Source organism: Cervus elaphus, chromosome 8, assembly GCF_910594005.1.
Source record: "Cervus elaphus chromosome 8, mCerEla1.1, whole genome shotgun sequence".
NCBI classification, from domain to species: domain Eukaryota; kingdom Metazoa; phylum Chordata; class Mammalia; order Artiodactyla; family Cervidae; genus Cervus; species Cervus elaphus.
In genome coordinates, this window is record NC_057822.1 from 11,270,510 (window position 1) to 11,325,832 (window position 55,323).

Here is a 55,323-nt window from a genome sequence, read left to right on the forward strand (position 1 = left end):
ATATTTTAAACACTTTATTTTAATTTTTGACTGTGGTACATCTTTGTTGCTGCATGGCTACTCTCTACTTGCAGTGCATGGACTTCTCATTGCGGTGGCTTTACCTGTTGCTGAGTGCTGACTCTAGAGTGCTGGCTCAGTAATTGTGGCACTCAGGTTTAGTTGCTCCGTGGCAGGTTGGATCTTCCCGGATCAGGGATGGTTTAAACCTGTGTCTCCTGCATTGGTAGCCGAATTCTTTACCACTGAGCCACCAGAAAGCCCCCATGTGTGACCTCTTTGACTGAAATGCTCCTCCCCAGTTTCTTTCCTACGTCAGTTCTTCCTCACACTTCTCATCTTACCGTAAGTGTCATTTCCTCAGGGAAGCTGTCCTGACCCCTGGCTTTTGTAGGTGCTGCCAAAGGAATGCCCTGCTTTCCTCCACTCTCCTCCATGTGTGACCAGATCTTCCTCAGTGTGATCTTGGGATTGATGTCTCTCTCCTCCACTGGGCTGTAAGGAGGCAGGGGCCACATCTAGCTTTATGCACTGGCGGCCCCTCAGTTGGGCTTCCCTGGTGGCTTAAATGGTAAAAAATCTGCCTGCAGTGCAGGAGACCCAGGTTCGATCCCTGGTCTGGAAGATCCCTTGGAGGGAATAGCAATTCACTCCAGTAGTCTTGCCTGGAGAATTCACCGCAATAGTACCCAGCTCTTATATTCCGCACCCAAAAAAGATCTGTTGAGGAAATGAATGGGCTGCAAAAAAAAAAAAAAAGGATAATAATGGTTATTTACGAAGCATTTACTGTGTACCCGGCACTGAGATAAATTCTTTAACCCCATCATGTTAATCTCCCCAACAACCCTCTGAAGGAGGTGGTGTGATTATTCTCACTTTACAGAAAAGGAAAATGAAGTCGAGGGATGTTAAGTGACTTGCTCAAGGTCACTCTGCTTGTTGGTGCAGGGGTGAGGGGCGGGAATCATATACAGGTCCTTCCCACCCGCAAAGCAGCGAAAGATGCGGAGGTGAGTCCCGGCTGCGGTGCGGGCTCACCCGAGCCGGCGGAGCATCCCTAGGGAGCGAGTGGGCAGTTTCCCCCGGCTCCACTGCGAGCCGGTGGTGCAGCGCCCGCCCCCGGTCGCGGGCGCAGACTGGCGGCCGCCTCCGGGCCACGTGGTGCGCGCGGCGGGCGCGTCCGAGGAGCCCGCAGCGGCTCCGGGCTCAGAACTCTCCCGGCTTGGAGAGCGGGCGGGAGCCGGGGGCCGGGCTGGTGCGGGCGGCGAGGAGGCTGAGGAGGCGCGGAGGTAGCAGGGAGGCCGGGGCTTAGCGCCCGGCGGCGTCGGGGCCGCGGCCTCGTACCGGCCGCAGCCGCTTCCCTTGGCGCGTTGCTGGCACAGGGTCTCTGCGCCCAGGGCGCACGGCGGGCAGGGACGCAGCCCGGCCGCCTGGCCGCCATGGAGCCGGCCCCCTCCCGCGACCCCGAGCTGCAGCCCCAGCTCCTCGCCAACGCGTCGGAGGCGTTCCCCAGCGCCTTCCCCAGCGCGGGTGCCAACGCGTCGGGGCCGCCAGGAGCACGGAGCGCCTCTTCCCTTGCCCTGGCTATCGCCATCACCGCGCTCTACTCGGCGGTGTGCGCCGTGGGGCTCCTTGGCAACGTGCTCGTCATGTTCGGGATCGTCCGGTGAGTCCACTGCGGGTTGGAGCGCCCGACAGGGCCCCGGGGATGAGGGTGGGGACCGCGACCTGGGACCCTTACTTCGGACTCCGCACACCCGGGGCCTCCGGGCTTCCTGCAGGGGGCGCCCGGGGGCCCAGCGGAAAGAGCACTTCCATGGCAAGGGGGACCCTGGCGCGCGCGCGCGCGTGTGTGTGTGTGTGTGTGCGTGTGTGTGTGTGTGTGCGCGCGCGCGCGCTCGTTTAACTAACATTGGATCATCTGTTGGCCTCCCCCTATTTCTGTGTCAGACTATGTGGGACAGTTTGGTGACAGTTGTGTGTCTGTCACAGTTTGTGAGTGCGTGATTCTGTGTTTGTGACAGTACCGATGCGTGTTTGGACCTCTACAAACCTGGTAGTGGTGGGCGGAGATGCCCGAGGTGTGCTGGGCCTCGGCGAGACAGCGGTGTGTGGGCTGAGTATGCAGGTGGGGGCACGGGAGCGCTTGTGTATCTGCATCACGCTGACGGGCGTTTACCCAGTCACATTTGGGGACCATCTGTTGGGGTTCCAGTGTTGGTGTATGTGCTCGTCTCACACTGTCAGTTGGTGATTCTCTCTGTAGGAGCGAGTGACAACGTGACTCTTATTTCTTGTCAGACCCTGAAGCCCCCATAGGAGGAGAGCATCCAGAGTGGCTGTGGACACTTGTGTGTGCATCTGCTGAGGGGTCGCCGTGGTTCCTGGGTACAGTGGGCCAGCCAGTTGCTCTCTGCTTCTTTCCCTGGGGCCATCTGGTTCTGAGCTCTGGATGTGATTCAGAGAGGCTGTGGATCCTCCTCACAAATGTCCCCTCTCTCATCTTCTCATCTCCAACAGTTTTTTTTTTTTTTCTGGCAAAAGCAAAAGCGATGTGGTTGTGCTGGAGTGGAGTTTGTACTTTCATCTCAGGAAGTAAAGTTCTCTTCTATGTGTCTCTGTTCAGTGCAGGGACCTTCTCAGAGAGTCTAAAGCATCATGAGCTTGCCCAGAAGCAGTTGTCCTGACCCAGCCCTGCCTTTGCAGACACCGGCAAAAGGGATTGAAAGGAAACTCCCATCCTGGTTAATTGGAAATGGGTCATCTGTGCTGGCTGACCAAGGGACAACCCTAAACCTCTCTGGGCCCTGGTACCACCAGACAGAGCAAAAGGCAGGGGGCAGATTGTGGATTCAGAGGCTGGAGATGCGAACTGAACTGTGGTCTTGGCCCAACTGCTGATGCCTGTCACACTGGGGGCCCTTTCCTCTCACCCACTGTCTGCTCCACCTGCCTCAGTTTCCCCATCTGGGGGATAGAGACCCTGTCTCTGCAGCTGGGAATGTGAGTTCCCGAGTGGGAGGCCTCTGTCGGACAGAGCACAGTACGCCCGAGTGTTGTGTGGTGTGGGGGTGTTGCGGGAGCTTTGGCTTGGATGACTCCGGGGAAGATTTGCTCCCCCAGGAGGAGCGGAGGGCACAAGAATTTCCTGTGCTTTCAGTGACTCATCCCCAGCTCTAGTGAGAAAATTCCCCCAAGCACAGGCAGGAACAGTCTTTGCTTTGTCAGTGGTTCTCCCCACTTTACCTTGGGAAGTAGTCCTGCAGACTCAAGTCAACCTGAGCGTTAATTCTACCCACGAACTGGCTCTGCCACTGGGGTAAACCACTTGGCCTCTTTGAGCCTCAGTTTCTTCATCTATAGAATGGGGAAGTAATAGAGTCATCTTTGACAGGGTTTTTGTGAGGTGACACTCAGCACTATAAATGCAGCTGGCATGGTGTCTGGACCCAATAAGTGTGAGGAGGAGGAGTAAGATTCCTCAGAAGGAGAGTGAGGGGGCGCTTTTCCTAAGGTGGGCCTGGGAGTAGCTCTGATTCCAGGAGTCTCAGGTTCCTGCACGCACGGTCTCTGGGGGGCTGGGGGGTAGGTCTCAGCGCTCTGATCTGGGGAAAGTGGAGCATCATTGTGTTTACTTCCATCTCCAGTCTCTTTCCTGGGGCCTCTGGCTGGTTGGCTGATGAGCGAAACCCCCTCGCCGAGCCAGGGGAGGGCCTCTCACTTCTGAGGGTCCACTGAGGGCAGGCTCTGGGCTCCCTGTGCTAGGGTGCTGCCCATCAACCTTGCCCCAAATCACCCAGTGTCAAGTGCATCTTGCAAGCAGCATAGCAGGCCCCTTAGGTCCCTGTGTTGCGCAGACATTTCCCGGGGCAGCCATCTATGTGATCACTGGGCCTGACTGATTGAATCTTCTCCTGCAGCCCGGTGGGCGAGCCATTAGCATCCCCATCATTGTCACCTCCAGTCTACACGTGAAGAAGCTGCAGTTCAGAGGGCGGCAAGGTGGCTTGTTCCCCCAGTCCAGAACTTTTTCCAGAGCTGCCTGGGGTAGGGGACAAAGAATTACATAGAAGGAGGGGGTGGAATCCTATCCCTCCTCTTGTCCTGGGATTCTCAGAGAATGATGGAGACAAAAGCACGATGACTCTACATGTTATTTAGCACATGTGCTTTAGGCTGCCATCCTTGGGGAGGGGAATGACAGGCCCTGGCACTGAGTCCTCCCCCACTGAAAGGGAGGCTAGGGACAGGGCAGCTGTCTGGGGCTCGGCTTCTGCTGGCAAAGTCCCAAGAGCAGTGTGTGGACAGCGGGGAGCCAGGATGAAGAAAACCTCCAGTGTATCCGTGGTTCTCTGACCATGCAGAGCTTAGCCGCACCAGTGAGCGAGTCAGTTGATTGACTGGATGAGTGAGTGATTGAATGGATGAATTCTGCCAGTCAGTCCTGAGCTCAACCTACTTGGAGAGCAGGGGAGGGTTTGCAAAAATGATCCAGCGGGCTGTTTGGGACAAAGAAGGAGGAAGGTGAGCGGCAGAGCTGGGGCTCTGAAGCCAGACATATCAATGTGTAAATCCGAAGTTCAAAGTCACTTACTTGCTGTGTATTCGGACTAGTGACTTCACCTTTCCAAAGCTCATTTCTTCACATATAAAGTGAAGGTAACAGCAGTGTATCTGGGGTGGTGGTGAGGATTAAAGGAGACATGTTGTGTCTGAGCCCTTTAAGCCCTTTGAGAACAGGGAGGGTTTCTATGTGAAGGAATGAAAAGAATTAACTCATTCAATGAAAACCCATGCTAGATGCTGAGATGTGATGGTGGGGAAGAAAACCCACCATCCCTGCCCTCATGGAGCTTAGGTCTGGGAGAAATAGACATTCATCCACTAGTCATCCAGCAGATAGAAGTTTGCAGCTGTGCTGAGGGCCATGAGGAGTGAGCTGTGGGACCCAGGATCGGGGTGGGGGGTGGGGGGGTCTCACCTGGTCTGGAAATTCCAGGAAGGCCTCTGAGGAGCTGAAGGGTAGGGAGAGGATAACTAAGTAAAAAGGTGAGGAACAAGGCTGACATACATGAGGGGCTGGAAAAAAAAAAAAAAGAATACAGGAATCTCAGAATCCCAGAGCACAAAGCACTCCCTGTTCCTCCATCCCAACTTCCAAGAACATGCTTGGGAAGCCTGTTCATCCTTCTGGATACATGAGAGGAGCCTCTGGGAATTACACTCTTAGCCAACAGCCTGTGGTTCCTGAGGCTTCCATGAAGTGTGAGCAGAGTTTGGGGATGTGTGGTCCCCAGGCAGATGCTCCCTCTCTCCCCTTGCAGGGTGAGTTCAGCCAGTGTGGGGACTTGGGGAGTCTTTATAGCAGATGCCTGACAACCCCTCCTTCTGGGTGGAGTCATGCCCTGAGCAGGGCTGGTATCTCAGAGTTCCCATCCCAGCTCTCTAGGTGGAGTGGAGTGAAGGGCTTAAGGATCCCCGCATCTCTGATGACTCCATCTTCAGAAGTCATCAGTGGTGATGCCATCTTCCCTGTACGTGGCCCAGAAACTTCCTGGTTTGCCTGCCCTGAATCCAGGGAGGAGAATGGAGTCAATGCTTCTCCAGTGTGACCTCTCGTCCGCCTGCCTGTCCCCTGTCTCTACCTTGCCCTGACCCTGGCTTGGGCGTGTTTACACCTTGCTGTGTCTCTTGCCACCCCCGACCAGACCTCCCGGTCTCTTCATGACTCTGCCCCTTGAGCTCTTCCTGGGCTGGTGTCTCTTCTGACTCTCCTCCTTGTATCAGATGCCAGCTCTGCCACCTGCCCAGATCTTTAGCAGGTTGGATGGCCACTCTGTCCCCTGGTTTCTTCATTTATAAAATGTGGATCGTAGCACCTGCGTAAGAGGCACCTTTGTCCTAAAGATGACAAGGTGATGTTGGAAAAGCATTGTGTTTTACCTCCCATCCCAGGGAGCTGCAGGACGGAGCAAGCAGGCAGGGGAGGTTGGGCCTGGCAGCCTGGTGTGGGGCAGGGTCACGACAGGTGAATGAGGCATTCTGGTTGTCCCGTCTGTCTACTGCCCAGGTGCCAGGGGTGGCTGGGACGAGTGCTCAGGGTGGGAGCCTGAGTTCCTGTCTTGCTCTCAGAGACCCGGCAGGAACTTCTTGCCTTCTGGTCTCCCTCCCCTCTCTTGCCTGGATTGAGGTCTTGCAGACCCCGGGGCCCCTGGGCCAGGAGAGATCCCAGTGAGGTGAGACAGTGCAGTGGAGAAGGTCACACCAGGAGGTCAGGTGGTGCTGGCCTACCATCCCTGCTCTACCATGTCCAGTGGCGTGGCTTTGGGCAAACGGCTTAACTCCCCTGAGCCCGCTTTCTGCGTTTGCAAAATTGTGGTGATCAGGCTAGGCTCTTGGGAGGACTACGTGAGATCATGCGTGTAAAGGTCATAGCACAGCGCTGGGCAGAGAGTAGGCCTCAGCACGTGCCAGATGCTGAGATTAACTGGCACCCAGGGTCTGCTCTGGGCAGGCAGGCTGCTCCTGCTCAGGCTCTGGCCATGAGATTGTCTACACTTTCCACCTTGGGTCCTTTCCTGCTTCCTGCATCATCTGCACGTTCACTCATTCAACAAGCATTTGCTGATACTGACCCTGCCAGGCCTGTCCAGCTGCAGCCCCACGGCCCAGACGCTCAGCTGAAGCCGCATCGTGGGCCCTGGCTTCTGACACAGGTGTGTCCCCTGGTCCCCCTAGTAAGTTACAGCTCCAGGGACAGTTGCAAATTTTCAGAGTTGATGGAGTCTGGAGGCACCCAGCCAGGGCAGGTGGTGACTGTGCTGAGTCGTGACGCAGGCAGGAGTGGTGGTTGGCTCCACGGAGAGGTGAGGATGGAGCATTCCAGGCAGGGGGAACAGCATGAGCAAAGAAATCTTCAGGAGATGATCGGAAGGCAGCACTGCACGGGGCGGGGAAGTTCACCGTGGCTGAACGAGGAGTGCTAGGGGGCGGGGCTGGCTGCCAGGGGCCACAGCAGGAAAGGTCTTGCGGGTGGGTGTCTGCCTCACCTTGGTTGTCAGGAGCGCCTGCCGAGTGCTGAGCTGTGGCCAGCCCCTGGGGCTGGTGATGAACCACTGACCACAGTCTCTGCCTTCCAAAATTCCTGGGGGGAGGGGGCTACACATATTAGAGGAACTCAGTGAGCCAGCCCCCGGGAATTGGAGGGAGTCATTCTGATGGGGGCTTCGCTGGTGGCTCAGATGGTAAAGAATCTGCCTGCAGTGCTGGAGCTGTTAAGTTGCTCATTCATGTCTTGACTGTTTGGACTGCAGCAGGCCAGGCTTCCCTGTCCTTCACCATCTCCCGGGGTTTGCTCAAACTCATGTCCATTGAGTTGGTGATGCCATCCAACCATCTCATCCTCTGTCACCCCCTTCTCTTTCTGCCTTCAATTTTTCTCAGCATTAGAGTCTTTTCCAATGAGTCGGCTCTTTGCATCAGGTGGCCAAAGAATTGGAGCTTCAGCTTCAGCGTCTGTCCTTCCAATGAATCTTCAGGGTTGATTGCCTTTAAGCTTGACTGGTTTGATCTCCTTGCCATCCAAGGGACTGTCAAGGGTATTCTCCAGTACCACAGTTAGAGCATCAATTCTTCAGCACTCAGTTTTCTTTTTGGTCCAACTTTCACATCCGTACATGACTACTGGAAAGACCATAGTTTTGACTATATGGACCTTTGTTGTCAAAGTGATGTCTCTGCTTTTTAATACACTGTCTAGGTTTGTCATAGCTTTCCTTTCAAGAAGCAAGTGTCTTCTACTTTCAAGGCTGCAGTCACCATCCACAATGATTTTGGAGCCCCATATTTTCCCCCCATCTATTTGCCATGAAGTGATGGTATTGGAAGCCATGATCTCAGTTTTTAGAATGTTGAGTTTTAAGCCAGCTTTTTCGTTCTCCTCTTTTACATTTCTGAGGTCAATCCCGAGGTCAGAAAGACACCCTGGAGTAGGAAATGGCAGTGCATTCTGGTTTTCTTGCCTGGAGAATTCCATGGACAGAGAAATCTGGCGGGCTGCAGTCCAGGGGGGTTGCAAAGAGTTGTACACGACTGAGCGACTAACACTTACTACTATTCTGGTGGGGAGAGGGGAGGGAGGACTTAAGAGAAGCCTGGATTCAGGTCCAGCATGGCTGTATGAGGGGCTGGAGGCTGTGCTGAGGCTCGACTTGTGAGGCTGGACAGGTTCTTGGGCCCATGGTAAGGCAGTCATGCTGGGAAATGAGGGAACTTGGAGTCACAGGCCATGGGGAAGAGGACTTTGGAGCAGTCTGTGCAGAATGGAGTTCAAGAGGATGAATTTGGTGTAGGGGTCATGGGGCAGATTGGAAGGGGTTGGATCAGGGCAATGGAGAGCTGGATGACCTTGGGCAGGCCCCGGAAATCCTAGCCTTGGTTGTGCCTTTCAAACTGCAGTGCTGTGGGACCTGCAGAAAGCTGGAGGCTGGGCCGGATGAGCCCTGGTGAGGCTGAGCAGGGAGGGCAGCTGCAGTCCTGGCCCGTGTCTCTGTGCCTCTTGGCCCTGCCCTGGGGCCTGGCTTCCCAGCCTCTTGGGTTTACTTTCTGGGGAGTGTGTGTGAATCATAGGCACACCAGGGAGAAGCCAGAGGAGTCACTCCCGCATTCCTGCCACATGCCAGAGGCTCCTCTGAGCCACGACGGGCCTGCAAGGGAGCAAGAGATGAGGACCAGAAAGCTCAGATGGAGCAGGTGCCTCTCACAGCCAGAAAGGGGCAAACCCAGGTCTTCCTCGCCCCCAAACCCCTCCAGACCCACTCTACCACTGCTGTCCATGAGACACATTGGCAGTGGAGGTGAAGGTTGGGGCTGTCTAGTTAGAGGAGGGAGGACCAGGGCTGGAGAGGAAGGCAGATTGCTGTCTGCAAACCTCTCAGGCCTCTGCGTGGGGTAATAGCACTTGAGAGCCTGGATGTCAGAGCCAGACTGACCTGGGATTGCATTTACTAAAAGAGGGAGCTTGGGAGATACATGCATGACCTTTCTTGGCCTCAGTTTTCTCATCTATAAAATGGGAGTAGAAATAGACCCCGTGAGACCCCCACCCTCACAGGGTGCTTATGAGAAGTTCATGAGGCTGGATGTGAAGGAATTCAGTACAGAGCCAGGAACTTGGTAAGTACACTATACACATTTCCCATGATTTTGTCTATTTAGAAGAAGAGTGAGACTTGCTTCTCATTCATTTGAGCGACATTTCTTGAGCCCCAGAGGAACTAGAATTTTGGGGTGGATACTACAGGGAAACTATCAGCTCAATACTAAACATTTTCTTTTACAATAAACACAGTAACACATGTTGCTATAAGTAACACTAGTTATTTCAGAAACTACTGAGGTGATTAAGCAGAGACAAATGTTACCCATGATCCTACCATAAAGAGAAATGCTTTCTTATTTTGATGTATTTGCTTCCCATCTCTTTCTGTGTCTCTCACTGTGTGTGTGTGTTTTAATGACATTGGTGTCATACTATATTGAAATAATGATCACATCGTATATAATATTTTGCTAGCTGCCTTCTCACATCGTTCAGTTCAGTCACTCAGTCATGTCCGACTCTTTGTGACCCTGGGCTGCAGCACACCAGGCTTCCCTGTCCACCACCAACTCCCAGAGCTTGCTCAAACTCATGTCTATCACGTCAGTGAGGCCATCCAACCATTTCATCTTCTGTTGTCCCCTTCTCCTCCCGCTTCAGTCTTTCCCAGCATCAGGGTCTTTTCCAATGAGTCAGTTCTTCACATTAGGTGGCCAAAGTATTGGAGCTTCAGCATCAGTCCTTGCAATGAATATTCAGGACTGATTTCCATTAGGATGGACTGGTTGGATCTCCTTGCAGTCCAAGGGACTCTCAAGAGCCTTCTCTAACACCACAGTTCAAAGCATCACTTCTTCAGCGCTCAGCTTTCTTTATAGTCGAACTGTCACATCTGTACATGACTACTGGAAAAACCATAGCTTTGACTGGAGAGACCTTTGCTGGCAAAGTAATATGTCTGCTTTTTAATATGCTGTCTGGTTTGGTCATAGCTTTTCTTCCAAGGAGGAAGCATCTTTTAATTTCATGGCTGCAGTCACCATCTGCTGTGATTTTGGAGCCCCAAAAAACAAAGTCTCGCTGTTTCCATTGTTTCCCCATCTATTTGCCATGAAGTGATGGGACCGGGTGCCATGATCTTAGTTTTCTGAATGTTGAGGTTTAAGCCAACTTTTTCACTGTCCTCTTTCACTTTCATTAAGAGGCCCTTTAGTTTTTCTTCACTTTCTGCCATAAGGGTGGTGTCATCTGCATAGCTGAGGTTATTGATATTTTTACTGGCAATCTTGATTCCAGCTTGTGCTTCATCCAGCCCAGCGTTTCACATGATGTTCTCTGCGTATAAGTTAAATAAACAGGGTGACAATATACAGCCTTGACGTACTCCTTTCCTGATTTGGAACCAGTCTGTTGTTCCATGTCCAGTTCTAACTGTTGCTTCTTCACCTGCATACAGATTTCTCAGGAGGCAGGTCAGATGGTCTGGTGTTCCCATCTCTTGAAGAATTTTCCAGTTTGTTGTGATCCACAGCTTGTTGGCCTTCCACCCTTGGGCTCACCTCACTGAGCCTGTTTTTTCCTCTGAGAAATGGGGATGATAGAAAAACACCTGCATTGCAGGTAAACATATATTTGGCAGCTCGTCCTAAGTACCAGGCAGGGTTCTAGGCACTCGGTATGCAACAGTGATCAAGACACAGTCCCTGTCCTCATGGAGCTGACATTCTAGTGGGGAAAAGTTAGATGATAAAGAAATAGATGTAAGGCCAATGATATAGGCAATGAAGTCAACTCAAGCAGACTCAGGGAGGGAGAATGGCGGGGTTGCTGGTAAAGATGGGGAGGATGGTGGTGGGCAGGGGGAGGAGACCATTGAGCAGAGGCCAGTTGCTGGGAGGAAACGTTTTAGCAGAGACAACAGCGAGGGCAAACATTAAGGGAGATGATGCATGGCCTTAGCACGGGGCCTGGCCCATATCAGGAAGTTGTTGGTGATAACGATGCCTTTTGGATGGTTGCCTAGGACTTGGGAGCAGGGGTAGGGATTAAGCCAAGGGAAAGAAGCTGCTTCCCTCAGCCAGGCCAGATGCCTCTGCAGGACAGATGGAGGTAATCTGTTTCCCTTGGTTACAAAAACTCATCCTCCTGAAGTGCTGGGAAATGCCCCACATTTAGTGATTTTCCATTCCTCCTGGTGAGGAGGGCAGGAGCCCGCACGTGGTCAGGGGGCTGCCCTGTTGCGAGGGGCAGGTGGCCCCAAGACACTTCCTCCATGGGCTCTGGCCTGGTCATCCTGGATAAGAGAGAGGTCTATAGCAAAGCATGGCATATCAACTTGTTGGACTTAACACCAAAGATACCACTGCTGAGGGCTGACACGGTGGGCACCTCTGTACCGAGTGCCTCACATACACGGTCTCATTTAATTCTCCCAACTCTTTGACATACTTGGTCCCTTGTTTCTGTCCATTTGACAGAGGAGGCCACTGAAGCTCAGAGGTGGTAACTTGCTTGCTGAGGGCAACAGTGGGAAAATGGCAAACTCAGCCTTTGAACCGAGGCCCTAAGATTCCTGAAGCTCACTCATGCAGTTTCCTGTCCATGAAGCTGTGCAAGAGGGTTCTGGCAAACTACTATGTGGAGGTTTGGCACTGGAGATTTAGGTAGAGGAAAGGTAAACAGAATTTCAGGCTCCTCTTCCCGTAGCTGGGACTGGAGGAAGACTGCATCTCAGATTTCCCTTCTCCCCTCCCTGGAGGATGATGCCTGAACTTTAGAGGAAGGGGGCTGTGCAAGGGCAAGACATGATTTCATTAACGTCAGAGTCCTGGGACCTCGGAATCTAATTGGCTACCCGGAACATCATAACATGCACAGGAAGAGGGATAATCGAGGGGCAGAGCAGAAGCCAGGCTTAAATTAGCAATTTACCATCATGCAGGCTGCAGCGGCCCCATTACCAGCTGAGGGGCGCGGAGTAGGACGGGGTGTCTGGGTTGTGTTCTATTGATTTAGAGCTCCCAGTGCAGCTGCAGAAATCAGCAGCTTTGTCTCTGGCCGGGGTGGGCGTGTGCAGCAAGAATTTTTCCTTCTGTAGCTTCCCAAGTCTTTCTTGATAAGTGGAAGAAACTCAAACTTCAGAGTCCTGGGAGGTCAGAAAGTCCCATTCAGGGGACTTCCCTGGTGGTCCAGTGGCTAAGACGCCATGCTCCCAATGCAGCGGGCCTAGGTAAGCCCCATTCAACAAACATAACACATGGGGAGGTGGAAATGTCCTCGCTGCCCTCCCCTGCAGAAGTAGCCTTTTCACCAGGGCGTAGAATTTTGAATCATGGATGATGGTTCTCTTTATTGCACATTTATTTTGTGCCAGGTGCTCTGCTTAGGGATGTGTATATATTATCCTGTTTAATCCTCACCCTGTTAGTGAGTACTGTTTACCCCTTTTTCTAGATGGGGAAACTCAAGGCTCAGAGAATGTTTGACGTAATAACATCCTCAAAGTTGGCTCTTCGCATCAGGTGGTCAAAGAATTGGAGCTTTAGCTTCAGCATCCGTCCTTCCAATGAATCTTCAGGGTTGATTTCCTTTAGTATTGACTGGTTTGATCTTCTTACTGTCCAAGGGACTCTCAAGAGTCTTCTCCAACACCACAGTTCTAAAGAATCAGTTCTTCACTGCTCAGCCTGCTTTATGGTCCAGCTCTCCCATCCATACATGACTACTGGAAAAAACATAGCTTTGACTCTATGGACCTTTGTCAGCAAAATGATGTCTCTGCCTAGATACGCTGTCTAGGTTTGTTATAGCTTTTCTTCCAAGTTGCAAACATCTTTTAATTTCATGGCTACAGTCACCAATCAGCAGTGATTTTGGAGCCCAAGAAAATAAAATCTGTCACTGTTTCCATTTCTCCCCCATCTATTTGCCATTAAGTGATGGGCCAGAAGCCGTGATCTTAGTGTTTTGAATGTTGAGTTTTAAGCCAGCTTTTTCACTCTTCTCTTTCATCTTCATCAAAAGGCTCTTCAATTCCTCTTTGGTTTCTGCCATTAGGGTAGTATCATCTGCATATCTGAGGTTGTTGATATTTCTCCTGGCAATCTTGATTCCAGCTTGTGATTCACCCAACCCAGCATCTTGCATGATGTGCACGTAAGTTAAATAAGCAGGGTGGCAATATACAGCCTTGTTGTATTCCTTTTCCAATTTTGAACCAGTCTGTTTTTCCATGTCCAGTTCTAATCATTGCTTCTTGACCTGCATACAGGTTTCTCAGGAGGCAGGTAAAGTGGTCTGGTATTCCTCTCTCTTTAAGAATTTTCCAGTTTGTTGTGATCCACACAGTCAAAGTCTTTAGTGTAGTCAGTGAAGCACAAGTAGATGTCTTTCTGGAACTCACTGGCTTTTTCTATGATCCAACGGATGTTGGCAATTTGATCTCTGGTTCCTCTGCAATATTAAGTAACTGGGTACAGTAGCCTAGCCACATAGACACATAAAATTAATGACCATCACAGGGTCAGCCAGACCTGGGATTAAGTCCTGGTCATATAACCTACTGGCTCTATGATCTTGGGCAAGTTTCTCTGCCTCTCTAAGCCTCAGAGTCCCCTGGTCTGCTAAATGCAGTGATAATGCTCACCAGAGTCATTAGTCATAAGGATTAAGTGCAATGATGGAAATCAAGTACCTTCAACCAGTGTTTGGCATATAGGAAGAGGGGAGACACACACACACACATTAGTGATCTTGAAATGGGTATTTTCTGACTGTAGTGTAATCGCACATTCCAGTGCTTGTCTTTTTACACCGGTGGCTCCTGGAGGGCGGGGACTGCGTCCCTTTCATCTTCTGTCCTGTTTCCTAGATCAGTCCCTGGCTCTGAGGAGGCCTCACTGAGTGTTTCTTAAATATCTAGTTGGCACTTTGTTAATGAGATTCCCTCTGAGGGGCTGGGATGTATAAGAAAACTCTCCCAATGACAAGACAAGAGAGAAAGAAGATGTGCGGGAACCTCAGACTTCTGTTTGCTTTACAGTAACACCCCTTCCTTTTCAGCTTAGTAGGGCTTCCCTTGTGGCTCAGCTGGTAAAGAATCCGCCTGCAGTGCAGGAGACCTGGGTTTGGTCACTGGGCTGGGAAGATCCCTGGAGGAGGGAAAGGCTACTCGCTCCAGTATTCTGACCTGGAGAATTCCGGGTATAGTCCATGGGGTTGCAAAGAATTGGACACTACTGAGCGACTCACTTTCACCTTTCACTTTCAGCTTAGTAAGTCTTTCCTTAGTAAGTTTCCAGGAGACTTCTCTAATGCCTTCTCTGTGTTCCCACAGTGTTCAATGCATGCCACATCAGAGACCCGTACACTTTTCAAACCCCTGATCACTCATTCCTCTCTCCCCAGATGAGGGGGAGGGGGGGTGAGCATCCTTTGGAGGCCCAGTCTAGGGTCTAACACACTCAGGCAGTACGTAAGTAGGTGTTTGCAGGAGGGACATGTTCTATTTTCAGAGAACCATTGGGGCTTCCCTAGTGGCTCAGATGGTGAAGGGTCTGCCTACAATGCGGGAGACCTGGGTTTGATCCCTGGGTCAGGAAGATCCCCTGGAGAAGGAAATGGCAACCCACTCCAGTACTCTTGCCTGAAAAATTCCATGGACTGAGGAGCCTGGTAGGCTACAGTTCATGGAGTCACAAAGAATCGGACACGACTGAGCAACTTCACTTTACTTCACTTGACTTCATGGGCTGATAGGCCACATCTAAGGAAATCTGCCTCTGGGGCTTCTGTAGTGTCCAGCTGCCTCATCCGCTGGTCCAGCCGTCCTTACGCCAGAAGCAGAGCCAGGGTGGGGAAGAATTTCTCTTCCCTGCCTCCCATGGATGTGTTGTACCAAACAAGGTGCCTGCCCTGTTTATTGCTGGGTGCGCCCTGAAGGCCACCCCACCCCCCTCACTCATGTGCAGCTCAGGGGCCTTGTATTTCTACAAGGCCAGTCGTTAATCTTCTCTTTCGACACGCTTGCTGGGCCTCGTTGTCGTTAACCACTTTCCTTCCTCAGGCTTTGCCAAAACTGAGATAGCTAATTAGTTTCTGGCCAGTCGCCACTCAGATGGTGGGCAGGTCGTAGCTCGCCGCCCTCGCTGCCCAACCCAACTTGTTTTGCGAGTGGGAAGAGCAAGTGCACTTTGTTTACAAATACAGGGAGCCTCAGCCCAGACCGCTGGCTGGCAGTTGCTTTATTTAATTGCTTTATTTAAGCTGTTCATCCCCCCGGCATGGGCAGAGCCTTTGGGATCACTGCTGTAGCTGTGCCTCGGTTTCCTCATTTGTAAAACAAAGGGATTGAACGTGACCAGCTGAGAGAAGATGGGGTAGAGGTCAGGACTCTGGGTTCTGGAATTAACCCAAGACTTACCCAGGCCCTGCCACTCCTAGCTCCAGGATTTTGGGTGAGTCACTTGAGCCCTCTGAGCCTCAATCTTTCTCACCTGTAAAATGGGGAGAATAATGGTCACCTCCTGTGGTGGCTAGGCACCTTCAGTGGGATGGTGAACACACATATGGCCCTTAGCAGGGCAACTGGCACATAGTAAATGCCCAGTAAATACTCTTATCTTTCCAGTGCTAGCATTCTGTATTTCTGATAAAAAAAAGTCTTTTTGCTGGGCTTGCTGGGGAGTGGAGCAGTTTTAACAGACATTGCTCCTGTGTTTTAGGCCACTGCTGGCAAGACGGTTATCCTTATGTATTCATTTCCTAGGGCTGCCATAACAAATCACCATAAACTGGGTGGTTTATTTTTATTTTCTAATAAATATTTATTTTTATTTGGCTGTGCTGGGTTGCAGCAGGCAGGATCTTAGATATTCCTTGTGGCATTCGGGATCTTTAGTTTCATCCTGTGGAATCTAGTTCCCTGACCAGGGGTCGAATCCAGGCGCCCTGTTTGGGGAGCGTGGAGTCTTAGCCGTTGGGCCACCAGGGCAGTCTGTAAACTGGGTGGTTTAAAACAATAGAGATATTTTCTTTATAGTCCAGGAGGCTCGAAGTCTGAAATCAACAGGACTCTGCTCCCTCTGAAGGCTCTGGGGAAGAGTCCTTCCTCCCTGAGCTTCTGGTGGTGGCCGGCACTCGCTGTTGTCCTTTGGATTTGTAGCTGTGTCACTCCAGTTTTTGACTGTGTTTTCATGTGACTGTGTTGCTCTGTGTGTGTCTCTGTTCTCCTCTTACAAGGACACCAGTCATATTGGATTTAGGGCCCACCTTAATCTATTCAATAGTACAACCACTTCTTTTTTTTTTTTTTAGAAAAAATAACTCTATTTATTTATTTATTTTATTCATTGCAGTGGCTTCTCTTGTGTAGCACGGCTCTAGGGCACGGGCTCAGTAGTTGCAGCGCGTGGGCTGCAACAGTTGTGGTGAATGGACATAATTGCTCCACAGCATGTGAGCTCTTTCTGGACTAGGGATTGAACCCGTGTCCCCTGCACTGGAAGGTGGATTTTAAACCACTGAACCACCAGGGAAGTCCTTAGATGTGAATTCTGAGGGCAGCTATTCAACCCAGTGTGCTCTCCAAGGCTCACTTTCCTCCTCTGTATGGGGATGATAATAGTAGCAATTTCAAAGGGTTGTTGGAGTGATTGAATGAGATAATCTATATAAATGTCATGGTAGGGTGCAATATAATACATCAGGCTCGTGTTAAGTACTGAGTCTGTGTAGCTGCTGTGCTGGAGATGGTGGCAAAGATGCTGACAGTGATGGGGACAATTGCATCCATGGACCCACCCTACACTGGTTAATCACTGGACACAGGGACATACAATGTAGGCAACGATCTTGTCAGGAACTCTGAAGCCTTGGACAGGAGACTGTTTCCCTTTGGCCTCTTGTCTTGAACCCTCATCTGAGATTTAGCTCCTGGGAGAGCAGGTTCAAAAAGTAGAAAGAACTTGAGCTCCCAGAAGTTGGGGGAACTGCTACTCTGTGTGACCTTGCACAACTGTCTTTCCCTCTCCAGGCCTCAGTTTTCCCATCTGCAAAGTGGGTGAAGAAGTTTGAACTCAGTGTTCCAGATCAGAGCCTCTGCTAGGGTGGAAGTTCAGCACAGGGCTCTGTGTTTCATCTCAATGGTGGTAGGTTACCAAAGGGCCAGAAAAGGAGTCAGGAGCCTGGGACCCCAGGACTGCTCACCAGGGATCATTCTGGGCCCATTTTCCTCATCTGGACAAGAAGAGAAGCCATATGATATGAATGTGCCAGGAGTGTCCTAGGGACATCATAGGCATGAACTCATTCCACACTCACCACACCCTCAAGAGGGAGGATGGTTATACCCAGTTCACAGAGGAGCAAACTGAGGCTCAGAGAAGTTAGAGCTCGCCCCAGTTCATACAGTTAGAAGCAGCTGTTTTTGTTCAGTTGCTCATTCGTGTCCGACTCTTTGTGACCCCATGGACTGCAGCATACCAGGCTTTCCTGTCCTTCATCATCTCCTGGAGTTTGCTCAAACTAATTCCACTGAGTCGGTGATGCCATCCAATCATCTCATCATCTGTCATCCCCTTCTCCTGCCTTCAGTCTTCCCCAGAATCAGGGTCTTTTCTAATGAGTCAGCTCTTCGCATCAGGTGGACATAGTATTGGAGCTTCAGCTTCAGCATCAGTCCTTCCAGTGAATCTTCAGGGTTATTTCCTGTAGGACTGACTGCTTAGACTGACTGGGGCTTAAACCTAGGTGTGTCTGCTGCTGAAGTCCATGCTTCTCCTTGGCTGCACTTTTACTGTATCGTTTCCTAGAGCTGCTGTAACACATTGCTGCAAACCTCATGGCTTAAGACAACAGAAATGTATTCTTTTACATTCTTGGAGGCCAGAGGTCCAGAAAGTGTCTCCAGGACTGCGCTCCCTCTGAAGGCTCTTGGGGAAAAACCTTCCTTTCGTCTTCAGCTTCTGGTGGCTTCAACAGCCCTTGGCTTGTGGCCACATCATTGTAATCTCTGTTCCCATCACCACATGGCCTTCATTCTTCCTATGTGCTGTGTGTCTCTTACAAGGACACTTGTCGTTAGAGCTAGGGGCCCACCCCAGTAATCCAGGATGGTCTCAAGATCCTTAACTTAGGGACTTCCATGGTCATGCAGTGGTTAAGATTCTGCACTCCCAATGCAGGGGGTTCTATCCCTAGTCAGGGAACTAAGATCCTATATGCACAACCAAAAAAAAAAAAAAGTATAAATTAAAAAAAAAAACCACCTTAATTGCATGTGTAAAGACCCCTTTTCTAAATAAGGCCACTTTCACAAGTTCTGGATGTTGGGATGTGGACTTGTCTTTCAGGGGCTGCCATTTAACCCACTATAGTTGTTATTGAATTTTGGTAGTGACACTATCTGCTGGGGGTGCAAGGAGCTCAGGGACTTTCTGGAGCAGCTTAGAAGTAGAAAGAGAACAACAAAGTTGTGCGCTGGAACAAAGTTGCTAGTCTGGGGGGCATGGGTGATGGGAGCGTGGCTTACGCTGATGTTCCACCAGCAGTGATGTCAGTGAAGTAAGAAATACACAAAAAACACATCTGGGGGAAAAAATAAAAAGTAAAAAAATAAGTAAATAAAAGGAGAGACCCCCACCACATCTGTGTACGGTGGATGTGTACGGTGGATGCAGTCAGCCATGGGGCAGAAACCTGAAAACTTATCCACAGAGGCCACGCTTCCTCGTGTGGCCTATGTCCACATTAATGACTTTGGGGTTATAGATCCCACTGAAAGTAGATTCAGCCTCCTTTACCCACCTGGAGAGATGGGAGAAGGCCTGAGTGTCTGTGATGTGGTTTACCTGCATCATCTTGGGCCTCCCTTAACCCAGAGGACGGTACCATCTTTAAAAGATTTTATTTATTTATTTTTGGCTGTGCTGGGTCTTCATTGATGATGGGCCTTTCTCCAGTTGCAGCGAGCAGGGGCTACTCTTCCTTGAGGTGCACGGGCTTCTCATTGTGGTGGCTTCTCTTGTTGCAGAGCCTGGGCCCTGGGCACGGGCTTAGTAGTTGTGGCACACGAGCTTAGTTGCCTGGAGGCATGTGAAACCCTCCCGGACCAGGTATCGAACCTATGACTCCTGCATTGGCGGGTGGATTCTTAACCACTGGCTCACCAAGGAAGCCTGATAATCATGTTCTTGAATGCCTGAGGTCCAGCTGAGATGGGGGCTCCAAGGAATGGCTACCCGGTGTGAGAAGGCAGCTTACCAACCAGCCGTACTGAGCACTTACTCTTCTTCATATTAACTCAGGTCTCACCAAGCTGGGTGAAGGGTGTACTGTTAACATCTTTATTTTCCAACACATGGAAAGGAGAAGGGTTAGGTTTAGAACCTGTGATTTGTGAGCGGAACCAGGAAAAATGGCGCCAGGTGACAAGGAGGCAGTTTTCGGCTCAGATAAAACCAAGAACTTGTTTTCCTGTGAGTTGTCCCCAGTGGGATGGACTGTGCTGTAGGTGGCGAGTTCCCCATCTGTGGATATACACAAGCAGAAACTGCGTAGTCACTTGTCTGGAGTGCCACAGAGGGAATGCCCTCACTGTGAAGTTTCCTTCTAGCTCTGAGATCCTAGGAATTTTCCCAAGAGACCTTCAGATATCTTTGTGCACAAAGACATTTATCACAGTACTGTTTATAATACCAAAAGAGCAGAAGCAACCTATATGTCTTTTAATTGGAGATTTATTAAGTAACTACATTTGGGAGCATTAGTGTCTGTGAGACTAGCTCCAGCCTGTAGTCTGTTCTTGTATAGTCCTTGAGCTAAAAATGATTTTTTACACTTTTAAAAGCTTGTAAGAAACAAAAACAGGAATTCCCTGGTAGTCTAGTTGTTAGGACTCCACACTTTTACTGTTAAGGGCTGGAGTTCAATTCTTGTTCAGGAAACTAAGACCTCCGCAAGCCCTGAGGCCAAAAAACAAAACTACACACACAAACACACACACATTAAACAAAAAGCAGAAGAATATGCATCAGAGACCTTAAGGGGCCTACCGAGCCTAAAATACTTACTTTTTGGCTCTTTACAGAAAAAGTCTGTTGACCTCTGGATTAGAATAATAGTCAGTCACCAAAAATTATATTAATTTGTGTCTGTGGATATGGAAAGATGATTACAGCATATTTTTGAGAAGAAAGAAACAGGTTATATAATAGTATTAGAACCAGATCCCTTTTATTTAAAACAGGGTCTGTATATTTGCCTGTTATCTGTTAATGATAGTCTGTCCTACTGATGGTTTTTAAATTTTCTTTATGAAATGATTCTGTGTTATTTGGACCTTTTATAGCGAGCAGCTGTTATTTCTGAGATCTGACAAAGCACTGGGGAAGAAAATTAACTCTGAATCCTCCCAACAGTCCATGCTGTTTGGGACCCAGTGAGTTTTGATCTAGGCTGAAGCATTTTGTTTGATTTGGTTCCTAAGGTGCCCTAAGGTCGATCAGCCTGATTGGTGCCCTTACCTTGTTGCTCTTATTGTTTTTAGGTCTCTTGCCTGGTGAGCTCTTATGCATGAGAGGTAAAAAAAAAAATACCCCTCAGCTCAGTTAAAAACAAACTCGCTCCTTTCGGTAAATGATCTGACAAGATTTCCCTTTGCCGAGGCATAGCTGAGTCACTGCAGATTCAGGGCAGGTAGGGTCAGGCCCAGATGTCCTTCAGGGGCCCTGGGTTGGCCTGGGTGGAGGATAGAAGGGACAAGGGGAGCACCGTAGCCTATCTCAGAGCTCTTGGGTCTGTGGTTGGTTACTTCCAAGGATCAGGGTGCCTGACCCTCCGTCCTCCTGGGAATCCCCCAGTAAATGCTGTGTTTATGATGTGGTTCCTGCCTAAAGGCTGCACTGTGTAGTGTGGCGGACAGATGCAGCGACATTCATTCATTCAACAGATGTGCTTTGAGCACCTGCTTGGAGCTGGGAAGTCCCAGGCTTAGTGGTGACCGAGACAATGACATGCCTTTGGGACTTAATGTATGTGAGGGGTGCACACTCTGGGTCTGCAGGGGAGAAGCTGAAATGGAAGTCCGAGGAAGGCACCAGGGACTTGGAGATGCCCAAAGGGGTGGAATCTCTGCTCAGCCTCTTGCTGCCTCTGCAGCCTTGGGCAAGTTCCTTTATTGCTCCCCGTAAATCGGGAATGATAAATCCTATCCACCCCATAGGGTGCTGGGAAAATTAAATGATGTAAAATGCTTTCCCAGTGCCTGGCACAGAGTCAGTGTCCAACAAATGCTTATTATCTATTAAAGAATAAAACAAAACACAGGTGTAAGAAGTACCTAAAATCATGCCCAAGAAAAACCTGGCACGTAGCTGTTGTGCCACAAATTCTGGCTGCCACCCTCGTGACCAGAAGTGGACATATTGTTCTGAACTGACCTCTCCTCCTTGCCTCATCGGGCCCCATCACGAAGTCTGTGCCATTGTTCTGATGTGTGTAAGTCTCTCTCCCCGACCCTTCCTGGACTGTGAGCAGATGGTCTCCAAACTCCAGATCACAGCAGAGTTGAGGAATGTGTGAGGGCAGGTGAAGGCTCTGGAACCAGCCCACCTCTGGACCAGTTCCCTCCCTTTGATCCCGGCCTCCAGACTGGCCCCTCCGCCATGGCTGATGTGTGATAAGCCAGGTCTTAACACTCAGGGTTGCAATGAGGTTGAAATGAAATCATGCATTTGGTGCAGTTGGCATAGCGCCTGGTACATGCGGGCTTCTCTGATAGCTCAGTTGGTTAAGAATCCGCCTGCAATGCAGGAGACCCCAGTTTGATTCCTGGGTCGAAAAGATCCCCTGGAGAAGGGATAGGCTACCCACTCCAGTATTCTTGGGCTTGCCTGGTGGCTCAGCTGGTAAAGAATCCACCTGCAATACGGGAGACCTGGGTTCGATCCCTGGGTTGGGAAGATACCCTGGAGAAGGGAAAAGCTACCCACTCCAGTATTCTGGCCTGGAGAATTCCATTGACTGTAGAGTCCATGGGGTCACAAAGAGTGGGGTATGACTGAGTGACTTTCACTGGTACAAGAGAGAAAAGACACTTAGAGAATATTGCTTAAAAAGAAAACCCAAATGAGCCACCCAAAGCTGTCAGACCCGTCCCCTCGGGGCCTTGTACATAGGAGGGAATGTTTTAGCCTTCTTCTGGGCGCTGGGCATTAAGATGTCAACCAGTCTAACCAACCACCCTGGGTTTGCCTGGGGAAGGAAATTCTTAGCAGGAGCTTACTTGTCATCAAGAAGCCCAGCTCTCCAGAGACCCAGGAGCATGTGTGGATTTCCTGTGGCCCTGGCTGTGCATTAGCCACTGAGCGTGGTCAATCTCTATCAAGTTAAAGGAAAATGGATAGAGATGGTGTCTGTTCTGCCCTGCCTGGGGCCGTCGGGGAGAGGGGCTTGTCTGACAGATGGTGGAATGGGTTTAGGACTCTGAAATCAACATGGTCAGCTGCTCAGTGCTTCCTATAAGGGGGGCCTCCCTGAAGTCTGAGAAGGATTGTTGTTTGGTCTGACTCTTATGACCCCATGCACTGTAGCCCACCAGGCTACTCTGTCCATGAGGTTTCCAAGGCAGGAACACTGGAGTGGGCTGCCATTTCCTTCTCCAGGGATCGAACTTGCGTCTCCTGCATTGACAGGTGGATTCTTTACCACTGAGCCACCAAGGAAGCCCCTGAGAAGGATGGTTGGGAGCAAATTCCCCAGTGGCTGTGTAATTCAAGATGTGCTAAAGGGGATTTTGACCTAGGAAAAATAAAAGCAATGAGTTTCCCAAGGCATCTCAGAGTCAATAGAGTTCACCCCCAGGGTTGGGCCCAATTCAGAAAGGATTGAATTCTATGAGAAAAATAAGCAGGAAAAATATCAGGGGAAATAAACCCCTAAAGGCTGCTAATTCTTGTCTCTGTGCTGGCCAGTAAGCTAGAGGATTTCACATGTGTTGGCTCCGAAAAGCATGATTACTCTGAAATTACCAAGGAGGAAACGGCTTCAGAGAGGTGAAGTAATTTATTCAAGATCACGCAGCTTAGTGTGTTGAGGAGCTAGGATCTGAACGGCACGAAAGACCTTCCTCGTCAAACTCTCTAGCTCAGAAAACAGATACAGTGAGAGCACTTGATTAGCCACAACTTATTTATTGCAGTAAAATACACATAAAATTTAACCATTCTTAAGTGTACGGTTCACTGACGTTACATATATTCACATTGTCGTGCAGCCATCACCAGCATCCACCTCTAGAACTTTTTTCATCTTCCCAAACTGACACTTTGTACGCATTAAATAATAACCCCTCATTTCTCCCTTGCTTCAGTCCCTGGAAAGCACCATTCTACTTTCTGCCTCTCTGAATCTGACTACTCTAAGTACCTCATGTGAGTGGAATCACAGAGGTCTTTGTCTTCTTGTGACTAGCTTATTTCACTTGATGCCTGTCCTCAAGGTTCATCTATGTTGTAGCATGTGTCAGAATTTCCTCTCTTTTTAAGGCTTGATAATATTCCCTTGTATGACACTGAGGAAACCAGATCTGAAAGAGACACGTGCACCCCAATGTTCATCGCAGCACTGTTTATAATAGCCAGGACATGGAAGCAACCTAGATGCCCATCAGCAGATGAATGGTTAAGGAAGCTGTGGTACATATACACCATGGAATATTACTCAGCCATTAAAAAGAATTCATTTGAACCAGTCCTAATGAGATGGATGAAGCTGGAGCCCATTATACAGAGTGAAGTAAGCCAGAAAGATAAAGAACATTACAGCATACTAACACATATATATGGAATTTAGAAAGGTGATAACGATAACCCTATATGCAAAACAGAAAAAGAGACACAGAAATACAGAACAGACTTTTGAACTCTGTGGGAGAATGTGAGGGTGGGATATTTCAAAAGAACAGCATGTATACTATCTATGGTGAAACAGATCACCAGCCCAGGTGGGATGCATGAGACAAGTGCTCGGTCCTGGTGCACTGGGAAGACCCAGAGGAATCGGGTGGAGAGGGAGGTGGGAGGGGGGATCGGGATTGGGAATACATGTAAATCCATGGCTGATTCATATCAATGTATGACAAAACCCACTGGAAAAAAAAAAAAATATTCCCTTGTATGTATAGACCACATTTTGTTTATCCATTCATTCATCTGTGGGTACCTTTGGCTGTTGTCGATGATGCTACTATGAGCATGCATGTACTGATTTCTCTTTATGATGCTGCTTTTATTTTTTGTCTTTTTTTATGATTTATTTTTAATTGGAAGATAATTGCTTTACAATGTTGTGTTGGTTTCTGCCATACAGGTATACCTATGTACCTTCCGTTGTGAACCTTTCTCCCACCTCCCACTCCATCTCACTCCTCTAGGTTGTCACAGAGTCCCGGGTTGAGCTCCCTGTATCATACGGCAAATTCCCACTGGCTATCTATTTTACACTTGGTAATGTATATATTTCAATGCTACTCTCTCAATTCATCCCACCCTCTCCTTCCCCTGTTGTGTCCACAAGTCTGTTCTCTATGTCTGCGTCTCTATTTCTGTCCTACAAATAGGTTCATCAGTACCATTTTCCTAGATTCCATATATATGTGTTAATATACGATATTTTTCTCTTTCTGACTGACTTCAGTCTGTAAAACAGGCTCCAGGTTCACCTACCTCACTAGAACTGACTCAAATGCATTCCTTTTTATGGCTGAGAAATATTCCATAATATTATTTACCATGACTTCTTTATCCATTCATCTATAATGGACATCTAGATTGCTTCCATGTCCTGGTTATTGTAAATAGTGCTGCAGTGAACACTGGGGTGTGTGTCTTTTAGAATGGTTTTCTCAGGGTATATGCCCAGGAGTGGTATTGCTCGTTACATGGTAGTTTTCTTCCTAGTTTTTAAAGAAATCTCCATATTGTTCCCGATAGTAGCTATATCAATTTACATTCCCACCAACAATGCAAGAGGGTTCCTTCCCTTTTCTCCACGTCCTCTCCAGCATTTATTGTTTGTAGATTTTTTGATGGTGGCCATTCTGACCCATATGATGTGATACCTCATTGTAGTTTTGATTTGCATTTCTCTAATAATAAGTGATGTTGAGCATTTTTTGTGTGTGTTTATTAGCCATCTGTGTGTCTTCTTTGGCGAAATGTCTGTTCAGGTGTTCTGCCCATTTTTTGATTGGGCTGTATGTTTTTCTAACATTGAGCTGCCTGAGCTGCTTGTATATTTTTGAGATTAATCCTTTGTCAGTTGCTTCATTTGCAGTTATTTTCTCCCATTCTGAGTATTGTCTTTTCATTTTGCTTATGGTTTCCCTTGCTGTGTGAAAACTTTTAAGTTTAATTAGCTCCCATTTGTTTATTTTTGTTTTTATTTCCATAATGACCCTGCTTCTAATTCTTTTGGGTATATACCCGGAAGTGGAATTGTTGGATCATATGGCAATTCTGTTTTCAATTTTTTGAGGAATTGCCATGCTGTTTTTCATAGTGGCTGCACCATTTTACATCTCCACCAACAGGGCACAAGGATTCCAGTTTCTTCACATCTTCATCAGCACTTGTTACTCTCTGGTTTTGTTTTGATTTTTGATAGTAGACATTCTAATAGGTATGAAGCGATATCTCGTGGTTTTGATTTGCATTTATCTAATGATTGATGATGTTGAGCATCTCTTCATGCGCTTATTGGTCCTTTGTATATCTTCAGAGAAATGTCTGTTCAAGTCCTTTAGCTGTGTTTTAAATCCGGTTGTTTGCTTTTTTTACTGTTGAGTTGTAGGAATTCTTTATATATTCTGGATATTAACCCCTTGTCAGATATGTGATTTGCAAATATTTTCTCCCATTCTGTGGGTGGCCTTTTCACTCTGTTGATCATGTCCTTTGATGCATAAAAGCTTTGAATTTTGATGTAGTCCAGTCTGTTTTTTTTAATTTGTTGCTTTTGGTATCGTGTCCCAGATTTTGTTGCCAAATCCAGTGTCATGAAACTTTCCCCCTGTTTTCTTCTAAGAGTTTTATAGTTATAGCTCTTACATCTAGGTCTTTGATCCATTTTGAGTCAATTTTTAAATATGGTATGATAGAAGGTTCCAATGTCATATCTACAACTTTTTGAAATAGGAAAAAAAAAAAAAGAATTAGAGACCAACAGTAGGATTGTGAGATGTGGGGAGATAAAATTTATCTTCCTAGGAAGTTCATTCTCTCACCCACTCTTGCTATGCCCTCCAACTAGCCCCCACACTGTATTCAAAGTGATCTTTTGAGAAACACACATAAGTCAAACCCCATCACTCCCCTGCTTAAAAAGTGCAGCAATTTGTTCAGTGCCTGCCCCCTCCCTAAGACCCTAAATTTCAAGAAGTCAGACTGCCATCTTCACTCCTATATCCCTTCCTCAGTGCCAGCACATACCAGCTGCTCCATTAACACCTGTTGGATGAGTGAACAAACCTCAGCTTATAACTAGCTCACTTTCTTTGACTTTTTCAAGGAATGTGGGGGAGGAAGGAAGTGGAGGAGGAAGGAAGGTAACAAGCACTGAGGGGCAGAATAGCAAAGTCATTACCAGCTGTTGGCACTAGACTTCCTGATTTAAATACTAACCCTGCCATTTCATGGCCATGTGACCTTGGCAAATCACTTCACCTCTTCGGTCTCAGTTTATGTTCTTTAAGGGATGGCAACACCTATTTGGATGATGAAAAGCAATTTGAACAGGAGGAACAGGCTGAGCAAGGGTGAGATATGGGGCTGAAAACAGGGGTAGGGAGTCGGTTACCTATAGACAGAACAGTGAGACCCTTAGTTCCCCATCCCTTGTACCCTGCACAGCCAGGGGGCCGCCCCTCCGCTCTGCAGGAGGTTAGGTTTTTTCCTTGGAGAAGGTAACCTAGGGGAACTGAATTTGCAGCCGCAGACACAGGAAGGGTCACAGTGAGATACCAAAGGAAAAAAAAAATGGTTTTCCAGACCCCTTCTGCTACCAGAATCCTGACAGCCAGAAGTGTGCTTTCCAGGGAGGAAATGGCAGGATTCTTTTCTGAAGCCCCCAAAGAAGAGAGCTACAGTCACTGATATTTAAGTGTTCCTAGGATAAAAGCCAGATCTCCATTCAGTCCGCCTAGAATGAAGCACACCAGTTGGCAGCCACTCCCCCGCCCCCAATATTGTCAATTAATTAGTGCTTCACTCAAATGCCAACCTTTAGGGACCTCCCAGGTGGTCTGGTGGCTAAGACTTCACACTCCCAATGCAGGGGGCCCAGATTCAATCCCTGGTCAGAGAACTAAACTCCACATGCTGCAGCTAAAGAGCTGGCATACTGCAACGAAGACTGAGGATCCCGCATGCCACAACTAAGACGTGACACAGCCACATAAATAAATAAACACTAAAAAAGAAAAGGCCAACCTTTGATCACATATCACCAGATATCCAAGCCTCCGGGATAAAAGAGGGAGGCCAAAGCAGACCAATAAACAAAAATGTGTGAAGCAGATAGACCATGCAGAGAGCAGAAGAAAAGACAAGACAAAAATTATTAGGATCCTCAGAGACTAAAGAGAAGATATTACATTCTTGAAATAAGATGCTATAACTGCTATATAAAAAGGAATAATAAAAGAAGAAGAGGCACTGGGAAATAAAAATGAGAGACAAAATAACGTTTTAAAAAAGTCAATAGAAAGGTTGAGAGGTAATGAAAAGGAAATTTCCCAGAAGATGTACCATGAACACAGAAAATAAAAAAGAGAAGAAAAGGAGACAATCAATCTAGGAGGCCCAATATCTGACTACCGGATTGTCCAGGGATTCCAGAGAAAGCAGAGGGGAGGAAAGGCCTGAAGAAATGATGAGAGGACATTTTACACTGAAGGGCATAAACCTTTGGACTGAGAGGACCCAATAAAAATGAAAAAGAGCCATCCTACGGCATATCATCACAAATGTCAGAAATCTAAGAGTAAAGCAAAGGTCCTAGGACTTCCCTGGTGGTCCAGAGGTTAAGATTCTGTGCTCCCAATGCAGGGAGCCCTGAGGTTCGATCCCTGGTCAGGGAACTAAAATTCCCCCATGCCTTGTGGTGTGGCCTACAACATTAAAAAGAATTAAATTTTAAAAAGAGAGAGAAATTCCTAAAACTTTCAGGGGTGGGAAGAATAGACTACATACAAAACATCAGAAACGAAAATGGTTTCAGATACCTCAGTGGCAACACTGGAAACTAGAGGATGAGGGAGCCATGCCATCAGTTTTCTGATGGAAAATTATTTCCAATCTACTATTTTATGTAGGGTCAAAGAAATCAGACGTAAGGATAGAAGAAAGACATTTGCCGGCTTGCCAGGGTGTAAAATTTTTCCTTCCTATGTACCCTTTCTTTAGGAAGTGACTAGAGGATGTGCTCCACCAAAACAAGGACATAAACCATGGTAAACAAGACTTGTAACCCAGGAAACAGGTGCTCTAACAGAGGAGGACAGGTGTTCAGTGGTTTGAAAAGCAACCAGTTCCAGATTGAGAGAGGAGGAGGGAAGCTCCGGGAAGTGAATTCACTAGAAAAGCAAAAGGAACTTGATAGATTATGTGAGTGCGTGGAAAAGGCATTTTGTGGGTCTGCTGGAGTGTTTGAAGAGATTTATTAATGTGTACACAGAACTAAGCAAATTAAAAAAAGAAGCAATCGTTTTTTTAATTGAGGTACAGTTGTTTTACAACGTTGTATTGGTTTCTGCTCTACAACAAAGTGAATCAGCTCCGAGCATACCTATATTCCCTCTTGTCCCTCCTTCCCATCTCCCCTTATCCCACCCATCTCGGTCATCACAGAGCACCGAGCTGAGCTCCTTGCATTATACAGCAGGTTCCCACTATCTATTTCACACATGGTCGTGTATACATGTCAGTCCCAGTCTCCCAACTCACCCCACCTCCCTTCCCCCCACCGTGTCCACATGTCTGTTCTCTGCATCTGTGTCTCTATTCCTGCCTTGCAAATAGGTTCATCTGTACCATTTCCCCAGATTCCACATATGTGCATTAATATATGATATTTGGTTTTCAAAAAGAGGCAATTATCAACTCCACAGAAACCAAAAATTAGTACTAAAAAATAAACACTATAGTATACCATTTGGCTCAGCAGTGGACAGTACTTACAAAGGCATAAGAATGTAAACCCTGGGGACTTCCCGGGTGGTCCGGCGGCCCTGACTCTGTGCTCCCAACACAGAGAGCCCAGGTTCGATCCCTGGTCAAGGAACTAGATCCCATATGCCACAACTAAAGAACTGACACGCCACAACGAAGACCGAAGATCCTGGGTGCCACAGCTAAGACCTTGGCACAGCCAAAGAAATAAAAATAAATAAATAACTTTTTAATAAACCATGACTGTAAACCCTGGGAAAAAAGTAAACTCTGGATATCAACTTGACTAAACAGTTTTGAATTGTGGTAGAACTATATTGGGAGGATGGAGAGGAAGCTGAGTAGATGAAGAGAATTAATCTTTATTTGCCATATTAAAAGATTTGTGGAGGACCTTAGTAGGGGTTTCCCTGGTGGCTCAGTAGTAAAGAATCCACCTGCAATGCAGGAGATGCAGGTTCGATCCCTGGGTCGGGAAGATCCCCTGGAAAAGGAAATGGCAACCCACTCCAGTGTTCTTGCTTGGGAAACCCCATGGACAGAGGACCTACAGTCCATGGGGTCACAGAAGAGTCGAACGTGATTCAGCAACTAAACAACAAGGAGGAAGTTAGTAGTAGTCACTGGTACTTGGTTCTCCCTCCTTCTGGGCACGCAAAAGATGACTTTTCAGTCCCTTGCAATTGGATGGGGCCAATATAACTACTTCTGGACTGTCAGCTTCAAGAGAATGTGCTGTGTTGCAGCTAGAATGAAGCTTAGATGCCTCTGTCTGTCCCCTCTCCCTCTGTGGTGGCCAAGGCAGCTTTGGGTTAAGATAGCAGAGCCACAAGATTGAAGCAGGCTGGAACTGCCCCCATGGAATATGGATGTCCTGGAGACACTGAATGGATTCTGCAAGGGTAAGAAATAAAGCTTTTTCATGTGTTAAGCCACTGAGATTTTGGGATTGTCTGTTACTGACGCACACCCTGACTTTGTTATTGTTGTTTAGTCGCTAGGTCGTGTCCAACTCTTAACGGCTCTATGGACTGTTGTCCCCCCCAGGCTTCCCTGTCCATGGGATTTCTCAGGCGAGAACACTGGACTGGGTTGCTATTTCCTTCTCCGGGGGATCTTCCCACCCAGGGATCGAACCTACATCTCCTGCACTGGCAGGCGGATTCTTTACCACTGAGCCACCAGGGAAGCCCATAACTTGACTTAACTGAATATAAACGTCAACAGCTACTGTCTAAAATAGATATATCAAGAAATAGACATTTAAACATATTATTTAGAATTATGGAGATAATCACTAGAAGAATAAAAATATTAAAAGTGGTTGCTCTGGGGAGCAGGGCTGAGAAGTAGAGATAGGGTGGGGCAGAGGGGCAGCTGTTTTCATTACAGTCCTGTGATACGAGGGCATTGTGTTACACTGGCGGAAACCACATATATGCGGCCGGGAGGATTCCTGCCAAACCAACACTGTGGCCGGCTCTTCGGAGAGAGGCCATGCTAGAACGTCTGAGGGAACCACAGATGGGGTTGGACAGGGTGGGCGGGCGCAATGGGAAGGGAGGCCACCCAGATGAAATGCCAGTGTGAGGAGTTTGGTTTTTATCCAGATGGCAATGGGGAGCCATGGAAGGATCATAAGGGGTAGAGTTGAATCTGCCTGAGCAAACCCACCTTTACAGTGAGCATCCTGGCTCACGTGGAGGATGAATGGTGGGGGCAGGAGGCTGCTGTGATGGTCCCGAGAGAGCTGAGGAGGCCTGGACTGAGACATCCGTACCACCGATGTTGATGGAGAAGCTACTGTTAGTCTGGCAGGCCTGATGATACAGCAGGGTACGAGATGGGCAATGTGCCCTGCCTAGGGGGAGAAAAGAAGATAAAAGTCAGGAGGTGGTTCATACTGTAAAGAAGACTGAAGCAGCGTAAGGAGATAGAGGGGCTTCCCTGGTGGCTCAGAGGTAAAGGAGTCGTGGGTTTGATCCCTGGGTTGGGAAGATCCCCTGGAGGAGGGCATGGCAACCCACTCCAGTATTCTTGCCTGGGAAATCCCAGGGACAGAGGAACCTGGCGGGCTACAGTCCATGGAGTTGCAAAGAGTCAGACATGACTGAGTGACTTGCATGCACACACGCAAGGCGATGGAGAGGAGAGAGGGTACTAAGATGTCGGGGCAGCAGCTCTGAGGAGGAGATATTTGAATAGAGTCCTGGATTAAGTGAAAGAATGGGGGACTTCCCTGGTGGTCCAGTGGTTAAGACTCCGAGCTCCCAGTGCCGGGGCCTCGGTTCCATCCCTGGTCAGGGATCCCAGGTGCCGCAACTAGGACCTCACGTGCTGCAACCAAAAAAAAAGATTCTGCATGCTGCAACTAAGACCCAACAAAACCACACACACACACACACAAAAGAAGGAACAAGGCATGCACAATTTGGAGGATGAGAGTTCCGGGCCAAGCAAACTGCAGTCTGGTGATCCTGAGGTGGGACGGGCTTGATGTAGCCAAGGTACAGCAAAGAGGCTGTTGGGGGGTGTGGGGGAAGGGACATCCACCAAGAGGAAGGTTCTGGAAGCTGAGGCCTGAGAAGTGGTTGGGGCCAGCCTATGGAACGTGGAGAGGACTTTGAGGAGCTCCTAGGGGACTGAGAATCCTATGGAAAGGGGAGCCTAGCGGGCTACAGTCCATGGGGTCGCAGGACACGACTTAGTGGCTAAACCACCATCCCTAGGGGGCTGAGAGCCGTCGAGTGGCAGGGCTGGCACTGAGGAGGCAAGGAGGACCCGGCTTGGTGGCCAGTGAGCCTGCCCCTCCCTCTGCCGGGGCCCTACCGACCCCCGCCCCAGAGTTGGCTGTGCCTCAGCCCTGTCTGGGCCAGCTACAGCAGCTTCATCACCCACTCCCCTTATCCCAGCCTCCTCTGGGAATTGAAGGATCCTTCACAAATCAAAATAGCAGGCAGAGAACAGCCTCTAATTGTTCTGCGTAAAAGAAGTGAAATTAGACGAGTCAGCTGTGGGGTTGAGACCGCCTCCCACACAGCTGTGATCCCGCACCCGCTGAAGGCAGACTTCCCGAGACTTGCAATTCTGCTGTTTCTGAGCAAAACTTTTTACTTCTCCAGCCCCAGGGCAAATGACAGCTATTTTGGGAGGAAGTGAGACAGATGCTGGCCCTGGAGGACAATGAAAAAGTCCTTTTTTTTTTTAACCAAAAAAAAGAGAAAGAAAGAAAATCAGTCACTTTGTGAAGGAGCAGCCTTAGATGATGTGACTTCGTTCCGTCACTCAAAAGAGTGGGTGCGCTCATCCTGGGTGCATCGGACTCTGCCACCGTCAGGCAGGTTCCGGCCCAGAGGAGCAGAGGTGCGTGGTGTGGCCCCACCCTTGGTGGAGTAGGGAGATAGGGATATCTGAGTGTCAGGAGGTCCAAGTTCTCACCTTGGTCTGCCCCTGTTGCTCTGTGACCTTGGATCAGTTTCCCATCTCTCCCCAGTGTGGGCTTTAGGCTGCACTGTTGTGGTTGTTCAGTCTCTCAATTGTGTCCGACTCTTTAAGAACCCACAGACTGTAGCCCACCAGGCTCCTCTGTCCATGGGATTTCCCAGGCAAGAATATCGGAGTGAGTTGTCATTTCTTCCTCCAAGGAATCTTCCCAACGCAGAGATCGAACCCATGTCTCCCGCATTGGCAGGTATTCTTTACCACTGAGCCACCAGGGAAGCCCTTTAGGCTACATAGTGTTTCTCAAGCATTAGAGTCCATGAGAAGCGCATGTGCATGTGCGAGTGTGTGTGTGTGTGTGTGTGTGTGTGTGTGTGTGTGTGTGGTGTCTGGTTGAAGGTGAAGATCCCCAGGCCCGATTTCCAGAGATTAAGATTGAGAAGATCTGGGGTGCCGTCTAAGAATCTGCACTTCTCACAGACTCTTCTGGTAGTTCCCTCCGGAGTCCCTGGACCACAGGGTAGTAAAAAAACTTTCCCTCAATCTCTCTGGGCTCTTCTTGCTCTGCAATTTGAAGTGTTGCTCATGCAGCCCTCCCCTGGGTTTCTCAGATCATTCCAGGAGCACGGAGGGTGTCCTTACCCCTGCCTTGGTGTCTGTGTGTTTCCGTGATGATCATGCTGCACGGGGGCGGTCTGTTTCAGTGTATTTGGCTTCCTCCAGGCCACCTGGCGCCCAGCCTGGGCCTCAGCACAGGAGAGGTCATGACTGTAAATGCTGGCCCAACAAGAGGCCAGCTGCAGGGCAGGCAGCTGGGCAGCAAGTAGACCGAGGAAGGATGCTGCCAAGCTCTGGGTGCCCGGCGTGGCTGCAGACATCTGGTTTGGACACCTGGACTCATGCCCCTGGGTCAGGTGTGTGACTCTGTCACCTGCTTCCCTTGCCCACAGCTGGGGAAGTCCAGCCACCTGGGGCTAAGGTGGCCTGGATAGGCCCACCTACTGGGAGCCCTGGTCAACCCTGGAGAACACCCAGGCCGTCTGAGGCCCGAGCCAGTTTGTCTCGGCTTCCTCAGAGCTGGCTAATCGTATTCCCCAAAGGCCAGGTCAGTGGCAGAGGCCAGAGGGTCAGGTCACTCTGGTCTAGCCCCCCCTTCATTTTTATATATGGAGAATAATAACAGCTGTCATATACTGAGCACTTACCATGCTCAGAGCTCAGGGCTAAATGCTCTATCATCTGTTATTAAATTTTATAACAGCCCTATGAGGTTGGTAAAAGTATCAGTCTTTTTTCTTTTTTTCTTAACAATATGGACACCAGGGCTTAGAGAGGTCAAGTTACTAGACCAGAGTCACTCAGCTAATAAATAGTAGAGGCAGGATTAGAACTGAGACCTGTTTTCCTCTGGAGTCCAGTTTTATTTTTAAGCATATTGCTTAGAACCCCTGAGAAGATAAGGAGTTTTTCCTTGAGTAACTTCCTACTAAAATTACTCCCTGCTGGAGAACACCTTTTGTACTTGTTATAGTGGAAAGGAGTGATGCTGAATCAGATAGTTCAGGGTTCTAGTCCCACCTGTGCCCCTGACCTTTTCCTGTCACTTTGGGCCAGTCATTCCCCTCCATAAGTTTCATGTGAAACTGAAATCTGTGAAATGGAACAATTATATATGCACTTCCTTTTAAGGTACACTAAGATGAAGACGGCCACCAACATCTACATTTTCAACCTGGCCTTGGCAGACGCCCTGGCCACCAGCACACTGCCCTTCCAGAGTGCCAAGTACCTGATGGAGACATGGCCCTTTGGGGAACTGCTCTGCAAGGTCGTGCTCTCCATTGACTACTACAATATGTTCACCAGCATCTTCACGCTCACCATGATGAGCGTCGACCGCTACATTGCCGTCTGCCACCCCGTCAAGGCCCTGGACTTCCGCACCCCTGCCAAGGCCAAGCTGATCAACATCTGCATCTGGGTCCTGGCCTCCGGTGTCGGTGTACCCATCATGGTCATGGCTGTGACCCGCCCCCGGGGTGAGTGAGGAAGGGAGCCTTGGTACAGATCACTGCCCGCAGAAGGCAGCACACAGGCTTCTGTGGGTTTGTAGACCACTTATCAGGGTGGGCGTAGGTGGATCGCCAATGGAGGTGTGGGTTGCTGATCAATGAGAGGGTGGATGGCTGGCCAGTGGGAGTGTGAATAGTCAACCAATGGGAATGTGAGTAGTGGACTGATGGGAGAATGAATGACTGGTCAGTGGTCGTATGGGTGGCTGGCCAAAGGAATTTTATGAATGGGATTATGGGTGGCTAGATGTGTGGATTACTGACCTATAGGGAGATGGTGGATAGCCAGTGGGGTGAGGGTAACCAGTGAGCAGTGGGGGCCATAAGATCTGCAATCCCATCCCAAACTCCCTTCCACTCCATTGGCCCAGAGGACCAAAGCAAGGCCTAGAGAATGGCCTGTGTAGAATGACAGGTGCATTTCCTCAGAGTAGAATGCTGTCCGGATTAGTGTAGTATAGTAACTACCTGTATCAGTCAGGGTGGCTGCTCTAACAATGGCCATAGCTTAACGCAGTAGAAGTGTATTTTTCACTCACATCACAGTCCAGTGTGAGTAAGAGGAGGAGGGGCTCTACTCCACACAGTCAATTAGGGATCCAGCCTCCAAATGATGGTTTGGATTACAGTGTGCCGGCATCTGGGCTTCCATGGTGGGTCAATGAATAAAGAATCCACCTGCAACGCAGGAGACGAGGGTTCGATCCTGGGGTCGGCAAATCCCCTGGAGGTGGACATGGCAACCCACTCCAGTATTCTTGCCTGGAGAATCCCATGGACAGAGGAGCAAGGCAGGCTACAGTCCATAGGGTCACAAAGAGTCAGACATGACTGAAGCGACTTAGCAGACACGCACGTACTAGTCTCTGGCCAGCAGATGAATATGGGAGTGGTGAGAAAGGAATTACTTGAAATGCAGGGCCCATCACTTCCTAGTGATATCTGGTTAGTTGTTGTTTTAGTCATGTCTGACTCTTGTGATCCCATGGACTGTAGTCCTGCCAGGCTCCTCTGTCCATAGGATTTCCTAGGCAATAATACTGGAGTAGGTTGCCATTTCCTCCTCCAGGGGATCCTGCATTGGCAGGCAGATTACCAGTGAGCCACATGGGAAGTCCAGTGATAGCTGGTTACATGACCCCAGCTTGATATAAATGGGTAAAGTAATTTAGCAGGGTGTCAAAGACACTGGTCACTAACCTCTCTTGAGCCACGCTCTGTCATGGGGTGTTGAAAAGATTAAATGAGATGATAGGTTGTAAAACACTTAGGACAAGGCCTGGCTCATTGTCAAGGCCCAATAAATAGCAGCTATTAGAATAATTGAGCCTGTGAGATAGACAAGGCAGGGACTCCTACTTCCACTGGACTGAAAGCAAACAGAATCAGAGAGGTCAGGTGGTTTATTTAGCAGACATTTGGTAGAATCTGGCCTAGAACCCAAGGTTCCTGTCCCCATAACTGTTGCTCCTTTTTGCCGCCAGGGTGAAGGTTTGCATTGTCGTAGGAGAGGGAACAGGCTTGGTGGGGAGTTTCTTGGCCACCCTCGACCCTCACAAGGGTAGAGTTCCCGGTGCCCTTATATGGTCCCTGAGTGATTAGTCTTGACTCAGCAGCTGGACCTCATTCCTCACTGTCAGCCTTCAGTTTACAGGCCATTAACTGCAGCCCTCCTGGGGGCTGGGCCAGATGGGCCTCCTCATCCCCCGCCCCCCACTCTCTTTCTCTCTCTCTCTCTCTCACACACACACACACACACACACACACACACACTCCCTAAGTGTGTACCATTAGCACTCAGTTCTATAAGCCACTTGCTGTGTGACCTTGGACAAGTGCTATTCCTCTCTGGGCCTGCTTCTGCCATCTGTACCATGGAAGTCCTTGGGTCCATCTGTGGCTGGTGGTCCTGCCAGCCTGATGTCCTGTGGGCCCACTCTGTCTGTGGACCCCAGCCCCTTTCTCACAGCTCTCAGGCTCCAAGCCCACTGGATGGGTCCTCAGATTCCGGAATCCCAAGAGGTCCTGGGAGTCCCCTGGGCCAGCCTCAGCCCTGTATCTTAATCCCATAACATCCCCAAGGTGCTCATCCAGCTTGAGCCCACACTCCAGGAGAAGGGAGCTTATCCCATCCCCTCTTATCTGTGGACAAGTGTGGCAGTCAGAACGCTTTTGACATGAAGCTGAGATCCGCCTCCTTGGCCCTAGCTCTGACCCCGGACTCCCACATGTTTCTGCCCTATGAGTGCGCCAAATGTTTGAACCATTTTGTGCTAAATGCTTTCCACACCATGGCCCATTTGATCCTCACAACAACCCTATGAGTTTAGATACTGTTGTTAGTCCCACTATATGGAAACTGGTAGAGGTCGAACAATTTGCCCAGGCCACATCACACAGTTAGCAGGGCCTGAGTCCTACTCTTAACACATGCTCTCTAAGTCAGTCTTAGCACTACTGTCCCCACTGGAGCTACTTTGTAAATGTGTGCGGTGTTTTCAGTTATCATCATGACAGACATTTAGTGGGCTTGAGCTAAATTCTATCATTATATCACTGCTCCCCACCGGCACAGAGGCTGATAAAGGGGCTGGGAGAGAATATAGAAAGCAGACCTCCTTGGTTAGGGCCAGTTTGCTGGGGTCTTGAAGGATGAGTAGGAGTTCACCAAGTGCAGAAAGTGATGGAGGACATGGCAGGGAGAAGAATCGAAAAGGCCAGGAGGAGGCAGCGGGGCTTGACTAGGCCGAGAAGGGTGGGCGGGCAGGGAGACGAGGTCCTTAGGCCCAGCAGCCCCTCACCCACCGTCTTTCCTTGTTTCCCTGGCTCAGACGGGGCAGTGGTGTGCATGCTCCAGTTTCCCAGCCCCAGCTGGTACTGGGACACGGTGACCAAGATCTGCGTGTTCCTCTTCGCCTTCGTCGTGCCCATACTGGTCATCACCGTGTGCTACGGCCTCATGCTGCTGCGCCTGCGCAGTGTGCGCCTGCTGTCGGGCTCCAAGGAGAAGGACCGCAGCCTGCGGCGCATCACCCGCATGGTGCTGGTGGTGGTGGGCGCCTTCGTGGTGTGCTGGGCCCCCATCCACATCTTCGTCATCGTCTGGACGCTGGTGGACATCGACCGCCGCGACCCGCTGGTGGTGGCCGCGCTGCACCTGTGCATCGCGCTCGGCTACGCCAACAGCAGCCTCAACCCCGTGCTCTACGCCTTCCTCGACGAGAACTTCAAGCGCTGCTTCCGCCAGCTCTGCCGCACGCCCTGCGGCCGCCCAGAGCCCGGCAGCTTCAGCCGCGCCCGCGAAGCCACGGCCCGCGAACGGGTCACCGCCTGCACCCCGCCCGACTGCCCCGGCGGTGGCGCCGCCGCCTGACCCGGGGCCGGCGGGCCCGCCGCGCGTCCCTCCGGAGGGACCCGGCGGTTAGGCGGAGTCCTAGTGGGGGCGGGGGCCACGACGCGAGTTGGGGCGGGCGGGGGCCGTGCGGTGGGCTGGATCGCTGGTCTGGGACGGGCGGGGAGTGGGCCGGACGGCGGGGCGATGCCTCTAGGCCGAGCTCAAGGTCAAAGGCTTTGGGTTGGGGCGGGGGGAGCTCGCTAGCCCAGGGCAGTGGACCTGTGGCTCTGGGATTAGGCCGCTAAATGGGGGGCCCTGCCACGAGATCTAGTTGGAGCTGGGTTGGCGGGAGTGGGAGTCTGGTTTGAGACCCGGCCCAGGACCAAGGAGGGCCAGTGCTGGGGACGGTGCAATCGAGCTTCAAGATCGGGCCCAGATGTGATGAGGAGGGGCCTCCTCTGGGGGTGAGTTGAAGGACAGGACCGTGAGACGGAGGCTCCAGCTCCGGATTGGCCTGGGAGAGAGAGCTCGGGTGCAAACAATGGGGCCGCAGCTTGGAGTCAAGTCCCAGCCCCCGAGTTCCAGAAAGGGGCGGGGCTCGCCGAGGTCCAGGCCCAATTTGCCATTTTTATGAACGAATAGAAAATAAACTAGAAACTATACAACTTTCTCTCCTCGACAGTCGTTTCCCTGGAAGGGGCAGGGAGGCGCAGCAACGAAGTGGAGCTTGAGATGGGACAGTGGAGGTGCAGGACCCGGTAGCAAGCAAGGCGGGCCTCAGCTGGGGCGGGGTCCCCACGGGGAGGAGCAGGAGGGCCTGCGAATCCCAAACCAATGCCAAAGGCTGGTGAGGGGGGTTGAGGCAAAGGGAGGGGGCTTCTACTTTGAAGTTAGGTCCTCAAGCCACAGGGAGGACACTTTGGGGGGTCCCCAAGACCCTTGTTTCTCTGGCCCAGGTCCTGGAGGACAGAGGGCCATGCCAATAGCTCCGTGAGTGTCGGAGGCCCCTGGCTCTGGGTTGGGGGTTGGGGGCCTCTGAAGCACCAGGGTGGCATTTTCCTTCTCTCAGACGCTGGCACCTTGATAAGAACCTCCAAGAAATCCCCTCTCCCTTCTCCCAACATCTGGCTATACCCAGTATGTCTGATGAGCTGCATCCCGGCTCTGGGACCTGACTAGGAAGGGACTGGGGGGAGAAGGCTTTTGTAACGTCAGTGCCAGCATCAGTCTGTGTCCCCAGGCCCCACCCCCTGCGCACGCTGACCCCTTCAAGCTGCTGAGGGCAAGGTCCACCAGAGTTAGGCACAGTCGTTTTCCTTTTCACTTGGCATTTTATTCCGGCATCCCCAGATCTTTGCTTCCCCCTATATCAGGGTCTGGTCTGTTCTCTGTGTCCCCCACCCCAAGCTTCACCTCCACCATCCCCCCACCTCTCCCCTCTTTTCCCAACACCGCCTCTGTCACATACACCCTGACTCCCTATTGAAGCGGTGTGCTGACATCTTTGTAAAAACAAATTTAATTTTCTTCCCTTTTTGGGACAGATGGAAAGAAATTGACGTCTTTGTCTCAAACAGGGGAAAAAAAAAAAACAATATACCTCTTCTCTCTTTGACAGTCGTTTCCTTGCAACAAAAGCCTTTCTCCTCTCTGGGAGGCTGTCACTCCAGCAGGGGCTGAACTAGCATTCTGGGGGTTGGGGCTTAGGCACCAAGGTGGGCTTTGGGCACAAGAGGGGCAGGGATGCCCTTAGTGGGCAAAACATAGTCACCTTCTCAGGATGAGAAGCCCCAGACCTGAATGTCCTTCCTTCAGGAAGTGGCTCCACCAGTGTCCTGGAAGATGTGAGATCGTAGCCAGCACTCCGATCCAGGCTGCTAAGCTATCAAGGCCTGGGGTCCCAGTCCACCTGGATCATTGTTACCATCTAAATGGAGCTTGTGACTAAAAAGATCTCTGTGTCTTAATGGGGTGGGGGGTTCAGCAAGGCAGGGAACACACTCTGGGACACTTATTATCATCACTTGGGACCCCTCCTGCTAGTGCCTTCTGGAGACGTATAGAAAGGGGACAATTTAGGAACCAGGGAAGACTCTTGAAGGAGGTGACATTGGAGCCAGAGCTCTTTATTCTCCTTGCAAAGATTGGGTCCCCACTCCAGATCCAGTCACTGCCATTTCCTGTGGCTGTCTGGACCTGCCTGCTTGTTGCCAATCCACATATATAATTTCGTCTTGGAGTCAGCAGGGGTCGGGTCCAGACCACGTGCATTTAAGGTAAAGCAAACATGTTGAAGTCTACTTCCTGTGCACACTGGGCACTGGGACTCAGAAGTGAGTCCGATATGACCCCATCCTCAGAAGATTCGAGCCTATGCTTGGACCAAAGCATAAATGAATCTTTGCAACTCAGTGTGATTCACGCGGGGTGACAGGGAGCCCCGGCATGGGTGGGGGTGTTGCAGGGAAGTGCCTGTTCTAGCTTTTTACTGAAACCCGTATTTGTAGCAATTCTGAGAAGGGTGGAAAGGGTCAGAGGGCCTTAAAGGATGACTAGGAGTTAGCCACCAAGAAGAGAGAGCAGTGTGTGCAAAAGCGTGGAATGATCAAGCGCTTGGTAAACCCAAGAAATTGTGTGCAGCTGAAGTGTGGGGCTCAGTCGAATGCTTCTGTGTGCTGGCCCCCAAGCCACGAGCTTGATGCCCATCATTTCTCTGGCCCATGACAGCCCAGTGGAGCAAGTAATCCTGTCTTTATTTTAAACAAGAAGTCAGGCTCAGAGAGGTCAAGCCACTTACTCCTAATTCACCGAGCCTATTCGTGGTAGCAGAACTCAAGTCAGAACTCCAGGGTCCAAGTTGCCAGTGAATTCCAGGCATCATTGAAGTATAAAAGCCTTAGTAGCTGGTATCCTGGGGTGAAGTTTTTGGAAACTTAAAACTAAATGGGAAAATCTGAGGGAAAAGGGCAATTTTCCGTGAACTTTTGTTCCTCCTGAAGCTCTCCAAATCTTCAAGCTTCAAAGTGTATTGTGCATGATGCATTTTAAAGCTCCAAATTGACAATGTAATTCTAGATCATCACCGGGCTCTCAAAGCGGTGGAGTAGGTCTGATTTTCTACAAAATTTCCACTCCTCTCTTTACAAGAGGTAGGAGGAAAGTTTTTGCTTCTGGTTTCAAAATGTCCTACAATTTCATATCTCTTCTTGTAATAGAAGTAGTGGTTAAAGCTGGGGTCAGAGCTAGGCTTTCCCTCTCTGTGCCTCAGTTTCCTCATCTGTAGAGTGGACTTCCTTCATGGGATTGTTGTAAGGATTTAATAAATTAATGTATGTACAGGGCCCTGCACATGGGCTATTAGTGTGTGGAAAGTATCCATTATTACTCAAAAGTAGAGTTGCTGTGCAAGGTCAGAGCTGGAGACCCAGATGGGAAAGGAGGGGAGCTTTCAGGGGTAGTGATGAAGAGAGAAGAGATGGGGGACCCAGCCTGGGGATCCCCTGCTTTGTAGGCGCCACCATGGAGAGTGAGAAGCTGCCAGAGAGGAAGGAGGAGGATGGGGAGAATGTGCTACCATGGAAACCGGAGGAGGAGGGCGTTCCCAGGGGGAGGGAGTGATGGATAATGTCAAGTGTCATGTCAGAGAGGTTGGGTGGGGAGGGCAGGAGAGTGATGGGAGTAAACCGGAGCCTTCAGGTTCAGTCTTCGGCGTGGCCTGGAACCCTCAACAATGGATTCAGAAATCAGCTCTGATGCTAACTGTCTGGCTGTGTGACCTCAGTAAGGAATTTGCCCGCTCTGTACTTCTGTTTCCTCCTAGACTTAAGACAAGGGAATGAGTCAGCCTCTAATACGATGCTCAGTTTCTAATAAGTGTCCTGATTTTGATGGACTCTTGACCATTTCTAGCAGTATGATCTTAAGCAAGTTGCTTCACTTCCAAGTGCCCTCCCAAGTGCCCTCTCTGAAGGACAGAGAGAGCACACGAAAAGTGAAAGTGTTCATTGTTCAGTCATGCCCAACTCTTTTCAACCCCATGGACTGCAGTCCACTGGGCTCCTCTGTTCATGGACTTTTCCAGGCAAGGATACTGAAGTGGGTTGCCATTTCCTTTTCCGGGGGATCTTCCCGACCCAGGGATCAAACCTGGGTCTCCTACACTGCAGGCAGTTTCTTTACTGACTGAGCTACCAGGCTGCATAGTAGGCCTCCAAGCCAGGGTTCTCCTGTAATAAGAATGGGGGTGCCAGAGGCTGCTGTCTAGGGAGGTTTGCTTGGCTTGAAATTTGAGCTGTTCCCTAAGATGGAGAGGGGTCACCATGTCCTGAGAGGACTTGGAGGAGCAACAGTCCAGGTTGGGCATCTGCTGGGCCTCTGGCCCAAGACCAGCCCCTTGGTCATCAGCAGCAGATCCTCAGCCTGCCTTCCTACCTGGCAACTACTGCAGATCCAGGCTGGGAGCCAGCTCAGGGCCTCCAAAACCCCTAGGAAGTTGTCCCCCTGGATCCTGACTCCAGCACTCACATACAACACACACACACACATAACACTCACACACACACACCCTTTTCTCTTATCATTTATCGTCATCATTTCTTCCTTTATTTCATTTCTGGGCACTGTGCACATAGTACAGAGTCAGGGGAAGTGATGGGTGAGGAGTCTGTAGCAGGGGCTCGAATTGCAGGCTGGGTGGTTCTCGGGGCGGGCAGCTTGGAAATTCAGAATGGTAGCCAGAGGGGAGCTGACGCGGTCAGGATGGACCCCCTGATGGAGCAGAGCACTGGGCTCAGGGCTTGCTCAATCTCTGATTCATCAGTGGCAGCTGCCACGAGCCCCACCTGTGAGCAGCTCTTCCCGGACACGGAGTGCCTTCGCATCCCCATCTCGGTGAGAGGCCAGTATCGTCACAACAGGTAATACAGACGGCACGTGGGGCCCTTCGTTGTTCTAGGCACTAGATATGGGGTGACACTTCATCTTCACAGCATAACTATGAACAGGCATTACTGTTACCCCTATTTTATAGGTGAGAAAACTGAGGCTCAGAGAGGGCAATGACTTGCCTAAGGCCACACAGCTGGTCCGTGGCTGGTCCGGCTAGAATGCTGTCTTGGGTCTGTCAAGTCCACTTCCTCTGCTTGCCTGACTCCCAAGCAGACACTCTGTGATTACACGAAGGAGTACTAGGGAGACCCTGGCGTCCAGCTCCCAAGTGTGAACAGCACACCCCCCACCCCGGCAGGCCCCGTGTCTCATCACCTGGGTGGCAGGGGCACCGGCCGGCGGCCGCCTGAGAAACTGCTGTGACTTCGGCAGTTGCTGCTCTCCCATCCAGTCCCCCCGCCTCAGAAGACTGCTTTGCTCTGTGCACTTGTGGACTGCCTGCCTTGTCTGTGCTGTGTGACCTCGGGAAGTCACTTCACTCCTGAACCCATTTCCTCCATGGTGGACGATGACGCTCCCCTGGTAAGAAGTTGTGGGGATTTACAAAGAAGCTATGAGTGAAGGACCTGTCTGTCTGGGTCACACGAGCGTTCCTGGCAACTGACCTGCAATGCACACAGTAGTTGTTCTGCCGAGTGGAGGAGAGAGGTGCTTGGCCTGCAGTAAGTGCTCAACATATGGAGCTTTTTAACATTATCTGATGTTCTTGTTTATCCCTGCTCTGACTCCGTCTCTGAACGCTGTAGGTTGGTCAGGAGCAAAGAACTTTCCTTTTTAGCCATCTGCCTGAGTTTGCGTTTCAGAAGGTGGGACAGCATGCATTGGAGAGGCAAACTTCAAGAAGATGTCTTCTCTCCAGGTACCTTCTACAGAGCTGTCCCCTTTGGTCCTTGCCGGGACTCAGAGACCCTAGATTGGGGCACAGCCTGGGAGGGAAGAAAGGTCCCCAGGTGGCACCGGCCTGGGCCTCCTGGCCTGCATGGTTGAATCATGGAGATGGTGTCCCTGGGGAGGTGTCAGTGCAGGTGACATCCATCCAGTGGGTCATCTTCTAGAATCTCCTCTTGAAATGAGTCCCAACCCAGTAGACAAGGAACATGGGTTTGACTCTCCATCTCCCACTTGCTGTGTGCCCCTGGGCGGGGCTCTGTCCCTCTCTGGGCCTCTGCACCATGGACATGGGTTGATGGATTCTGAGGGCACTGCCTTCCTGGGAGAGAAAGAGATGTTTCCCTCATGTTCCTCAATCCCAGAAACAGACATCTATTGGTAAAATGCCCTGGGCATTTGCCAGAGACTGGGAGAACCAGAGGCCCTCTAGGGGTCCAGTGTGTGTCACTGGAGTTGTCCCCCTTTGCGGGTGAGGGAGGCAGGCGTGTCAGAAATGAAGCTTGGCTCAGACACCTGGCTTTTGCCTCTCCCAGGTTCCATTTGGGGACCAAGGACCCAACTTTCTGTTTTCCCAATAAAGTGAGCCCTGTTCTCAGTGTCTGCAATCTCCGGCTGTTTCTTTTGCTCACCCCCGTGGTCCTCCCAAGAGGGGAGCCCAGTCTGTGGGGGGGATGACATAGACCTGCCCGCTCACAGAGGGAAAAGTACAGCCCCCGCCTCAGGACCTGACTCAGAGGGTGATGTGACCCTGTCCTGAAAAACCCCCTCTGGGACTTCCCTGGTGGCCCAGTGGTTAAGAATGCAGGGGACGTGGGTTCGATCCCTGGTCAGGGAACTAAGATCCCACATAACTCGGGGCAACTAGGCCCACCACAGCTACTGAGCCCGTGTCAAAAACTGATCTGATGGGAGAACCCCACTCAAGAGACAGCTGTAGCCACTTCCTAGCATGTGCCCCACCCCTTCCCCTCCAGATTGACTCCGCCTTCTTCCCTGTGGCCCACCCCCCTAATCTAAGGCCCGCATGCTCCTCAAGCCTGTTGGGGCTCCCACTCACCGCCCTCCCCCCCTCCCCCTCCCACCGGCCCTACAATGGGCCTGCCTTTGGTCATGAAAGTGAAAGTCCCTCATTCGTGTCTGACTCTTTATGACCCCGTGGACTACAGAGTCCATGGAATTCTCTAGGCCAGAATACTGGAGTGGGTGGCCTTTCCCTTCTCCAGGGGAATCTTCCCAACCCAGAGATCGAACCCAGGTCTCCCACATTGCAGGCGGATATCTTTACCAGCTGAGCCACCAGGGAAGCCTTTGGTCATAGAAGACCCAAATCTCCTCTGTGCTCGTTCAAGGCAGTGCTGGGAGCAGGAGTCAGAGCCTGAAGCCTCAGAGAGCGTCCCCACCTCCTCAGGTTCTCCTCAAATACATGCTGGCCCTGAGCTTACTGCCTAACTCTCTGGAAGGCGGACTTCCTGTCCCAGGACCTGCCTTCCCACCGTGTGAGACCAGGTCCTGAAGAAGGCATCAGGTCACAGAGCCCCTCTCCCCCTCAGGACAACCTTCCTTCCAAGCCCAGAGCCCTAGACCTGGGCTGCCCATCTGGGGCCTGCTGTGTCGAGGAGGTGAGGTCCAACACCGTGGGGAGACTGGGACCTCAGCCCCCACCCCAGCGGCAGACAGTGTGGGCAGCAATGGCGGCGGGGCTACCAGGCTGCTCCGGGGAGGAAGGGGGCTTGACTGCTTGGCTTCACTCTCCTCAGAGAACCTTCCAGAAGCCCTACAGCTCTGCCCAGAGCCAATTCTCCCTGAGGCTGGAAAGAACAGCTCTGAGGGTGTGTTGGGGTGGGGAGGGAAGAGGAGAGGGAAGCGCACACCAGAGCATTAGGTGTTTGAGTATGTGCACGCTAGAGATTTTCTTTCTTCACCGCTGTATATATGCCTTGAGGAAAAGCATATCTGCAGGACCACTCCAGGCATCTCTTTCCTCTTTTGTAAAATAGGAGAGCAGTTACCGTAACCAGGATTCTCTTCAGGACCCAACAAGACAGCAGCTGTCATGTAACGAGGGCACATTATTATTGATGGGGAAACACACTCTGCTTTTCACCTTCAATAGCTTCCAGTTGCCTGAAAAGTCCAGATGATTTCTTGTGCTCCTTCCCAGTGGAGGATGCCAGGAGCCTAAGTGGATTGAGCCACCACCTCAAACGCCCTTGGAGAGAGAGGGGGACCCTCTACAGGGACGGGGCTGCTGAGACCCAGCCCAGGGGTGGGCAGTTCTCAGAGAAATGGGGCAGGTGGCGCAGGCTCCTCTCAGGTGCCAACGTCATCACACTTCCAGGTCAGCGCCGCTTCCTCTGCCTCCAGGAAGGCTTCCTGGATTGCTCTCTGCTGACCCTTGGCCCTGCTGGGATATCTTGCAGCTGCTATACCCCCTCTGCCACCCCCGTGCTGAGCAGGACCTGCCCTTGCTCAGAAGGTGGCTGGGCCCCCACAGCATTGCCCAGACTCGAGAACCCAGCTGCTTCCTAACGGGGTGTGGGGAGAGGGAGGGAAATATGGCGGAAGGGAACACAGGCTTTTTTTTCCTTTCAGTGATGTTTACGGTCATTATAGAATGCTCACTATAGAGTCTGAGGATAAGCTTAAAAAGAAGGGGAAAACATCACCCATAGTTCCCCATTCTCTTAACATTTGAATATACTCCCTTTACCCAGGGGAGCCCCTGGGGGTCCACCGTGATTCTAGAACCCTCTGAAATGGAGTCTGCACTATTTGTCATTAAAAGACGCTTGCTTCTTGGAAGAAAAGCTATGACAAACCTAGACAGTGAATTAAAAAGAAGAGACGTAAAAAAAAAAAAAAAAGCAGAGACGTTACTTTGCCGACAAAGGTGTGTATAGTCAAAGCTATGGTTTTTCCAGCAGTCATGTATGGATGCGAGAGTTGGACCATAAAGAAGGTTGAGCGCTGAAGAATTGATGCTTTCAAATTGTGGTGCTGGAGAAGACTCTTGAGAGTCCCTTGGAGAGCAAGGAGATCAAACCAGTTAATCCTAAAGGAAGTCAAACTTGAAGATTAATTGGAAGGACTGATGCTGAAGCTGAAGCTTCAGTACTTTGGCCACCTAAGGTGAGGACCTGATTCATTAGAAGAGACTCTGATGCTGGGAAAGATTGAAGGCAGGAGGAGAAGGGGACGATGGAGGACGAGGTGGTTAGATGGCATCACCAACTTAATGGACATGAGTTTTAGTAAGCTCTGGGAGATGGTGAAGGACAGGGAAGCCTGGCGTGCTGCAGTCCATGGGGTTGCAAACAGCCAGACACAACTGAGTGACTGAACAACAACGACACTCTGTGTCAAGTGTGTGCTTTGCCATGGGATTCACTGGGTGTTCCAGAGATCCAGGACCCAGAAGGCTCAGAGGCTGTGCTGGGGTTTGGGGGGAGTCTACACATACCACACAGCCACTTGCAAATAGACCCACACTGACCTGAGGGCCACACACACACACCCACACACCCAAATGTGTGCCAAACACATTCCCCACACACACTCCTTCACACCGTCTGGTACCTTCTGTTCTCTCACCCAGACTCATTCCTGGCACCTGTGTATATATTGTTCACAAACACATGCACACAGGTGTTCATGATACAGGCATGCACATGCACTTCTTTATACACACACTTCCCACTGAGACACACACTCATTTACAGCAATGTGTTCACTGTATGAACACAGCCTGGCCTAGGAGAAATTTAGGAGTCCACAAGGAGACAACAGTTAGAACTGGACATGGAACAACACACTGGTTCCAAAGAGGAAAAGGAGTACGTCAAGGCTGTATATTGTCACCCTGCTTATTTAACTTATATGCAGAGTACATCATGAGAAACGCTGGGCTGGATGAAGCACAAGCTGGAATCAAGATTCCTGGGGGAAATATCAATAACCTCAGATATGCAGATGACACCACCCTTATGGCAGAAAGCAAAGAAGAACTAAAGAGCCTCTTGATGAAAGTGAAAGAGGAGAGTGAACAAGTTGGCTTAAAACTCAACATTCAGAAAACTAAGATCATGGCATCTGGTCCCATCACTTCATGGCAAATAGATGGAGAAACAGTGGAAACAGTGGCAGACTTTATTTTTTTGGGCTCCAAAAATCACTGCAGATGGTGATTGCAGCCATGAAATTAAAAGATGCTTCCTCCTTGGGAGAAAAGCTATGACCAACCTAGACAGCATATAAAAAGCAGAGGCGTTACTTTGCCAACAAAGGTCCATCTAGTGAAGGCTGTGGTTTTTCCAGCAGTCATGTATGGATGTGAGAGTTGGGCCATAAAGAAAGCTGAGTGCCAAAGAATTGATGCTTTTTAACTGTGGTGTTGGAGAAGACTCTTGAGAGTCCCTTGGACTACAAGGAGATCCAACCAGTCCATCCTAAAGGAGATCAGTCCTGGGTGTTCATTGGAACAACTGATGTTGAAGCTGAAACTCCAATACTTTGGCCACCTCATGCGAAGAGCTGACTCATTTGAAAAGACCCTGATGCTGGGAAAGATTGAGGGCAGGAGAAGGGGATGACAGAGGATGAGATGGTTGGATGGCATCACTGACTCAATGGACATGAATTTGGGTGAACTCCGGGAGTTGGTGATGGACAGGGAGGCCTGGCGTGCTGCGGTTCATGGGGTCACAGAGTCCGACACGACTGAACGACTGAACTGAAGAAGGAGACAAGCTCATTTCCCGGACGCTTCTGCCACCTACTGGTCTTGTGTGGCATTAGCACCCTTATTTGGTCCCCACTCCATTCCCCTGTTGTGCTGTCCACAGCTGATCCACCTGGCAGCTCTCTCATCCCTGGAAGCTGTAGACTGGAACTGGTTCCTGAAAGAGGGTCTTGAATGAGGGGGGGCATTCTATTGGGAAACACTGGATGAGCATGGAGAACTATAACTGACTGACCATCCATTATATACCAGGCACTCTTATCCTTTCAAGTTATTACCTATTTTATTCTCTCTATTCCATGGGCCTTATGCAGGGCCTGGCACATGAAAAGTCATAATAAATATATAAAGTGAATAGTTAAAAACACCTTAAAGTGAGTATTTTTAACAAATGAGGAGCTGGAGGCTCAGAGAGGGAAAGTGACTTGCCCAAAGTAACACAACAGCTTTCTCTGATAGGATATTGCTCCAGAGAGAAAGAGAAGGAAGACACAACGAAGCTGAAATCTTTACTAAGATCTACAGGAAGTCCAGCCCAGATCCCAACCCCCACAGGACCAGGGGAAACACCCAGAGATGGATGAGGTTAACCTGGAGGGATGATTTCCCCACCCAAGAAGATTCCCCTGAGCTGCTACCTCAAATCCAGTCATTCAACTAATATTTATCGTGTTACAGAGTGGCAGGCTCTGTGCTAAGACAGAGGATAAGCAGTGAGCAAACAGACAAAAGTCCAGTCTTTCTCCTTATTCAGCATGGGCTCCAAAAGGGCCCCTCTTCTTTGCTGTCCCACTCCCATGGCCCCTGGGGCCACTTTGAGCTTCTCTTCACCATCCTGGCTGTGCTGAGTGGAATCCAGAATGATACTGGAGGGAGATGTGAGTCAGGGGTGGGGAGGATGGTTCAGCCCTGACGGTCCAGTACTGAGACTGAGCAGAGACAGCCTGAAACCTGGACAGGCAGATCTAGTGCTACTGAACCAGGTTCATCTGCTTGACATGCGGCAAGTCAGATGCTGAGATGCAGAAGTTTGCAGCAGTTATTGTTGTTCAGTTGCTAAGTCATGTCTGAATCTTTGCGACCCCATGGACTGCAGCACACCAGGTTTCCCTGTCCTTCACTGTCTCCTGGAGTTTGCTCAAACTGGTCCATTAAGTTGGTGATGCCATCCAACCATCTCGTCCCCTGTCATCCCCTTCTCCTCCTGCCCTCAGTCTTTCTCAGCATCAGGGTCTTTTCCAGTGAGTCAGTCCTTTGCATCAGGTGGCCAAAGTATTGGAGTTTCATCTTCAGCATCAGTTTTTCCAATGAATATTCAGTGTTGATTTCCTTTACGATTGACTGGTTTGATCTCCTTGCTGTCCAAGGGACTCTCAAGAGTCTTCTCCAGCACCACAGTTCGAAAGCATTAGTTCTTCAGCGCTCAGCCTTCTTTATGGTCCAACCCTCACACCTGTACATGACTACTGGAAAAACCATAGCTTTGATGGACCTTTGTCAGCAAAGTAATGTCTCTGCTTTTTAGTATGCTGTTTGTCATAGCTTTTCTTCCAGGGAGCAAGGTCTTTTAATTTCATGGCACAGTCACCATCCATAGTGATTTTGGAGCTCAAAAAATATAAAATCTGCCACTATTTGCAGCAGAGAAAGGGTTTATTCACAAGGCAGCCAAGTGAGGAGACAGGAGAAGAAATCTCAGATCTATCTCCCTGAAGGGATATTTATGAGATAAAGAAGCAGGGTTTCAGCATTGGGAAAGGTGGTTGGAGGTAGGGAAAAGGTGAGGTAATCAGGGTCTGTGCAGGTGCATCTGAGTGACATGGCCTCTTTCTAGGACGTATGCTCAACAATGGAGGTGCTTAGCATGATCTGAGGGTGGAGTTTTTGGCTCTGTTGTCCAAAGGTCATTCATCAGAACTCTGTGCAGGCCCAGTTTTAGGGTGAGTGGTCTGACCCAGTCCTAGCCAGCTTGAACTGGACGGGAGCTGACTCCAAGCTCCTGGAAAACAACTTAAGCTCCTGTTACCGTAGTGACCCATATGTCAGAGGTGTTATCTATAGGGGTGATTAAGGAGTCAGAAAATAATTAAGTGAGCTTGGTCAGTGGAGGCAGGTTATAAGCAGAGGGGTTCCCCCCCCCCCAAACCATTCCCTTACCTGCTGTTCTGTAAGACAAGCCCAAGAATTTCTATTAGTTACCAGTTTCTGTTAACCCTATGCGGTATGGTTTCAGAACTTTTTAATCCTATGGGGTACAGTTTCACTAGGTTTGAACACATCCTTGGCTACTAACTTGTTCTGTGACCTTGGTCACATCTGTTATCCTTGCTAGGCCTCTGTTAAAACAAAGAACTTGATCTTAGTGGTTTCAACTCATAGTTTCTTAGAAGGGCTGGGGAAGGCCAAGCAAACAGAATTTCCATATCCTCTTACATCGCTTCACGCAGCACAGTCCTGCTTCTCTCTGTTTCTTACACTGAGCTTTTGTGGCTAAATGAGTTTGATAATTACTTGGACTCTTCCATCTTGAGGTTACTGCCAGGCCTGAAAATCTCGAGACTCAGTCTCCATCTTACCTGACCACCAGATTATGAGCTAGAGGAGGGCTGGGACTGGGTCTGAGTCCTTTTTTTGTCTCTCACCCTCCACCCCCCAGGCCTCGCTGAAGAGGAGGGCCTTAGGATGTCCATCTAGACTGACCACACGTGGATGACACCCTACGGACAGCGCTGCAGGGACTCAGACAACAACTCCGTACGGACCAAAGGCCTCCTAGGGAGGCGAGGGCAGCTGGAGAAGGCTTCCTGGGGCTTATAGCCTTGGGCCTCCAAGTCTGGAAACCAAATGAGGGTTGGATTGGATGGAACAGAGGATCCCCGAGAAGTCCTGGCTGGAGCAACCCAGCTGTTAGGATGTGGCCACACACAAGGTCCGTTGAGTATGGGCTCAGCTCCAGGTAGGCAGCTCTGGAGGACGTGGGTGAAGAGCCTGCCTGTGGGGTATGGCAGTGGGGCTGGGGTGAAGGGGACTGGTTGGGAGACACGAACCCAGCTCCTGCTCTGGCTTCAGAATTCCCGCATCTCCCATGGGCACCTAATACTTGACCCTGCCAGGCCTAGGGGTGGATTCACCACGTGGTTTATGTGTCAGTCAAGGCTTCACACTCGCATAGGTCCTTCCCTAGGAAGGACCCTGGCCTTATGTTCACAAGGTCATAAATGTCCATAAAATTTGCAAAAGTGAAATACACAAACCTTAGTTGGTTAAGAGCACTGTCTCTCTCCATTCTGACTTTCCCTTCTTCCCACTTGTGTCCTGCAGCCTTGAGTGGCTACATGCATGCGTACTAAGTCGCTTCCGTTGTGTTCGACTCTTTGCAACCCTATGGACCGTAGCCCGCCAGGCTCCTCTGTCCATGGGATTCTCCAGGCAAGAATATGGGAGTGGGTTGCCATGCACTCCTCCAGGGGATCTTCCCGACCCAGGGATCGAATCCATGTCTCTTATGTCTCCTGTATTGGCAGGCTGGTTCTTTACCACTAGCGCCACCTGGGAAGCCCTGAGTGGCTACAGGAATTTTTTATTTCTTTGTTGTTCAGTCACTAAATTATGTCAGACTCTTTGTGATCTCATGGACTGTATCATGCCAGGCTAGAGCTTTCTCAAATTCATGTCCACTGAGTTGGTGATGCCATCTAACCATCTCATCCTTTGTTGCCCCCTTCTCCTCCTGCCCTCAATCCTTCCCATCATCAGGGTCTTTTCCAATGAGTCTGCTCTTTGCATCAGATGGCCAAACTATTGGAACTTTAGCAACAGACCTTCCAATGAATATTCAGTGTTAATTTCCTTTAGGACTGACTGATTTGATCTTCTTGCTGTTCAAGGCACTCTCAAGAGTCTTCTCCAGCAACACTGTTCGAAAGCATCAATTCTTCATCGCTTAGGCTTCTTTATGAACCAACTCTCACATCTGTACATGACTACTGGAAAAACTATAGCTTTGACTATATGCACCTTTGTCTCAAAGTAATGTCCCTGCTTTTTAATACACTAAGTTTGTCATAGTTTTCTTTCCAAGGAGGAAGCATCTTTTAATTTCATGGCTTCAGTCACTGCAGTGATTTTGGAGCCCAAGACAATAAAATCTGTCACTGCTTCCACTTTTTCCCCTTCTATTTGCCACTAAGTAATGGGACCAGATGCCATGATCTTAGTTTTTTAATGTTGAGTTTCAAGCCAGGTTTTTCACTTTCCTCTTTCACCTTCATCAAGAGGCTCTTTAGTTCCTCTTCACTTTCTGCCATAGAGTGGTATCATCTGCATATGTTAGGTTGGTGGTATTTCTCTCAGCAATCTTGATTACAGCTTGTGATTCATTCAGCCAGGCATTTTGCATGATGTACTCTGCATATAGACCCAGGGTTCGATCCCTCAGTCAAGAAGATCCCCTGGAGTAGGAAATGGGAAACTACTCCAGTATTCTTGCTAGGATATCCCATGGACAGAGGAACCTGGTGTGCCACAATCTGTGGGGTGGCAAAGAGTCAGACATGACTGAGCAACAGCACACACTATAAATATAAGTTAAATAAGCAGGGTGACAATATACAGCCTTGTCATACTCCTTTCCCGATTCTGAACAAGTCAGTTGTTCCATGTCTGGTTCTAAATGTTGCTTCTTGACCCACATACATGTTTTTCAGGAGACAGGTAAGGTGATCTGGTATTCCCATATCTTTAAGAATTTTCCAATCTTTGTTGTGATTCATACAGTCAAAGGCTTTAGTGTAGTCAATGAAGCAGAAGTTGATTCCTTTCTGGAACTCCTCTGCTTTCTCTATGATCCAACTAATGTTAGCAGTTTGATCTCTGCTTCCTTTGCCTCTTTGAAATCCAGCTTATGAATCTGGAATTTCTCAGTTCACATACTGCTGAAGCCTAGCTTAAAGGATTTTGAGCATTACCTTGCTAGTATGTTAAATGAGTGCAGTTGTACCATAGTTTGAACATTCTTTGGCATTGCCCTTCTTTGGGATTGGAATGAAAACTGACCTTTTCCAGTCCTGTGGCCACTGCTGAGTTTTCCAAATTTGCTGGCATGTTGAGTGCAGCACTTTAACAGCATCATCTTTTAGGATTTTAAGTAGCTGGAATTCTGTCGCCTCTACCAGCTTTGTTCCTAGTAATGTTTCCTAAAGCCCACTTGACTTCACATCCAGAATGTCGAGCTCTAGGTGAATGATCACACCATTGTGGTTATCTGGGTCATTAAGAGTTTTTTCCATGTAGTTCCTCTGTGTATTCTTGCCACCTCTTCTTAATCTCTTCTGCTTCTGTTAGGTCATTATCGTTTCTCTCCTTTATCGTGTCCATCCTTTCACGAAATATTCCCTTGGCATCTCCAGTTTTCTCAAAGAGATCTCTAGTCTTTCCCATTCTATTGTTTTCCTCTATCCCTTTACACTCTTCATTTATTCTTTACATTCACTTTTTTTAAAAAAAGAGGCCCCCTAATAAGCCTTAGGCCCCACAATCCTGGACCTGCCCACTGGGTCCTGAGTTTTTCCAACTGCAAAGATGAGTAAAGGCTGTGAGGGTCTTCACAGGAGTAAAGAGGATCTCTTTTCATCCTCTCAAAGGCGGTGAGAGAAGCTGAGGAATGAGGGTAAGAGACATGTCAAGGGTCTCACACGTCATAGTGAGTTGGGCTTGCGATCTGGGAGACCCTCACTTGAATGCCCACCCTCTCATGACAACCCCTGCCTTGGCGCTGACCCTCATGCACCCAAGGCAGCCTCAGTTCCCTCTGGCAGCCTGGGTGGCCCGGCTCCACGCCTCCACTGCAGCAGCTCTATGGACCACAAGGTGGCAGCAGACACCATCTTTCCTCCTCGCTCCGCCCAGATTCCTGGCCCCAAGTTGCCAAACCTTAGCCTTCCCCACAAATACCCCATCAGCTCTTTCCTTCCCTCTCAGGAAACAGGGAATGCTGCTTTCAAATCCCGGCCTTGTCATTGACAAATTGTGTGATCGCAAGAAGATCATTTCACCTCTCCCAGCCTCAGCCATAAAATAGGGGGATCTCATGGGAACAGGTTGGTCATGTACCTGGCAGATATACAATAAACCAATCGCTGGCAGCCACTGCTGTTTGAAAAGGGGCTTCTGGAGATGGCACCTTCCTTGGGAAGGAGTTCTTCTGGTGGGATTGGCCCCCTCCCCACACCGTAGCAAAGCAGAGGCCCTCTGGGGCAGCGGGGCCTTCAGAGACCTTCTGTGTTTATTGGTGGGCACCCTCTGTGCCCCTGCATGCATCTTTCCCCAGACTGGGGCATCTGACTCGGTTTCTTCTCCATCCCTGCCAACCCCTTCTCTCCCTTGGAGGGGGCTCTGCAGCCTCTTGCCCACCTTAATGTTATGCTGGGGATCAGCCGCGGGATTCAGTTGGATCCTCCTTGGGAAGGTGTCCCTGAATCACCGCTCATCAATTTTCTCTCTCTCTACATCAGGTGCCCCCAAGTGACTGCCACAGCCCAGCCAGCCCGTGGCTGTCTCTACCTCCAAGACTC

The 55,323-nt window shown here is 49.8% G+C and overlaps 1 protein-coding gene across 5 annotated transcripts; it reads left to right on the forward strand.

The window, feature by feature from the left end:
- Positions 1-1,179: 1,179 nt before the first annotated feature.
- OPRD1 (opioid receptor delta 1) lies at positions 1,180-51,901 on the forward strand. Of its 5 annotated transcripts, XR_006342341.1 has the most exons (4): positions 1,180-1,669; positions 34,459-34,808; positions 37,673-43,091; positions 51,408-51,901. XR_006342341.1 is itself a non-coding variant. In XM_043909482.1 (3 exons), exons 1-3 carry the CDS (start codon positions 1,443-1,445, stop codon positions 38,212-38,214), a joined length of 1,119 nt encoding a protein of 372 aa, XP_043765417.1. In that variant the 5' UTR covers positions 1,180-1,442; the 3' UTR covers positions 38,215-44,594. The 5 variants fall into 5 exon arrangements, 4 of the variants coding, with proteins under 4 accessions (XP_043765417.1, XP_043765418.1, XP_043765419.1 ...); XM_043909482.1 differs by lacking the exon at positions 51,408-51,901 and having other exon boundaries at positions 37,673-44,594; XM_043909483.1 differs by lacking the exons at positions 1,180-1,669; positions 51,408-51,901 and adding an exon at positions 29,948-30,230 and having other exon boundaries at positions 37,673-44,594.
- Positions 51,902-55,323: the final 3,422 nt, after the last annotated feature.

What these genes read in the sequence shown, in the direction of transcription:
- OPRD1 (XM_043909482.1), top strand. Translation starts at nt 1,443, where the DNA reads ATGGAGCCGGCCCCCTCCCGCGACCCCGAGCTGCAGCCCCAGCTCCTC. An exon ending in GTCATGTTCGGGATCGTCCG is followed by an intron (nt 1,670 to 34,458) that starts GTGAGTCCACTG and finishes CTTCCTTTTAAG; the next exon opens with GTACACTAAGATGAAGACGG. An exon ending in GGCTGTGACCCGCCCCCGGG is followed by an intron (nt 34,809 to 37,672) that starts GTGAGTGAGGAA and finishes TCCCTGGCTCAG; the next exon opens with ACGGGGCAGTGGTGTGCATG.